Raw genomic sequence first — 72,089 nt, 5'->3', positions numbered from 1 at the left:
TGGCTCAGTCGGTTAAGTGTCTAACTCTTGATTTCAGCTCAGGTCACGATCTCACAGTTCAAGGTTTGAGCCTTGCGACAGGCTCTATGCTGACATGGTGGAGCCTGTTTGGGATTCTTTGTCTCTCCCTCGCTCTCTGCCCTTTCTCTCTCTCCCTCTCTTTCTCTCTCTCTTTCCTCTCTCTCTAAAAATAACTAAGTAAAAAACATGTTTTAAATATTGTACGTGGCACATAATGATGGAAGGTTTAACTTTCACAAGAGACCTATATTAGATTAAGGTTATTTTTTAGTTTTTTTAAATGTTTTTTTTTAATTTATTTTTGAGAGACAGAGAGAGACAGTGGGAATAGGGGAGGGTCAAAGAGAGAGAGAGATACAGAATTGAAGCAGGCTCTAGGCTCTGAGCTAGCTGTCAGCACAGACATGGGGCTTGAACCCACAAACCGTGAGATCATGACCTGAGCCGAAGCCAGACACTTAACCGACTGAGCCACCCAGGTGCCCCTAGCTTAAGGGTTTAAGAATGCTCAGCAAATGTAACCAGCATATGTACATATGGCCTTATAGGTGTTCAGGTTTATATATTATTGCCTTTTCCTATACTATATACCTTGCTTTTACAGATAACTAAGGTTACAGGTTTGCAAAAGTGCCTATCACTCATAGACATTGATTTTCTAGACATATCTAGTCTAATAGCTAATCAAAGGGTTATCAGAAAATATTTTTCATTTTTAGCTATTGTGTTAGATGATGCACAGTTGCATAATAGATAACTGGCAAGGAGATAAAGTGCCATCTCTGTCATGAAACCTGTTTTCTTTTTCCTTTTTTTCTTTTTTCTAACTTTGCTTAAAACTTCACTGGCCTACCTACTATATTTCTAAACTTGCAGTTAATGATTAGGAGGTTCAAACTGGTATTTGAAAGCCATCTCTACCTTTACCCAGCATATGGCCTTGGGCATATCATTTATTTGTTTCTGACTTCAGCTCTGCCCTGCCCTGAGGAAGAGAAAGGACAGATTGATGCAGAAGGAGCATAGAGACGGGCTACTCTCAGGGTTCAGCTTTGTTTTGTTCGAAACATACAGGAACTGCTTACATATTTTAAATAATTAACTAACCCACTGTATAACTAAATCACAACAAGCCATACAAAGACCAATTATAAAATGTATAATGAACTAAAGATTTTGATTTATCCAGTTCTGTGCACCGGAGCCCTCCCTCCCTCATAAGACAAAAACCAACAAACCAATGCCAAACGTTGTCAAGTACCCAAAATTAAGTAAGTGACCTGTCTTCTGGTAATACTTAAAAGTCATTGGCTAAGGAAGAGAATTCACTAAACAGCATTCTCATTTCCACTATTTTTATGCATATCCAGGGTCTGTTTCCTACCCCTGATCTGAAGAGATCAACTAAGTCTGAAGGTAGTAACTTCACATTTGTCTGCTCACTTCAGAAATGCACCATCCACTGTAAAACAAACGATATTTAGAGGCTTCAATTTATTTTCTGAAATGGAAATAGAATGGCTGGTGTTAATTGAAGGATCTGACTTGTCATTTTATGAATATTTTAGTTCCATTATAAATTACTCCCTTGTTCAGTTACGTCAGCCTTCTTCCCCAACCCTTCCATGCCCTAAGACATCTCCAGTCTAGTGAATAATTAAAGGATTATCAGAAAAAGTCAAAAGGAATTTGACATCAGACTATCTCATGATGGATAGTGTTAAAGTTAGCCACAAATAAAAAGTGTCTCTTAATTACTGCTAATGGAATCACCCCCCAGGTTCTGACAGCAAAGACTCCGTCTCTATCACCTCTCTACTTGCCATGTCGTGATATGGTCAGAACTACCTTATCCTACGTCTCCTGGGACAGAGGGGAGGAAGCTTTTTATGAAAGGCCATTTGCTTAGACTGTGTGGGTCTTCTGACTGCTACCTTTATAAGTCTTTAAGCCTTGGACCAAAGATCGGGACACTAATAAAAAGGTGTAGGTAGTGACCCTGCTAATCCCAATTTGCCACTCCAGCTCTGCCCTCTAGGCCAGCTGAGCTAAAACAAGCAAGCAAAAAACTCAATAAAGAATGTTCCAGATGTTGGGGCGCCTGGGTGGCTCAGTTGGTTAAGCGTCCGGCTCCGGCTCAGGTCATGATCTCACGGTTCATGGGTTTGAACCCCGTGTCGGGCTCTGTGCTGACAGCTAGCTCAGAGCCTGGAGCCTGCTTCACATTCTGTGTCTCCCTCTCATTCTGACCCTCCCCTGCTCATGCTGTCTCTCTCTGTCTCTCAAAAATAAATAAAAACATTTAAAAATTTAAAATAGAATGTTCCAGATGCCAACAAAGGTGGCAAAGGACAAAGGAGGACAAACAAGGGGGGGGAAATCAGCCAAATGGAGAAGGATGCTGAAAAAAACAATGATGGTTGAGAAAACTCAGTGGGAAGCCATCTTATGTTCACCACTGTGTTTCCCAATTAGTAAAAGCAAATGGTTGGAAAGAAAATTGTGTCAACTCTGATATACAATTTTTAAACCACAGGCCAGCTGAAGTATTTTGCTAAAAGATATTTCATAACAAAATGTCCACTGGTTTGGTGGCCATACAATTGTAGCCTAGGTGACAGTTTAGGCAATGTAAGCTCATAATTTATTAAATCATTTAATAACATGTCTTCAGTGGAATGTTACAAAGACTACAATGAATACAATATGTAGATGAGAACTTGTTTAATCTATCAATAACCAGTATAAAGAGCCAAACCGCAAAGTATCTATTGTCCTGTCTCGTGGAAAGCCCCTAAGAATACCCTGAATCATAGTCAGAACTATTTACTGAACACACAGCAGCTACTCTATTAAGGTTTTGAATTGAGACACCTTTTTACCTCCATTTCAGAAACACAGACTCAGTAAAGAATTCAGAAAATCTTAATTCATGGACAAATTGATGTGAAACCCAAATTTAGAGCATTTTAAGCCCAGCCGGTTTTTAAGGCTTAATCTTTCATGATAAGCAGTAAGAATGTGCACAGTGTTCAGGATTTATATGTTGTTACTTCTAATGACAATTTCAGTTTTCTCCTTAATTTTTTATATTGTATTTGAAGTTCTATTTTTCACTTTCCTTTTTACATAAATCACATGTTTTTAATTTAAAAATTTCAGCTTTATCGGGATATCATTGACATGTAACATGTGTAAGTTTAAGGTGTACAATGTGATGATTTGATACACATATATATTGCAAACTGATTACCACAAGTTTAACACCTCTATCCTCTCACATAATTATCATTTTTTGTGTGTAGTGATAACAATTAAAATTTACTCTCTTAACTTTTAAGTATATAATATAGTATTGCTAATTATAGTCCATACAATTTAATGCTACACCTAAGTTTCCCAGAGTTCATTCATCTTGTAACTGAGAATTGGTACTTTGACCAACATCCCCCCAACCCTCGGCAACCACCATTCCACCCTCTGTTTCTGTTTCAGCTTTTCTAGATTTTGCACATGAGAACATACAATATTTGTCTTTCTGTCTGGCTTATTTCATATAGCATAAGGCTTTCAAGTTCGGTTCCATCCATGGTGTCACAAATAATGGGATTTCTTTTTTTTAATGACTGAGTAATATTTCATTGTGTGTATGTATATATATAGATACATATATAAAATATTATATGTTGTATATTATATATATAATCTATTCATTCATCAATAGGCACTTTTTACCTTTTATTCTAAGATTCCGTGACATTTAGAAAAAATATCTACTCAATTTGGGAAGAAGTTTGGGTGAGAAGAGGAATCTAAGTCAGCACCAATGCCTGAGTGTAAATGTTTTAACGGCACCCACGTTTACATGCAGTAGACTTAGTCAGGACTTCTCCTTGTCTTTGCTTATGACATCCATAAAGTCATGTTGCATGGAGGCCTTACATAGACCTGTGCTCTGCGGTCACATTCCCATTCAGAGGCTATATCCAACACAGAGCAAATAGCATTAATGTTCTTTTCTCCCGTGCTTGGCCCAATTAGACAGTATTACTCCAAACAATAAATGCTCATAAAAATAAGAAACATATTAGATAGGAAGGTTATTACTGCCCTGTGGCCTAGAAATTGGATTGGTTCACATATGTTTCCAATAGAATCTTTAATTAAGATCCCTTTCCTATCAATGTACCTCAGCAATTACCTATATTGATGATGGGTCATTATTTTCCTGGTAACGTCATAGAGAATCTCACAGGGTGTCTTAACAAGTCACTTCTCTAGAACACTTTCTGCCTTTTGATTTTTTTTTCTATGACTAATTTACCTAAAGGACTTGGTACTTATCAACTCCTTTCTTAACTGAGAATGAAGTGGAGTGTACATTTGAATAATACTTACGTATAAATTTATGTGGGCTAGAGACCTCTGTTCCTTAAGCACTCAGTGGAATAATTCATTGATTCATCGATTCACTCATTTGGCAAATATGTACAGAAGGCCTAATAGGTGCTCTGATAGTGTTGTTGATAAGTAAGATTGTTTGTCTGCTGACGTGGGGCTTCAGAGTTGAGATGACAAACATGGACCTGTGTGCATGGGGCCCAGACTGATATCAGAAAATAATAACGATAATCAAAACTCACTTCTGATAGGCCCCCTAAGCAGTACTGACTATAAAGAGGGTATTTTTGGATTTGGCACATCCTGTCAAATTCTGTTAAAAAGTCACCTTCCTTCAAGTAAGTTTTACTTTAAGGGAATGCCTTCCACACACCTAATTTTAAATAATATTTCTCCTTCTGTCTTGACCTCACTGACCCCAGTTGACTAAACCTATGCTCGCTTTAGACCCCACCTCCTGGCTGAGCTGCCCCTTCCCGAGGTGTCTTCACCTCTTCCAACATGATGTGTGATGCAGACTCTCTCATCTCTGTCTGACTTTATCTTCCTTTCCATATTCTTTCTTCTCTACTTGGCGCACTCCAAGATGGCCCTAAAGAAATCCCTGCCCACGCACCATCCTGTGGAATGGCCCCAGCCCTATTTATCGCTGTGACCTTTGCTCCTTTCTCCATCTAATGATGCTGCTTCTCTTCCCTCCCACCTAAGGCACTTACCCCCTCACACTCTCTTGCACGGCTGCCTTTCCCAGGATGCCCTCAGATTTTTAATCGTGGTTGCGCATGATGGTCAGTAAGTATAACATTTGAAAATTTTCATGATGTATGCCCTTGATTGGGAAACTTCCATCTCATACCTCCCCTCCCAGCTCTCCCACAGTTTGCCTACCATTAAAACTTAAGCATGGAGGTGGGGAATGCCTGGGTGGCTCAACTGATGAAACATCTGACTTCAGCTCAATTCCTGATCTTGCGGTTCATGAATTCAGTGCTGATAGCTCAGAGCCTGGAGCCTGCTTCAGATTCTGTTTCCTTCTCTCTTTCTCTTCCTCCTCTCGCACTCTGTCTCTCTCCCTCTCTCTCAAAATAAATAAACCCACACCCAAAACGCTTAAGCATGGGGAGTGTAGTTCAAGAAAAGCATGAGGGCCTAGAGAGATAGAGAGGGAAAATGAAAATGAAAGTGAGACATGAAGCAATCATGTAGAGAAGCAGGAAGGGACAAGTATAGGGTTAAAGCATTGCTTTCTGGTTGTCCATCACTATAGGATGGGTACCAGGGAGGGATATATGGTGTGATAAACAAGGCTAAGGCAGACATAGGTATCAGGAGGCCTTCATCCTAATCCACATTTGGGACTCTGGGATGCGGCCTCCGGCTCACCAACCCGAGGCCAACCTTGTGAAAATGGTCTAGGTGGTATAGAATGGCTTAAGTAGAGGGAAGGTCAAAGATTAGTTCTGGGTCAAAGTTGATTTTTACAGGCACAGGTGGAACCTGGATGTGCGTACATGGGTTTGAGGAGAAGGTGGGTGTCGGTGTAGAGTCTGGCTGAGTTGCCACAGGTGAGGGGAAAAAAAGCCAGGGATGTACGGTGGTGGTGAAGGTGGGGGTGTGAAGCAGGCTTGGGTCTGAGCTATAAGAGGGTACTGCCATCCCTCAGGGCTATCTCCCGCACCACGGAGTGTCCAGAGAGTGCCAAATCAGCAAGAGGGCACCACTCTGCTCTGACTATACCAAGGAAGAGTGAGATTGGACAACCCAAAGCCCTTGAGGCGAACTTTTCAGTAGGAGACACCGGCAGGGATGGAACCAGGCACAGGTCATGGGTCACCTTTCCAGACAAAAACTTCAGAAGACTAAAGAAAGGCCTGAAAATCTACTTCCTCACCACCATGAGCAAGCAGTAAATTTGTTATCCACACCTGCTGTTATGTCAAGGTTGGGTCTGGGGATTGGAAAAAAGTTTGAAAAACGCATCATCACTGTTAGACCATGTTGTTTAGAAACAATGTGCACATTAGAAACTCATTATAAATAATCCCCCCCCCCCCCGCAAACTGATATGTGGTAGGCGGTGGCTCACAGGGAAGATCTAAGAAGTAAATACATTTCCTTTGCGCCCAGATGAAAATCAGTGAGTGCTTTTGTGACCCAACTTCCCATGTCTTTTTCATCCCCAGGAATTAGAAAAGCAAATCTCTGTGGCCTTGAAAATGAGGGAGACAGGAAGGCAGGATGTCTGAGAGCCAATGCTTTTAGGGAAACCAGACAGGGGAGTCTCCCTCTGTTTAAATTCAAGATCTCTTGCACAATTTATTTACATTATGTTTTATTTTTAAAATTTGCACACATGTTTGAAGGTTACTGCCTGGTGAAGAATTGACTAAACATGTTTTTAAATGTTGTCTCCTGCCCCATTCACACCAGCACCAGTGGGACTGCAGAATCTTTTCTTCTGACATTTGAAAGCATTAAAACAGCTTCAGGGCTGAAGAAAACATCTTCCCTGTAATCTTTGAAAAGTTTAGTTGCCAAGGAGACAGAGGCCTTGGCCATCAGGTACGAAGGCCCCTGCGGTATATTCACATGGTTATTTAGTGAAGGGGCAGGAAAGCAAGGGATGATGGGAGGGAGGAAAGAAGGGCTTCCCAGGATCTTATACCTAGAGTCTCTTTTATTACGTAATTAGAGGAAAACCCAAACTTACCCTTCTTTAAATGGTACCGGTTTTTGAAAAGATTGCAATTTAGGTTCTGTGTTGTTTTGACTTCTTACCACCAGGTTGAAATGCAAACACCATTCTCAGAACAGCTACTTTGTAGAGAAGAAAGGACCCAAGGATCCTTTTATAGAATCCAGGATGAATGATAGCCACCAAACACTGTACTCTACTTTCAAGAAAGGTTGTAAACATCATCTCTCTGTAGCATAGCTAGTAAAGATGCAAAAAGAGTACATCTGAGATAGAAAGGAAAAGACATTGCTGAGTGAATGGAACAAAAATACAAGAACAGTTCAAGTTCTCTAAGTGTGTCAGTCAAATCTTGCTTGTTCATGTGGAGCGACTTTTTCCTACTTACAATCTTTTCATCCTATGGTCAAAGAGTTCTGTAGAGTATGTGAAATCTCTCCTCCTTTCTCCCCCTCCCCGCGCCCCCCGCTGGGATGCACCACAAGCAGTTCTTAGCTGACTTTTCTTTTGGTGTGAAAAGAGGGCCAGGAAAATGCTGAGAAAGGTGCACTCTAAGGCAACGTTGTCAATTAGCCTAAGGTATGAGCATACTTTAATATGGGAGGAATAAGACTGGACTTTTATCTATTATGTTCTAATACATGGTAAGGAAATAGAGATAATTTTGCATATTCTAACAGGTTGTTTCCTATATCAACCATTAACAAGGCCCTGCTGCTTTGCCCTGTACACTGAATTTAGCACATCAGATTTTGAGGGTAGAAGCAAGTCCTCATCTTGGTTGGTCTTCCTGATTTGCTCTCTCCCTAGATACTGAGTACTTTGAATTCATGAAGACCAAACTACGAAGCTCACAGGAAAAGAGAATTCTACAGTCTGGCCACAAATCCCTCCAACCATAGGCCAGAAATGGTTACCTTCTCAACACATGACCATTTCTTTTCTTTTGACTCCAACTTTCTTAGGTGATTAACAAAGAATCATTCAAATAGCCTGGTTCTCAACAAGATTTGAGGTCATGTAGGGATCCTTATCAGAAGAAAATGAAACTGTTAAATCAAACTGTTAAGCAGAACTCTGTTGATGTAATGTATATTTTCTTGTCTGTGAGTCCCCCACTACTTTTTTTTTAAGTGGAGTTCCAAAAGACAAGGCTTTGGGAGTTCCAAAACAATACCGTTGGTCTCCCTGAAAAACCTAGGCTTAAACGAGAATCATGAGTATGGTGGACACAAGAAAACTCTTGCAATTTTTCTACAAGAATGGATGAAGTAACAGTAGGAAGTAAGATTATAAATGTAGTGGACACTTAATAAATAATTAATTAACTAACTAAGAGCTATTATGTGCAAGATTGTTTTGAAAACTTTAGAATGTATCAATATTTTTCAAGTGTTCCATATCATTAGCCTGAAAACATATCAATATGCTTTTTCTGTTAAGCAGGTATGTTACTGATGGCACTTCAGAAGGGTCTAAGATATGAATACAGGCATTCTTATCCCAATTCTCATAATTGAAAAGCCACACGAAGAAGGTAAAATAGGCAAGTAGCCCATAAACATGAAATGACTAAAATGATAACAGTCTTTCATACTTGGTACCAGGAATTGATGTGGAATAATATTCAATTCAATAGAATAATCCTGGCAGGATGCGATTCATGCCAAAGTTCTGGTTAAGTGGGTACCCAAAACAATTGTAGTATTTTTGGCTTCCAAAATACTACTCGTACTCTATTGAAAGCTCTGTGGTTGTTAGAATTTAGATTTTCATTGCCTAAAATACTGGCCCAGTATCAGTGCTCCCATAAGTCAAGATTTCTTTTTACACAACATTCCATTTTCCTCATATAGATCAGAATTTTTCAATTAAACTCCTATTTAATTTTTCTCTTCCCTTTAGAATACTAAAAGGGATATTGTTTTCTGATTCTTCTTAATTGTTCTCCTTTTTCTGATCCAAATCAATTGAAACATCATAACAGCCTCAAAATTAATTACAAGATTTCCCCTCTGCTTGGTTAGATATGTACACATCTCAGAATGCAACGGCTGTGTTCACGTTACTAATTAGTCACAATGTACTTTGATGGCTGTGTGTCTGTGCTGGCCCACCTTTAGTCAGGGGGTGTTTTGTTTTAAAAAGGGAGGAGGGGGTGCCTGGGTGGCTCAGTCAGTTAAGTGTCTGACTTTGGCTCAGGTCATGATGTCACAGCTCATGATTTCAGCCCCACATCCAGCTGTGTGCTGACAGCTCAGAGCCTGGAACCTGCTTCGGATTCTGTGTCTCCCTCTCTCTCTGCCTCTTCCCTGCTTGCACTCTGCCTCTCTCTCTCAAAATAAATAAACAAAAAAAATTTTTTAAAGGGGGGGACACAATGAAAAGCATTAATAATTTTGGCTTTTTGTGACTGAGCAGAATCTATTAGTCCTTTTGCCTTACTGGCTCAATTTATGCTTTTATTTTTTTCCTTTTCTTTTTTAAATCAAGTTTGCATAAAGAGGAACCAAAGATTTTACTCTAGAGTGCGATTTTTGTCCGGAGGGGAGAGCTGACCAAGTTCCATCCAAACCAGGAGATAAGATGTACCTTTTAATATCCCTAAAATCTGTAACAAGGGAAAACTAAAGCCACTAGAAACTTCAAAACCCCCTCCTCATTGTTTACCTTCTTCCTCACATGAAGAGCAAAATCCATAGAAAACGAACTTTAAAGAGAACACATTTTAGAGCATTTAGATCCATTTAGGATTTTTTGTCAATTTGTTTCAGTGAGACAGAACGTGGCAATGATATTAACAAAGGAGAAAAAAAATACCTTGAGAAGTATTTTAGAGACAAAGACGTCATTATACTTCATTGCCCCTGAAGTAAGTGTTGCAGGGCTGCCTCGGAGGGCTGGGCAGTTCAGGCACTGCACAATTTCAGTGAGAATCATCTACAAAGAGGCCTGCATGGGCAAGTCCCCCTGTGGGGCTGTGAGACATGGTCCCAGACACCTGTCCAAATGGGAAGATGTTGTATGTGTGGTTGTTTTTTTTTTTTTTTAAGTGTGTTTATTTTTGAAAGAAAGAGAGAGACAGAGCACGACTGGGGGAGGGCAGGAGACACAGAATCCGACGTAGGCTCCCTGTTCAAAGCTGTCAGCACAGAGCCTGACATGGGGCTCGAACTCACAAAGATCATGACCTGAGCCAAAGTTGAACGCTCAACCAACTGAGCCACCCAGGTGCCCTGGTTTTGTGTGTTCTTTAATGAGGAATTTATTATTTTAAGATGAGTCAGACAATTAGCTTTTTTCTCCTCAAGGGTAAAAACATTCTTTGTAGTTCCACACTACCTAGTTCTAGGTATTCTATAAATATTTGTTGAAAGAAGGAATGAAGGAGCAAAAAGCTACCATACCTTTCATTTTCCTCTCTTTAGCTTCTTTTCCTACATGTGCAACTACTTTCTAATAAAACCTTTGGACATAAAAAGAGAGAAAGTAACACAATTAGAAGATATATTTATTTGCACGATATAACGTGGTATGACCCCATTTTTTAAAATACCGTTTACTGTCAAGTTGGCTAACATACCGGGTGTACAGTGTGCTCTTGGGTAGGGGAGGGGTAGATTCCCGTGGTTCATCGCTTCCATACAACACCCAGTGCTCATCCCAACAAGTGCCCTCCTCCATGCCCATCAGCCACTTTCCCTTCTCCCCTGCCCACCCCCATCAGTCCTCAGTTTGTATTTAAGAGTCTCTTTTGGTTTGCCTCCCTCCCTCTCTGTTTATAACTACTTTTCCCCCTTCCCTTGCCTCAGGGTCTTCTGTTAAGTTTCTCAAGTTCCACATATGAGTGAAAACCTATGCTCTCTGTCCTTCTCTGACTGACTTATTTCACTTAACATAATACCCTCCAGTTCCATCCATGTTGCTGCAAATGGCAGAATTTCATTCCTTCTCATTGCCAAGTAGTGCTCCATTGTATATAGAAACCACATCTTCTTTATCCATTCATCAGTTGATGAGCATTTAGGCTCTTTCCGTAGTTTGGCTATTGCTGAAAGCGCTGCTATAAACATTGGGATCTACCTGCCCCTATGCATCAGCACTTGTGTGCCTTTTGGATGAATTCCTAGAAGTGCTATTGCTGGATAGGACCCCATTTTTATTTATTCATTTTTTAATAAAATTTATTATCAAGTTGGTTTCCATATAACACCCAGGGCTCAACCCAACAAGTGCCCTCCTCCATGCCCATCACCCATTTCCCCCTAGGACCCCATTTTTATATCTGAATGATCCTTTACAAGCTTATGTCCTTTTCTGGGTAGAGGGGAAGAAGGGTCCTTGGCAAACTGGAACACAAGATATCCATGAGTTGTCTATTATTATGAAGTTAGTTAACCCCCCTAGAACTCTTGAGCCAACCGGAAGGGCTATTTTCGACTTCAAATACGTCCTTACCTCACAATCGCCTTGTGCTCCCACCAGAAGCTCCATAGTGATCCTCCAGCCCTATCAGTTCATTCAAGTCCAATTTTCTAGTAATTGGCACATCATTTTCCAAATTAAAATCATAAAAAAGAATTTAAACATAAATATACTTTGAAAAAGCAACATTGATTTATAGTAATACTTCCAATAACTGTTATTAGATTATTCCCTAAGAATCCTGCACATAAGATAGGAAGGAGAGACCATAAGACAATAGGTACCTGATACAAGGCGATGTTTGAAGAGAAGAAAGAGAAGGATTTAAAAAAATGAAGAAGCATTAAAAATAGCCTTTCTTTGCAGGCTTTCTATTTTGCCTGCGTTCATCTCTGTATCACAGAAAGAACTAAAACCTGAAAGAAGGCCATACACACACCAAGCAAAAAAAGAAAATAAACTTAATTAGAAATGAACCATTGGTATTCTATTTCTGCCAAGTGTTTGGGTGGCTTCCCATAGTCCACAGCTGTATCATTGCTATGAAATTGCTAAGTGTAGAAGGAACCCACCATTATCTCCCCCACAATAACCCACTCCTTTACAATTCTCCCCAAAATGGGCACACGTATCCTTTGGGTGTGATGACCTTCTAGTTTCTCAATCAGACCTATAAACACATCCTTCAGCCTTCCAAATAAACATTTGTGCTCACTCCCGAAACTTACTGATCAGCCAAGGGAAAGAATTAATTAAAACTAGCCCAATAGATGCACATCATTCTTAATTGTCAATTAACAATATGGTTCATAAGCCTGGGATAGAAAATCTATTTGTAACAACTGATGGCTGAGTTGTAAAACTTTGCTGGTGTTGCCATCTTAACCTTATATTTTGGGAAATGACTGAGGAAGACAACGAAGCAAAGGATAATTGAAAACTTTCACTACTTAAAAGGACTTTTAAGTTTTACATCCATATATTTAAAATGACCGTGTTATGGTTCATGCTAAAAAGAGCGGGGGCTCCATAGCCAGGACCGCTGATTACTCCTTTGAGTCACCCAATCTTAGGAACCTGTAATTGGAATACATCCCCGGATAACAGAACCTTGGTTCCTTCTTTTCAAAGTGTGATCTGTGAACTAGCAGCTCTGCACCACCTAGAAGCTGGTTAAAAAATACACCTTCTTCAGGTCACGCCCCGTTGTTGAGCCACCTAGATGTTGTCAAGGAGGACGAAGAAAAACAGTTGGAGATTAAAGTTGTGTGCAGGAGGGAGTGGAAAGGAGCAGCTGTCACCAGAAAGGCCAGGCAAAGGCTCAAGTCCCTCGGGCTCTGCCGTATTACTGAAGCTTGGTTTACAGGTAGGGTCTTGGTTTCTATGATTTTCCTGTGTGCCTTTGAGGGGTTTTGTTTGTTTGTTTGTTCGTTCATTGTTTTTTTTTTTTTTTGGTTTGTTTTTATTTAGACAGCCAGAGAAGCCACAGCTAGACTTGACTTTAGGAGGGAGATGATGAAGGCCATAGGAGAGACCTGAAAACCTCCCTTAGTGTGACCAACTTTAGTCTGTGACAGAAACCCAAAGAAGACGAGTCCCCAGGAAGAAAACAGAATAATACAGAAGCGCTATGATGCAAGTAAAAATGGTTTTCATCAGAATATTCATGATGTGAAACAGACACCCAATAACCAGGCTGTAGTATTTCACTAGCCGGCAATGATGCCTTACTTTCTGAAAGAAAACAGGCCATAAACAGTAAGTTTCCATCTACTGAGTGTCTGCTAGGTGCCAAGCACTGTACTAGACATTTTAATTTTTTAAATTCTATTTATCTGCAGGGATGGCCACATTCCATCTTCTCGCCTGCTTGAATGCTACTGGATTGCCTGCCATATTCCTTTGACAAGAATGGGGGGCGCCTGGGTAGCTCAGTCAGTTGAGAGTCTGGCTTCAGCTCAGGTCATGATCTCACGGTTTGTGGGTTCGAGCCCCGCATTGGGTTCTGTGCTGACAGCTCAGAGCCTGGAGCCTGCTTCTGATTCTGTGTCTCCCTCTCTCTCTGACCCTCCCTTGCTCGCACTGTCTCTCTCTGTCTTTCAAAAATAAATAAAAAACATTCTAAAATTTTTTTTAAATTAAAAAAATAAAGAATGGGGCATCTAGGCGCTCCTGCGGGGTGCCTGCTCCCTCAGCTTTGTCCCAGTCACCAGGGCCCCATTTCCCACATGTTTATGTATAATTTCTTATCCATAACACTCTCCACCGCTTGTGCTAATCATGTGCATTAGAAGAAAATAGCAAGTGCGCTGAGAGAAGTGCATGCTACAAAATGATACTTGAACTACCAAGCGCTTTCCAAAGAGTGTGATATTTGCATTAGGTTATTAAATATATTCCCTCCTGTCAGAGAGCACTTTTGTTCATGTCTCTCCTCGAACTTGGTTCATCTCTCGCGAGTGAAAATGTCCTTATCTCCACGAAGCCATTCCTACATAACCTTCTCCTTGCATCTGTCATTATTCTTAGGGGAGGATAACATCACGCTACATGTACAGAGAAAAATCCCGAGCAAAATACATTACAAATGTATTTGTCGATGGAAGTGTTCCCTTTAAACATGTTGGGTGTGGGCCTTGAAGTTCTTTCATTGGGTTTATAGGTCCCAAACGAGGATTCCTCCTAGACTCTGGATGCTCAAAGCTGCAAATTAAAAGGTGTGCTCTGAGTGTAGCTGGATGCCTTCCACCACGCTACTTTAAAGAATATATTAAAGAGGGTGAAGGCAGGTGGGACATTTTTAACTGGCAGCTGAACACGTGCTTGGCTTAAAGCCAAATGAAAAAACACAATCCTAACTGGTACACTTCTTCCCGATCCCTTTAAATTCCTCTTTCTCAAATTCTTTATGACATTTAAATATCCTTAGAATTAATCAATATTATAAAACAATGAGATGGTTATAAATGAGGTCAGCCAGTAGCAATAATCATACTAAAATGGCTATTTTTTTCCTGAGTATTTAGAACGCTCCTTGACTTCACGTGGATTATCAATGCCCGCAAAAGCTCTGTAAGAGATAGGATCCTACTCCCATTTTATAAATGAAGAAAGTAAGGCTGAGAGAGAGAGAAAATGACTTGCCCGCCTTCCCAGGGATAGTCAGAGGGAAGACAATCAAATCCAAGTGTGTTGGTTTTGCTCCATAGCCCATTTTCTCTTCACCATAGTCCCTGATAATCACGCTGTCTGGATTCTCTTTCATTATTTCTGTATCATTAGCAAAGGCTACCTAAAACTTTTCCAGGTTTTCTTGCCAGGAAGAAATGCCAATGAGAATACCACTGGAAAGTGACTATTTCCAACTCCGCTGTTGAAAGGATGGCGCCCACGTGGCTAGTGCTCAATCAATGTTAAATAATAACGGTTCAAACCCAGTAATGATGAGGCAGGAAGCGCCTCCCTCTTTATACTTTTAATGACTTCATAGGGTTCTTTTTTGTTAATTGTTTAATCACAAATTTCAGTTATTGCTATTTACATGCTCTTTTTCAACTTTTGAATACAGACTTATTTCTATTTTGCCAAGCTTTCAGAAACACCAAATTAGAAACAAGCCTATTGTCTTCCACACAATTTCTGCACTGTGAAGAATGAAAAACACTACCAGAGTGCCTGCGTGCCCAATACGGGGAAAAGAAAGAAAGGAAGAGAATCGATTGTAAGTTGTCTAAGGAATGCCACCTCCAGATCTAGTGCGCCGCAGGTCGAGAGTCCCTCTTCCATAATGGAAAATGCCCCTCGCCACCTCAAGGACACTAATGGGTACACCAAACAGGCTTAGCTTTCCACAGGTAGAAAATACCAGCAGAAGTACAGGGGTCATTGACTGAAAGCAAAACTGGCAACCTTTTGTCTTGGGATGAGTGAGTGAATTGCTCTTTAAAAGAATAAACAGATTAATTCTCTCAGTCTCAATGAGTCAAATAGAGATTAAAAAACAAAAATTTCACCTTGCCCTGCAGAATTAAGAGAAATATCCGTACATGAAGATTAAGCTTGGCCTTGTCACTTTTTCACGATAAACCACTTGTACAAACAATATTACATTGTTAGGCCGCCTCATGCCCTCCAACATTCACACCCAAAGTTTGCCTCCAAAACAGTTGAGTTCTTAAACCATCCTCTCAAGTGAGACATGTATGTTCTTTTCACAAAGCCTTTCTGATGTTTTGTAAAATTCAAATGTTAAGCTGACAAATCATTTAGTCCCAGTGGTGACTAAATGTACAAATTTTGCTATTGTTACAATCAACCCTGAAAATCAGCAATGGCATATCGACATGTAGCGTAAGAAGCTTTAAAAGGAAGCTTGAGGACAATGCACAGAAAGCCTAGACAATATATTGGCCTGGGTGACTCCATTTGTTTCTGAGGACGCCTCTGTGTTCTTAAATTTAGCAGCATTCAAAGAGTAAAGGGATTATCAGGTGAGTAAGAAGACAGGAGATATGAATCAGAGTCTTGCCATTGGCCAGGCCCCTGACAGATTTTGTAGCTTATACAGTGCTTCCTAACATTTGATTTTTTTTTTTTTTTTTGGTCCATGTTTAAAAGATGGAAAATTCTGGGTGAAATCCAGATTCTTAGGTTTCTTTCTTTTTTTTTTTTTTACATTTATTCATTTTTGAGAGAGAGAGAGAGTCAGAGCATGAGCAGAGAGGGGCAGAAAGGGAGGGAGACATAGAATCTGAAGCAGGTTCTAGGCTCTGAGCTGTCAGCAAAGACCCCGACGTGGGGCTCAAACTCATGAACCATAAGATCATGACCTGAGCTGAAGTCAGATGCTTAACCAACTGAGCCACCCAGGTGCCCCTCATAGGTTTCTTTTAAATAACGGAAGATCTGGAAAAGTAAGCAAATGGCTTCCACAGGGCTGTAGGTGGCTGGGCTGAGAAACGGTCACTCCTGTCCCCACCTTCATAGAAAAGGCCTGTGTTCTTCAGTTTGCCACACATCCCTTGTTACTGACACCCAACCTGCTTGATTCATTTGTGTGATCTGTCTGGTTCCTGTAAGCATTTAGGCATTTACAAACTTTGTTGTAAAGCGTTAGTGAGGGCATACAAGAAGTGTGTATCTGAGCACTTTTCTACCTAAAGGATATTTACTTGCATATTTGGAAACAGTGATATACTAAGAAGCTCCTATATTGAGAATTAAATGGCATGGCTTTGATTTCACTTCTACCCTTAATTAGCTGAGTGCTCTGCAACAAATTATTTTAATGTCTTGGACTTGGATTTCTTCATTAGTAAAATAAAGGTACTGTATTAAGTTACTTTTAGGATGCCTTGCGTGTCTAGAAGGCTGTGTGTCTTGCGTGGCTAAACCCGAGGTGCCAGGGAATCAACCTGATGTATAAGTTACTTAGCCTGAGAGAAGGAGAATGGGGAAACATCCTAATGACACCCGCACATGTGGTAAGAGAAGCTGAAATTTTAATTTCCTCTGAATAGTAAAATTCTAAAGGAAAAGAGCAGGGAAGTCATAGTTCCTTTATACTGTCACAGAAAAATGAGAAAATTAATCTTATCCAAAAGAGAATTAAAAAACAATAATAATTCTGTGAGGAAAAGATCCACCTGCTATGGGTTGAATTGTGCCCCTTAAGCCCACACACAAAAAAAGTGTAAGTTCAGCCCCCAGTATCTTAGATTATGACTCTTTTTTTTGAAATTTGAGTATTTACAGAGGTAATCAAGTTGACGTGAGGTAATTAAGATGGGCCCACATCCAGTATGACTGTTGTCCTTATGAAAAAGGGAAATTTGGCCAAGACACACACGTACAGATGAACAGAAGTAGGGAAAACACTATCTGCAAACCGAAGAACATCCAAGGCTACCTAGAGGCTAAGAGAGAGGTAGGAACAAATTCTCCCTCATAGCCCTTAGAAGTACCCAACCCTGCCTTGGCCTTGGATTTCCAGCCCCCCAGTCTGTGGCTGTGTATTTTGTTAGAGCAGCCCTCAAAAACCTATATACCGTCTGACATCCATTTTCCCCAGCTAGCTGGAGGCACAGCATTGTTCCTACGGGGGAAAAAAAGACCTAGGGACGAAAGAAAGTAAAAAAGAAATACTAATAGAAATGGTAATAACATCCTTGTGACCTCTGCAGGGACAAAATGCAGATCACCTTGGCTCTTTTGGTTCTTAATCTCCACATTCTAAATAGGAGCCAGTATGCACTAGTTCTTAACTAACTTTTCTAAATCCTAAAACTCTTCCTAAACTGGATTCAAGACCAGTTACACAATCTGTAGGACCCAGTGCGAAATGACAATGCAGGGTCCCTTGTTAGAAAATTATTAAGGATTTCAAGATGGTGACGGCAGAGTGTTAAACCACGAATGCGGCCCTGTGGGAAGGCACAGGCTGCATTCCCATGAAACCGCAAGCTTTTTCCTCCCCACTTGTTGAAAAGACCACCTTCTCTCCATCAAATGGCTTTTGAACGTTTGCCCAAAAGTTGGTTGACTCTTTATGTGAGTCTGTCTCTAAGCTTCATATTTAGTTCCCGGGTCTGTTGTTTGTCTTTTTGCCAACAACAGATCATCTGTGTCCTGTTGGAGTCAGGTCCTGATGACTGCCTTGTCTCTTGAGTGTGTCTCAGGATTTTTGTTGAAAGTTGCTTATCTAATAAATACTGAGGTAAATACATTTTGTGCTTGGAGGTGGGCACACTTTGTGTGTTAAAGTTTTTTTAAACATTTTTATTTATTTTCAAGAGACAGAAAGCAACAGAGAATGAGCAGGGGAGGGGCAGAGAGAGAGAATCCAAAGAGGGCCCAGGCTCTGAGGTATCAGCACAGAGCCCAACACAGGACTTGAACCCACGAACCAGATCATGACCTGAGCCGAAGTCGGATACTTAACCGACTGAGCCACCCAGGCGCTTCTCCTGCTAGGCCTTTGGTGTCAGAGCTATGTGTGCCCTATTCAGGAGGTGGCTGGGTACAAGTTTGGTTATTGCTATGTTACACTCATCATACTTCAGGCTTCAGATTCTGCTGGTCACACCTTCTCTTCAGTCCAGGGCGGCCTTACCAGATGTTACTCTCTGGGTGTCCACTCCCTTCCTGGATCTGAGTCTGCTCTTTGTGCTGCCCTAGGAAGAATCGACTCTGGCGGCGGTCTCAAGTTTAGTACAGTTATTGTCACTTGACTTTTGTTAACCTGGTGCTGAAGGGTAGAAAAGGTAGGGCCTTTTCTGATGTTCTGATTAATCCTCGGTTCCAAGCAGGTCCACTGTCCCTGCACCTGGGGGGCTGAGGGGGGTTCACACATTCCCCTACCCCTCACCCCCCACCCCGGCTACATTCTGGGCTTGGCATGCAAGCCCCACTCCCAGAGGTAGAGGGTTTTTCCTTTCTCCTCCCTCAGTTGCAATGACGTTTCCCCCGTGCATTAAGTCCACACTTGTTACTTCCTGCAGATTAAGACTTTTTTTTTTTCTCTAGGGAGGTGGTTTGGAGGGAAATTTCTGCTGAGACTGCCGCTCCCTTCTCCCAGACAGCACAGTGAAGGAAGCTTTGAGCAATAAAGCAATGAGAACAATGAGAAGCTTGTCAATAGAGGATCAGTGACACGATCAAGTTTACCTTTAGAAACTTGTTTAGAACAGAGCAGGATGTGAAAAGACACAGAAAGCTCTCAAAATTGTACCATATAGCAGGGTAAAAGGAACATGAGTTACTATCCTAAGAGCTGGCATCAGCATTCCTCTTGGGGAAGAAACTGTCTCTGTTTAGGAAAATCCCTTCACAGGCCATTTAGGTGTGAAAAGATTCCCCCAGAAAAGGAGAGAAGAACGAAAGCTCAGCGGAGTTCTTCGAGGGAATAAAACGAAGAAAAACTCGAGCTTGTTTGGCTGTAATTGATGAGAAGAGGGAAAGAAGCAGGAAAGCAGATCAACAGAGGGACTCCAGAGCCCCTCGTGGGGAGGAATGATCGCTGAAACACCCCCAGAAGGGGATTATCAAAATTACATTTATATGGACAGGTGTTTAAAGGCTAAGAGTCATGCTTCTGTGAGCTAGATGGCCTCTCTTGCCCGGATGGTTAGGAGAGTCAGCCACACACACACACACACACACACACACACACACACAGGGACTGTTTTAAGGAACTGTGATGGGGGGGGACTGGTGGGGGGTCTTGGAAGCAAGAACAGAGACAGAGTGCCAAGTCTTCATGGGTTAAGTGTGCTACAGCAGGAGTCCGAGTGGGGGGATAGAGAAGCTGCTGAAATGAACAGATTCAGAGAAAGTGAGAATTCCACGTCTGACACAAACATGACAATTGAAGTTCCCAAAAGGGGGCCCTCAGACTTTCTACAAATCAGAAGATCTGGGTGTTTGAGAAAAGGTTAGCCCAGCTATAATCCTTCTGTCCAGTTAGAAATGCATTCCCACAGCCAGGAAGAGGGTAATGCTTGGGAAAGAGTATGTAACTGGGCTGCCTATTGTGCACATGATGTAATTTAAAATAATTCTTAAATATATATTGATTTTTAATATGATGGTATCTACATTAATGAAGACACAGCAAACAGTGTCAAAATAAGCAGCTTCGGCCTTCCACTTACACCGTCAAAAGAAAGCAACAGCGCTGGATTAACGTATTCAAACCACTCAGAATTATTTAAGAATGTCATTACATATCTGCAAGAGGGAAACCGCAGTTGAGGTTCCTATCAAAGGATGTGACTCGGAGAGATGATAAGATACAATTTACGAGCTGTTCTATTTAAAGTGGAATCATCCTCCTCCAGAAGGAACACCGGGCGTTTTCATGATGACCTGGATGAAAGCAGAGACGGTGAATGGAAAGCCTCTCCCCCAGGTAGACGGAGATGATGCAAGGACTCGAACCGAGGCTCCAAACAGGAGTCCTACAAAGACACTGAAGTCCCGCTGCACATAACATATCGCTTGCAAAAGGCAAATTGGGCCTGAAATGCCAATTATTTTACACCTGAGACACAAAAGCAAGACATGTTACAAACAAGTGTATTTTGGGAGATTCTTTCAAAACAGTTAATCACTAACTTTGGCTCATAGTCTGTTGTATGAACTTCAGTACCAAACAACAGGCAGTTGGAGTTACTGTCAACAACAGAAGCACTACTGAAGAAAGTCAAAATTTTTAAAGAAAACCTCCTGTACATTTATATTGTAGGAATATGTCTTATAAACAAGGGAGAAAATGTCACAAAAACTCAAGGTATTATTCTTGGAAATAGTCACAGTCACATTGTCTTTTTTTTTTTTCTTGTCTCCAAAATATCTCATGCCCTTTACTGCAACTAACACAGAAAAATGATGCTCCTCTGAATCCCCTCAAATTTGGTCCATAACAGGGATACAACTCCTTGTCAATCCAACTATGTATGAAAGAGAGGGGTTTTTTCAAGTGAATCTGAATAGACTTAATACTCTCTAGTGGCTGTCTTGATTTAGTTCCCCCCAAACCAGACCCTGACTTAAGGATTTGAGTACAGGTAGAAGTTTTGGAAAACGATCCCAGGAAACTCCAGCAAGGGAATGGACAGGTGGGACCAAAAAGAGAGACAAAAGTCAGTAAAGTGTGCGTTTCAAGGACATGATCACTGTAGACAGCTGAGAGCATTCCCGGGGACCCATGAGGGCTAGTCTGGAGCATACCTCAGACTTCTCCCAACTGGGGGTCACAAGGGTTGGCTACTATCTGCTCCTTCCTCGTGTCCCTTTTGAGAGCTGCTTGTAGGGGCATTAAGTCTTCAGCTGGTCCTGTGGCTGGGTCACCTGTCCTCCAGGGACCAGAAGAAGAGCCAGGAGCTTAAAGTGCTTGCATCAGCAGCTTTGGGAGCATGTAGGGGGAAACACAGCGAAGAAATATGCAGGGCATCCATGGCACCCATAACGGCACTCAGCATTGCCCCCTAATTAACAAATCAGAGAACGGTAGATGAAAGAGATGTCAAACACATAAGGATCACATCCTTTCTATAGGTGGTCCTGAAACCTTGTACCTATTACAGATCTCTGCACTTTTGTATTAAGCACCTTACGTTCTTATGGGAAGGGAGAAGAGGAAAAACTATAAATGTGCCATTGGTGTTCCAAGCCTGTATGAAATTCACACAGTTGTGTCTTACTTAGGAAATGAGGAAAGGGGGTGGAGAGATAGTGGGTTATGATACAAAAGGCAGTCCTTGGCCCTAAGGACTGCGGCTGTGGCTCTTCTCATGGGAAGAAAATGAAGAACACTGGGAGACAATAAACATAAAAATCTCGGTTTGCCACTTATATGAGAAACCAGGCCACCTGGGTTTTTCTGGCAAGAACACAGTGTGATCCCAAGGTTGTGAGGACCCCTGGAAATTCAGCCCCACTTTGGCAATTCTGAGTGAGGGTCGCAGACTTGAGAGCTGGGACACAGCCCTCTCAGTACAAGCATCAGTGATGTGGGTAGTTCCAACCTCTGTGGCCTTTATCCACGTACATCTCCCAAACAGCCTCACGGGTGACAAATCTCTGAGGAAGGTAGAGTTTAACAGGTACGAGAAATGTTCATGGACACCAAGGGTACTGTCAACAGCTCTTGGAAATAAGTAGAGAAGCCTCAGAGAGGTAGTGGGTTCTACCAGAGCTGGGCATAGAAATGGGCAGGTGTCAGTACTGGACTAAGGCTTGGGTATTAGATGAGGAATGTACTAGAACTTCCAGAAAGACCAAGGTTGGAGGGCAGTGCGTGGATGAGAGAATCAGGGCACAGTGGGGGGACCTGGTGGGGCTCTGGAATGGATATAGAGCAAGAATTATTTTCTTCAACAAATGTAGATAGAACTTTTAATATTTGTCACAGCCCATATTTCATGTAGTGGAGATACATTGCACAGGATAGAAATTTCCTAGTCTTTTTATTTTTAAATATTAATTTTATTATTTTTGAGGAAGAGAGAGACAGAATGAGCTGGGAAGGGGCCGAGAGAGAGGGAGACAGAGAATTCAAGGCTGGCTCTGTGCGACAGCAGAGAGCCTGATGAAGGCTTGACCTCATGAACAGAACCATGAGATTGTGATCTGAGCTGAAATCAGAAGCTTAACTGACTGAACCACCCAGGTGCCCCAGAATTTTCCTATTCTTACATGGAATTTAAAGTTCAACACTGGGATGGTGTTATGTGTGCATGATACTAGACCGTTTTTTTCTACCTGTTTAAAGATGTCTTTTCATTATCAAGTAATTTATTCTCTCCGGATCAGGGACTGTGGATATTGCATACAGAAGTGTCCCAGGATGAAAGCAGCTATGTCAAAATGTAATACTCACAATGTCTTGCATTGTCTCGGTTATTTTTGGTAATTCTATTCCTCTTGCCAATGATTGGCTAAGGCAATGGCATGTGATACAATCCTGGCCAGTAAGACTTTAAGGGATGTCTGCTGAGGAGCTTCTGAAAAAAAAAAAAAAAACAACCAAAAAAACAACAACCATGTTTTCCTCCTTGACAGAAAGGCACTTCAGGAGAAACTGCCTGTTATCTGTCTTTCCACATGTTTGTGTGAGGACATGGCATCTAAGACCACAGAGATCATCTTATTTCCTTGAGGAAACAAACTGGGGGGAAACGTCAACCAAGGGAGAGTGGGAAAATGGACAGAAAGAAAGATCCTGGGTCATTAGTATCATCTCTGGGCCCCCAATTTAATCAATCCTGGAACTGTCTGCTTCCAATGCGACTCTTGTCAAGCATATGAATTCTTCTCATCATCGAATCCACTTTTAACAGCATATTCTGTTACTTGCAGTCAAAATCAGACCATCCGATGAACTCAGTAAGTTTACCAAAGAATCAGTTATGAATATCATTTAAATATTGGCACCGAATGTTCAAAATTGCCTGGGTTACATCACTGAAAACAAAAGTGTTGTCTCTTGACCCAAAGTAAATATGTTTATTTCAAAGTATTCCATAGACTGAAGTTACTTGCTTTGTTTTCATTCTTCTTGAAATAAAACCCTTATGCTTTTCTCTATACAGCTAAAAATCATGTATTGGATATACTAAGTCTACCAATTGACACATTTTTAGTAAGAATATGAGTAATTCAAGCCAAAATACTTTTTAAATGTTTTATTCAATTTTTGAGAGAGAGAGAGAGAGAGAGAGAGAGAGAGTGGGAATGAATGTGAGTGGGGTAAGGGCAAAGAGGCAGGTGGGCAGAGGATCCAAAGTGAGCCTTGTGCCGACAACAGGGAGCTTGATGGGGGGTTTGAACCCATGAACCATGAGATCACAACTGGAGCTGAAGTCCAATGCTTAACCGACTGAGCCACCCAGGCACCCCTCAAGGCCAAATATTATAGTAAATACTTACCAGAATCCCATAGGAATTCTAAGGAATTCCTTAGAAATTCCTGAGTAATTTGCCCTTTACAGTAATTTGCTTAGCATCCAGGACACTTTTGTTTTATTTAAGTTTATTTATGTTGAGAGAGGGAGAGAGAGAGAGAGAGAGAGAGAACACATGCACAAGCCAGGAAGAGGTAGAGAGAGGGGGAGAGAAAATCCCAAGCAAGTCCGTGCAGGCCATGCAGGCGGGGCTCGATCTCACTAACCCATGAGATCATGAATCTGAGCCAAAACCAAGAATTGGATGCTTAACCAACTGAGCCAGCCCAGTGCCCCCAGCATCCAGGACACTTTAGCCTTCATCACACACTTTTAAGGTGCAGAAAATACCCTTTACACAGATCTGCCATGCTTCTCCTTCAGCGCCACACCCTCTGAAGGGCTAGCCACTTACTCCATGAAAAAAAATTACCTGCCAAAGTCACTTAATGCAGACGGTAAGAAAACTTCCAATGATACTATGACCTAACCTCTCTTACAATGTCTTTATATTCCCATCAATCAAAACAGGTAAATCCTCAACACCACCTTTGAAAAGTTACATAAAAAAAAAGAAGAAGAAGAAGAAAGAAAGAGGGAGAGAAATAACCAGATCCTCTCACAGTCAGATTTTACTATTATATTGTGAAGACCTTTCAGGACTTTTCCCATATAAACTATGTCCGGAGAAATCTCAAAATATATCATACGATCTGAATTGTGGATGACAAATGGCCTGGGTTTCCCATCATTCCAATGTTGTCAATTTGGCCTTCCTCCTCATTGACTCAGGACAGACAGTGGGACTCCAGACTCAGGCCTGCATTAAGTATCACATCCAGTAAATGAATTTATTTCTTTTACCAATATCATTGCATCAGAGAGACTTGGGGGGAACATTGGCTTGGGAGAAGGTTCCTGGTAGCTGCAGAGAGTCCTATTTTCTTCCTGCAGTCCCAATAAAGCGGGGTGTGTGTGTGTGTGTGTGTCTGTGTGTGTGTGTGTATGTAAGGAAATCAGAACAATGAAGAGAGAAAGGGTACAACTCCATCTCAATGTTACAGTCCCCTCCACGTTTCACACAAATTCACCGCATGAGTGGGACATTGCGGGGCCAAGGAGGCCTCCGCCTGCACCTGCGCGCCTTTCCTGAACCACCAAGTTCGCAGGTGATACGAAGGGAGGTGTCTCTGATCCTAGGTGCCAACCCCCCTGGTGCAATCAATTTATTCCCTTCCCGAAAGCTTCCTTCCTCAGACGTGGCAATCACACCTCCTCACCTTTCTCCTCCAAGAGCTTTGTTAACTTTCCTGATTTGTTCGCCCCCCCCCCCCCCCCCCCCCCCCCCCCCCCCCCCCCCCCCCCCCCCCCCCCCCCCCCCCCCCCCCCCCCCCCCCCCCCCCCCCCCCCCCCCGCTTAAAGAATCCGAAACCTGCAGGCGCGGAGTACCTCGCGGAAGAACAGATGCAGTTGGGCGCACCTGGGGACAGCTGCGGTCTGGACTCCGGGCCCCCATCAATTATCACCCCCCTTACACTCACCCCCTCCCCTCCGTCACGTTGCCACCTGTGCTTCGTGTGTTCCTGAGATTCCTTGGGAAAAAAACGCAATGAGTGGCATTCGGGAGTCTCGCTGATTCCCACATAGCATATAGTCTTCTCTTGTATCCCTGTTTCACAACGTGCTAATTGTAAATGCAGATACAAAGAAATGCCTCCAGAAAGCACAGACTTCAAGCTCAACCCAGACAAAGGTGTAGCAGCTGCCAGAAACTCCAATACTATCGGCTTGCAGTCTGAGGCGCGGCTTTGAAATGACTGCAGGCTCAAAATTCCCCTTGTCTTCAAGGACAGAATTGGGCCCAAGCAGGAGGCAACCACTGTGAGGCTGAGGGCCACCCAGCAGTGTGAGGTTTTTCACTATATTACAATTATTAAAACACCTGTGCTAAATAACCCGATCCGGTCTGAAGTGTTCCTGAATCTCCCAAATTATTCATTTCTTGACTAGGCTGGCTTATTGATTGCATGTAGGGCGGTACTAGAAAATTGAGGTAAAGCCAGGTTCAAAAATCTCTTGAAGTCCTTCCTCACCTGCATTCCAAGGCACGGTACATCTGTATTGGAACTTCTTGTTCTTTCATTCTCTCGCAATCCTAGCAAAAACCAACCCAGATTTAAATGGCACTAAAAAGGCAGCCAGGGGCAGCCGGGAAAGCCAGAAATGCCGAGGGACCCTTTATTTGGATTGGGAGCCAAGTGGACAGAGTCTTTCCTGCTAACAGGAGAGGATTTGGTGAAAGAGCATTCCGGGGCGAATCGTGCAGAAATGACAGAAATGCAGTTTTAAGTGAACAAATTCCCTCCTGCTTCTCAAGAGGTACTACTGAGTGTCCGCATCATATGCTTAGTCTATTTTGAAGCAGCTGGTCACTTACATGGAAAATCACACAGATGGACGAAAAGTTCTCACAGGATTAGAAAATGTCTTTAAAAGACTCGTGGCCACATGGGCTCTGTGGCCATAGGCGGGGCGAGGACTTCAGCCTCTTTGCCCTCAAGCCCCCAAACGCCCACTGTTCAACTAGACTTCTGGCTCTAGCCACGCTTTAGCTTCCTTTAAATGCAGTTTCTTCTTTGGCCAGGGTTTCCTTCCTAAATAGTAGGTCTCAATTCAGGTATTGGCAAGTGTTACAGAAACCAATGGAAAGAAGCCATACACAAGTTCTAAGAAAATTCAATTCTTGTCTAATCTGAGCAATACAGCATAGAAAGACCCTGGGTGCCCGTCATTCCAGGATTCTGCAGGGACTCGGGTGTGGTTCTGAGAGCAGCTTGTAGCTGTGCCCACACTTGAAACTTCTCAAGCATCTCTAGGCTTCTGATCAAACTAGACCAAGCCAGATTGAGTCCATAAATGTAGCTCTCAACTCATAGCTATACCGAGGTAACCTGGGAAGATAGAAGATACAGGATATTTTAGTGGTTTGAAAATCTCCCTTGCAAGCTCTAGTGTTTTGTCAGTGTTTACTATGTTCCAGGAACTATGCTCAGGTATTTTATATAAAATATCTTATTTATTCCTCACAACAAGCTAGTAGGAAGACACTATTGGTCTCCCTATTTTATAAATGGAGAAGCTGAAATATAGGGTGTGTAAGTAACTTGCCCAATGCCACATAGCCAGTAAATACTGGAACCAGAAATGGAGGCACACATCCTAATTCCAAATCTTCTTCCTACTACATAATATATCCAAAAAGATATAGTCAATAAACACCCCCCCACACACACAACCTGTTTAACCTCGTAAATAATATTAGAAATGTAAAAGTAACAGTGAGATACTCTTTTCTTTTCCCAACTGGGAAATATCTACAATGATACTATCTGGTAGGGAGTGGGGAGGTAGGGATGGGGCTGTCATTGCTGGGGGTATAAACAGGTACAAATTTTCCAGAAGGCAACTTGGCAATAATGTCCAATGCCTGGGGATTTCATCTATTATTCCAATTGGCAGATTTATTCCCAAGTATTTATCCTCAGGAAATAATTTACACAAGTGTGAAAAGATGAATACACAATGATTTCTCATAGTATCGTTTGCAATAGGATGGGAAATAGCCACAGCGTCCAATCACAGGGAGTTGGCCACGCAAACTGTGGTATATCCATATACTGGAACACTGGCAGTTATCCAAAATTATTTCAATGTGTATTAAATGATATGGAAATGTGCTTAAAGTCTACTATTGAATAAAAAGATAAAAGACTGTATGCTAATATAATCTCATTTTGGCAAAAATAAACACACCCACTTGGACCATTGATGAAAAAGCATTTCTTATTCCAATTATTTTAACTCACGATTATCTTTGGCTGGTGGAATTGTGTGCAAGTGTCTTGAATTTATTTTTCATTCTCTCTGGATCAATAATATATTCTTTGTGTAATCAAAATATTTTTTAATGCTGTTGATAATTGTGATAACAGGATTAAATTGATCTTATATATCACAAACCTCAACTCTATTGTATACACCGATATAGCTGTGAAATCACTTATGAAATGTCAGAATTTTCTTATTACAATCAATACTGAGCTAAAATTAGCAAATGTTTTGTGAAGTCACATTATCCCTTTAATAATATTGACTCTTTTAGTCCCTTGGGTTGAATGTGCTCTCAGGAGTAGAGGTAGGTGGGAGGGGGTTGGATGGGTACCGACCTCGGGAATTGCATGCCATCACAGCTGATGGCATCCGGGGACAGTCATCTCCTCTCTATAAATTGATAGGGGTGGGGATGATACATAGGGACAACACCCAGCCTTCATAAGGGCGGGATCAAAGTCTAACTATGTCTGCATGAGAATGACCGACCATCGTGTGGCCTCCACAGAAAATGAAAGTTGAGAACAAAAGTCACAGACTACTCAGACTATTCCCAAACTAAAATGTCCCAAGTCCAACACTGTCCAAAACACTTCACACTTACATGCCAAACAACTTCAACCCTTCGCATTTCAAGGACTCTTAATGTAACCCCCTCCTCCCTTTTGCCTCTTTCTTCATCCACTCTTATGAGGGTCACCTGAGATTAGACCACAATGTTCCCAGGGCCAAAGATGTGGGTCGAAGCTTTTGGAGCGTCATCCTGGCTCTGTTCCATGTACTTGTGTCGAACTCCTTCCGTTCTTCTCAAAACATATGTACAGATTGACCAAAGGGGCCCAAAAGAAATTACATAGCTGAATCTTCTGCCAATGTGGCAAAAACCAAAGCACGCTCTCTATGAAAGATAGGTCACTGACACTTTCCTGGATTGCAGAAACAAGCGTTATGTAGCGTTAAATCATCCTGCAACCGGCACCCTTTTGCTGTTTGTTTATTGCTTCATCCAACAAATGTGTTAACTGATAGTCAAAGGCACACTCTTTGACATGAACAAATATGCTGAAAATATGAGAGCCCAAATGAGTAATTGTTTCCACCACTTACAATAGGATTAAGCATTTATCAGGTAAGGAAAATACTACAATTCAATTGGGAGCATGGGCGACAGTTCAAATATAAAATATTCGGAATATGTGTCCATATTTGGTAAACATCTCAATCTATTTCTATGGTATTATATCAATTTTGTCTATATAGAAAGTTCAAGATTGTTTTTAAACACTATGCAGATATTTATATTTGTTTGTAATAAATAACTGTACCTATTTATGTGTACTGTATGTGTATTTGTGTATACACATCACATATCATATATATCATTATGTGCTATAATTCACACCAAAGTTAAGCATGAAGTGATTTTGCATACCAAACAATACTTTATCACTTCAATAAAAATATTTAGTGAGCACTTTGTATGTGCAAGATTTTGTTCAGTGTTAGTGAGGGACACAAAAATGAATAATAAATTCAATATATATGCTATCAAGGAGCTTATAACTTGTCAGGTAGTCAGAAAGACAAGTAAACACAGCTATTGGGTAAATTTCGCCAAATGACAATGATAGAGACATAAACAAAGTGCATGGGTATTTCAAAAATTATATATAGCTATATATATAATTTCAAAAATTATATATAGATGAGTACAGATCAGCCATTGTCGAACTTTTTCTATAAAGAGTCAGAGAGTAAGCAAATTAGGTTTCGTCAGCTCTTCAGGCAATGTCACCATTGGTGGACTCTGCCATTATGGCCAAAAGAATCCATAGACAATATGTCAGTCAGTGGGTATGGCTGCCTTCCAGTAAAACTTTATTCGTGGATGTTGAAATTTGAATGTCACATAACTTTAACATACTACAAAATATCCTTTTTCTTGTCGTTGTTCTTTTCAACCATTTAAAAATGTAGCAACCCTCTTTAGCTCACAGTACAGTACAAAACTCTGAGGGCCAGAGTTTGCTGACTCCTGATATAGATATAGACCCTGGCTGATGAACTGGAGATCACAACCAACTGGGATGTGAAAAGAAAGAACTTGAGGAAAGGCTCATGGAGAAAAAGATGTGATCTGGACATGAAGACAGGAATGGTTTGGAAGAGACGATAGTAGGATGGGAAAGGTAAGGAACGGGAGAGGAAAAGTAATCTGAGGTCACTAGAATGCCATGCGAAAAAGTTTGTGTAGGCCCCGAGGAGTCAGGGAAGTATTTTTAATAAGGGCTGAATGATGATAGCTCCTACCCGGGTAGTGGAAGGTGGGACATTTGGTGAAGAAAGGGACGGAACGATAGCAGTCATCTGGCTGAGTTATTAGAAAGGCTTGACGTTCCACAGTGGCCGTGGGACCAAGGAGGAGGGGAAGGGGTTCAGGGGAGCAGTGATGGAGCTGGGAAGTCCTAGTGGGGGGAGGCATACACGGCTGGGACAAGGGAAGGGAAAGAGCTGACTCCGTGGTTCCCGTCTTGGGGAGGTGGAAAAGGGGATGCAGTGAACAGAGACAAAGAAGACAGAGGACTAAGTTCAGGAGATTTCAGGAAGGATGATGGCGATCTCAGGACATGTGAGGCGGAGCTGCAAGCACACAAAGGAGTTGATAATCCACGGTTCTGAAAATGGTTGTTCACCCACGGCCTATCTCCTCTACGCTGTAGGCCATTGTTATCAGATTGTGAATAGTTGCAATGATCTCAGATCAGCGTCGAGCATTACCTCCCAGCAAGATATTTTTGGAAATTCTCAAAATCTGGTTCAACCGTTTGTCATTTATCTTACACGTCTTCGCAGAGAACAAGTTAAGAGTCACCACTGATACCAACTACTTCCAAACACAAAAGTTTAATATCTCATGTTAGCCAAAACACCTGACGAGCTGAATGCTGAACTTTGTTCCTACCTTTCTGCTTTATCTGCCTGTTAGCTGTAGGTTTGGACCTCCGAAGGAATTAAAAAAAGATTTTTTAATGTTTATTTATTATTACGAGACAGTATGAGCATGGGAGGGGCAGAGAGAGGGGGAGACACATAAACCAAAGCAGGCTCCAGGCTCTGAGCTGTCAGCACAGAGCCCGACGTGGGGCTCCAACTCACAAACCACGAGATCAGGACCTGAGCCAAAGTCGGACGCTTAACCGACTGAGTCACCCAGGCGCCCCTGGGCCTCCGAAGGAACTTCAGACTTCAGGTGAAGTTTGGGCATTGTTAGCACCCAGAGGGAGCTGTTTAAGAAACCATTCTACGATAATGATAGAGTTCTGTGCTTGTGCTGCCCGATATGATAGCCGTGAGCCCACGTGGCTAGTGAATACTCGAAAGGTGGCTAGTGTGACTGAGGAACTGAATTTTAAGTTTATTTCATTTAAATTTACGTCGCCATCCGAGTGAGGCTGATGGTTACCTATAGGACAGTGCAGCCACAGACGATAATTATAGCTAAGAGAGTAGGTGATATAGGAACAACATGTCCAGAATCCCAAAAAGAAGTGACATTTTTTTAGGGTGAAAGAAGGCAGAGGAGCCCTACAGGGAAGCAAGAAAGAAAGTCGGTAGAAATTAGCTGAGGGGAAGCTAAATAGGAAAAAAGTTTTAGGAGGGAAGAGTGGTCAACAGTTTTGGCAGAGGAGAACATGTAACGACACGAGAAGATGCAAAGACAAAGACATATCCATGGACTGTGGATATTAGGTGACCATGGGGACCTCTGACACCTACAGGAGTGTGAGGAGGCAGGATCAAACCGCAGGGGGCTTGAGAATGAACTTGGGACTAAAATTAAAATAATGGCAATAATACCAGCAACAGCCTCAGCGTCACGCCCCAGGAATTCTTCACAAAGAAAATAAATAAAAAGACATCCTTTTCAAAATCATGTGTGGCTTAACTCCTAGTTATCGGAAAGACCAAACTGGGAAGGATATTAAAATGATTATATTTCCTGACTTCTAGGATGCCTGCAATTACAAGGTGCACCATCAATATAGTAACAGTTTTCTTTGGAGGGGGAAGAAGCAGCCGGCACTTAACGTGTACACACCAGGTCTAATAGCCAGGCTTTCTAGACCCAAGAGAATGTAGTATATAATATTCAAAGGTAAAAGGTATTCCTTAAAAAACGTTATGGCTTCCTTCCATTGGAGAAGGAAACCTGAGCTCTCCAGAGAGATTCCAGTCAGCCCTGTCACAGATTCTCAGAGAATTCTGGCTAAGCATTCTTGCGCAAATGGTAACTAGAGCAAAAAACGTATGACGGTTGCCACGGGAGGTAATAACATTAAGACAAAGAGCAGGGCATGAGAAGAGGGCAGGCTGACTTAGGTTCCAGAGAGAAATGGAGACACGGCAATACTTACTCTGCCATCACTGGCCTCAGTTACAGAGATGGGGCCAAACTCTGGGCACCAGTGAGAGACCACATATGCCTAGGTTAGCTCCGGGCTGGGGTAAGGCCACTTGTGAGTTCTGGTGCCAAACACAGGGTCTTCATCTGAGGCACGGCCAGCGTCGTGAGACAGGTGGAGGAGACGCTCGCCACTCTCGTCTCCCCCCTCCCCCTCCCCACCCCTGCCATTTCGGGGCTTCCAGCTCAAAAAGGAGACTTTTCCTTCACCTTCCTTGGTAAGCATTAACATGGCTCTCCCATCTAGCTCACCTCTTCAAGGGCACTGAGAAATATTTACTTTTATGAAAGAATACAGAATCAGGGAACTAGAAAAGACCTCCGAAACCCACTCCCAATCAGGGCTCTGTCTTCAGACAGGTATTTGCTTACCCTGCCCCCCAAAAGATGATTATGTACTTCCTTCTTGCAGATCCCCGAGGGACAGAGATGCAGCACTCTGCCTTGTTTGCTGGCTGCAGCATTTTATCCAGATGTTCTTACCCAGAACAGACAGAGACCTGTATTTTCATGGCAAAATGCACCAACCTCAAGGCTGGAGTCTTTGTTCAAATGCGTACTATATTTGAATAAACACGTTGGGGTCACTAAGTTCCTCCCAACAAATGTTTTAACATCTTCTCATTTCTTCCTTCCATTTGTTCAATTCATTTCAAAAATAATAATCATTGTTCTTTGCCCTTTTGTCCAGTTTGTTACTCTGTCTTGTGTTTTTTTTTAATTAGGGAAATTTAATGCAACATGTTATGCCTCTGATTCTAAATGTCGACAGTAGAGCTCTCCAAACTCATGATTTCCGTGGCAAATAGAATCCAGTCTCACTGCCGAGTCACAGAGGCACGAGCATTAACATTTTATGCTATATGACAAAATACTGCACTTTTGGAAAGGGCCAGAATTAATGTTACTATGACGACTCCAAATTTCTGACTTTTATGCATGTAAAATTTCAAGGATACAGTTGCATTATAACACAAGTTTGTTTATAAAATCTTGCCTGAGCACTAAGATATTTATTACAAGTCCTCACTGAGACCGATAGAAAGGGTCACCCCCCCCCCACAGCCATACACATCAGTGAAATAGATGGCAGTATGTATGTGGCTGCAAAATATTATGAAATCGATTAAAATCTTATTTCTTTCATAGCTGCTATACTTATAAACACATACATACAGTATGCAGCGCTGGATATAAATACAAATAAAACATAAAGAGAAAACATATAAAACCTCATAAATATACAGTATCCTGCCTTATCAATATTCATTTATGCATATCTCTGCACTCACGCATTAATAAAAGCACATATATTGGATTTGAATGTGTGAGGGATGGGTAGGGAAGCTGTAATCAAGATATTCAAGCTCTCCCCTTCATGGAGAAGTATTACATTATCTCTCTCAGCCTATTATGTTTTCTGAAATTTCCAAATGTATGTTTTGGCCTCTTCAACTTTAGTCTTTTGCATTTAAGTAATGAGAAAGTTAAGTGCAATAAATGGATCACTCAAGGGCATTACAAAGAATGTTTTGATCTATTTAGAGCCTTTAACTTCAGAGCAAAGGCCTGGTTTCGTGTGACCTTAGTGAATTCAAACTGTTTTGTTTCACTAACAAGTGAAGCATATATTTCAATAGAATTAATGTAGGACTAGCTTCTCCACTCTGAGGTTGGGGAGGGGGTGCTGATTGCAAAACTCCCTGAGCCACATTTTTAAGAAAGCTTCTCACTATAATGCCAATCGATGAAAATTTGAGAGAGATCTATCTACAGTCTTGCAGCTCTATTTTATTTTTGTCAGTAATCAGCGGTGCAAATACTGTTCTCTTCCAAAACCCAAACTGCCGGGGCTCTTTTGCAAGAGATCTGGACTTTTTCTCCACAAACTTCAGCATGTTCCCCCCAGGATTCAGGGGGGATAGGGCCCTGGGCTCTATTCTTATTCGGTAACTCTTAGTATTGAGGCCAAACCTAGTTCTGAGATTCTTCCCTGTTCTCCGGGCCCTCACTTCCCTTAGATGTTTCCCTTTTCAATGGCTTCTGTCCTTCCTTCAGCAGCTGTGAATAATACGCCAGCATCCTTACTAAAGGCCAACTGCTTTAAGGAGCTGCGATGGATAATTAGTAAATTAATTCATTAAAGCTACCCTCCCATTATTGAACCAATCATCTGGATAAGCGAGATGTCCTTAGTTTATAAAAGACACTTGTGCCTGTGAGTGAATAATTGAAAAGAACCTGTTCTTTTTCCTTTCTTGACTGAGTTTAGAAGACATTTTACATCGAGTTGCTTTATGTCCTTAGTAAAACAGCTGACAAAATACAACAGAGGCCAGAGGCAGCCTGAGGCACAAGGAGCCATGAGGGTCAACATGAGACTTACAATCAAGCTTCAGAAACAGAGTCTTCGGTTTAGTAAAACTCACATTTATTGAGTTCTTGTGGAGAGCGAGGTGCTATTTGAGGTGCTCCATGGTTACATGCTTTAATCCTCACAGCAACCTCACAGGAGTGAAACTGCAAGTGAACAGGGAGCTAAGTGACTCGCTCAAGTTCATACGACCAGAAATTTGAACGCAGGCAGCTGGGCTCCAGACCACATTCCATTGCTTTTCTTGACTTAAGTCTTCTCAGACATGGTAAGGAGATTCAGTGGGGTTTTGTTTTTTTTATTTTTTTTTCCTGTTTTTAATTTATTTTTGAGAGACAGAGAGAGACAGCACTACCAGGGGAGGGTCAGAGAGAGAGGGAGACACAGAATCTGAAACAGGCTACAGGCTCTGAGCTAGCTGTCAGCACAGAGCCCAATGTGGGGCTCAAACCCACGAACCATGAGATCATGACCTGAGCCAAAGCTGGATGCTTAACCAACTGAGCCACCCAGGTGCCCTGGAGATTCAGTGTGTTAAAAGGCATAGAGTTGGGGGCCTGGGTGGCTCAGTCTGTTAAGCGTCTGACTTCGGCTCAGGTCATGATCTCAAGGTCTGTGAGTTTGAGCCCTGAGTCAGCCCAGAGCCTGAATCCTACTTCAGATTCTGTGTCTCCCTTTCTCTCTGCCCTTCCTCTGCTCACACTCTGAATCTCTCTCTCCTCTTTCTATCTCTCTCAAAAAAATAAACACCAATCAATCAATCAATGGCATAGAGTTTTAGACTTTCTTGAGGCATCCCTATTACCACCCCCCATCTGAGGATGGGAGAGATCTTCCATCTAAGTAAAAGCTTAAAAGCACTTCCTGTCACTTGAAACAACTTTGCTTCTTACATGTTTGATATTTAAATGTTCATTTCATTTTGAGAGCGAGAGCGTGAGCGGGATAGGGGCAGAGAGATGGGGATACAGGATCCAAAGTAGGCTCTGCACTGACAGCAACAAGTCTGAGGTGGGACTCAAACTCTCAAACTGTGAGATCATGACCTGAGCCAAAGTCACACCTCAATCAACAGGGCCACCCAGATGCCCTGATATGTCTGATATTTAAACTACATCATTTCCCTTTAGTTAGTGGGAGAAGAGAGAACCAAACTTAAGCTTCAATGGTGAGATTTTTCTTTTTATAACCATATAGGCTTTTTCCCTTAAGATTAAAGTATAATCTCTGTGGAAAAAACACCACAACAATCATTCTTAATAGTTATGTCATGTTAATTATCAATCCTGGCAATAATAACATGGTAATTAGCAATTTAATATATTTTTTCTGTCTTTTCTATACATATTTCCATATTTTAGATAACATTGTATATAGTAATTACTAATACTATTTAATACCAGTGCATAATCACTAACATGCTAAGAACTATTCTAAGTTTCATGTGCATCCTGCTTAATTCATTTATATCACAAGCTTCATGCTGGTAATTTTATTTATTACCAGGTCAATGGCTTTATGATATTTTATTATGTGTAATATCTACTGTGTTCACAATTGAACATTTTGTTTTTCTTTCTTTTTTTTACTATTATAGATAATAATGAAATGAACATCTTTATGTGTTTTAGATTATTCTCACATGGATAAGGTACATTGCTAGACATGGAATTAGTAGGTCAGTGGGCTGAACCTTTATAAGGCTCTTTCTGGTAGTTATTGCCAAATTGCTTCTTAGAATCTACTATATAATACTTGCTGAAAGCCAGAAACACTTAGTGAGGCAACTGTTGTTTGGGAAGTTTAAGTTAAGGAATATGCCAACTCTTTTGTCAAGTTAAATCATCAGACATCTCCATGTTAGAGAAAGAAAGAAAGAGAAAAAAAGAAGGAAGGAGGGAAGGAAGGAAGGAAGGAAGGAAGGAAGGGAGAAAGGAAGGAAGGAAGGAAGTTCCATGTTTAAAACTCATGAATGGGGAGCCTGAGTGGCTCAGTCCGTTAAGTGTCATACTTCGGCTCAGGCCATGATCTCTCAATTTCTGAGTTCCAGCCCCACGTCGAGCTCTGTGCTAACAGCTCAGAGCCTAAAGCCTGCTTCAGATTCTGTGTCTCCCTTTCTCTCTGCCCCTCCTCCATTCACACTCTGTCTCTGTCTCTCAAAAATGAATAAACATAAAAAAAAACTCATGAATGTTACTTCTCAGAATGCCCTTCCCAAAGCCACATGTCAAGAGTATGGTCTTGACTTTCATCGAGAACAATTGGGACCAAGTCCGGTGAGCAAAATCATGGTTTAAAAGCATTATCTACAGCATTAGTCATCATCCCATAAAAAGGAGCTAGCAAATTTTATCCTGTTTGGTTAACTGGCACACATACATCTTTTTTCATTTTAAAAAGTATAGATAATTCCATTATTACCTGGACAGTCAGAAAACCTAAACCTTAAGAAAATATCCCGGAGTAGCTTACAAAATGAAATATGAACTTTCCATTGGCAAAATATTCTGCCCACCATTCTGTCCCAGTCTAGCATCCCCATCACCCTCCTGTTATTGCTGTCAGCAAACTCTGTGTCCTAGACAATTTCATGTCCCCCCTTTTTATGACTTCAGTTGTCTTCAGCATCCTCATTACAGGCACAGTGCCATTATCTAAACACCTTACTTGAGTCTTACATGTGACTATTTTCTTTACTTGCCTTTTTACGTCCAACGTGGTGAACTAGGTCATAGGCCCAGAGGGTGTCTCTCATGCTTACATCCTGCAGGAATTCATAGAGAAGAGGGTTTCGTATCTTAGGTTTATTTAGTTACATGTATGGGGTCTATTGTGTATTTCCCAGGGAAATACAGTGAGGCAAGAAGACTCAATTATTACCCCCTTAGAACCCTTAAGAACTTGAAATCCCTTTATATCATAATAACTTCTAATAAAGGCATAGTCACTTACGCTAGGAAGTCATTCTCCTGTACAATAGAAACATAAACTGCTAAGCACATCCCGCTTTCATTGTTAGGACTACAGCTTAGTAGATGTCTGCTCTAGAATTTACTGAGTGGTTAGCAAAAAACAAATGTTGACTCAGTACTTATCGTGTGTACCTAACCTCTCTCTGAGAGAGGAGGACATTTCTGAAAACCCCCTTTCAGTTTGGTTAAGCGTTAGAAATTTCTTTCTGTAACCCTGCGCCAGGAACTTTCTCGGAGACACTGCTTCTGCTACTATAAGTGCGCTTTGTAGAAACATCTCTGGAGAGTGCTTATGTTCTTCGTAAAGCCATTATTCTTCGGTATGGAAGCTCAACAAACTGGCTTGTACCCCTTTGTATCCTCTAATCGTTTCCTCTCAAGTTTCCAGAATTACTTGAGAAATACTCACTTTATGAACCTCCCTTTGTAAAGTAACAGTTTGACCTGTGTGCCTCAGTCAAGAGCAGAGTCATAAAATGTGGCTAAACAAGGCACTTGAGGAAAAAAAATCAGGGTCAACGCACAAGTCAGCCTAGCAAAGGAATGAATTCACTCTGAAGTTACCAGGTAATGAGTAGGTTGGAGGCAATTGAATTTTCCCCTGGAGAAGTCTTAAACTCTTGGGAGGGCAAGGGAAGGAAAACAGACTTGTTGATCCAAGAGGTTCTTTAAGTCTCTCATGTTTCGAGTGTGGAAATGTCCAAAACTAGCCATTGAGATAAGAGAGGCATCTTCAAAACAGGCAGCCACAGCTTCCCTTAATGCTATCAAAAACCTGCAACAGAGAAAATGCAGAAACCGTCATTTGGATCCCAGAGACCGGGAAGTAGCTAATGGAGCCATATATGCATCATATTGATTGGCCCATTGATTTTTCCCCCTTTTCAGCACCCATTTCTTGGTCTTATGCCAGAGATGCTTTAAAGAGCTTAAACAAAACTTACACCAAATCTTGCCAGTGGTCCCCAGGGAACCTACAAACTAACTTTATCTGTTGTTGCAAGTGCAGCCGCACAAGTGAATCCCCTCCAGAAGCAATTGCAGATTCTGGATCCAAACAGCTGCTAAACCTGTCTAAGGAAGACCGCCCCCCCCCAACACACACACACTGGGAAGGGAGGCAAAAAAAGTCCTCTGCGGTAAGCATGGGTGGTTGGGCCAAGAAAGATTCGCTCAGGTCTCCCTGAGCAAACAATACTTAGTACCTTAATACCTAATACGTGGAAGAATTCTTATCTCAGCATTGAGGGCATGGATGGACCATACTCATTCTCCCAGAACCAGTAACAGAAATTCTGACAACATCAACTCTTCAAACTATTAGCATCCAAACTCTACTTTTTAAGAATTGTTCAGCAGAATCCTGGGTCCACCTGTGGTGAATCTGATTTGGGAGGGAACTGATTATAATAAGCAGATTCCTAGGTGAAGGGGGTCTTGGGAGCAAACTTGGAGAAACACTGCAAATAATGTTAACTACGAAGGAGCAAAGTGGCCAGTGGTAAATATTCAAATGGTTAATGACGATCTCTTTATTGCTGTCCACTACACACAGAGATCTAGACAGCTTCTTGCCAACCCTTGACTTACAGAGATGCGCAAAGATTGGTATTAATTAGGAACCTCTGCATGCAAGTAGCAGAAAGTGAGTTAAGTCAACCCAAGCAAATCAGTGTGACTTACTATGAGACTATAATGATATCCTACAGAGTTTGGCAACCTGAGATAAGGAACTCGAAATTCGTAATACTCTGCCTCTCTTGTATCTGCTAGCTCTCTCTCTTCCGGCCCTCATATCCTTTCCCTGCTTTTCAGTTTATAAGGCAGGCCCCAAAGTTCTCCAGATAACACATATGAGGTCTACACAGAGACCAAATTCCACTTCTAACTTGGGTTAATTGCTACCTGTGGTACAATGAATATGGATCCAAGGTCATCTAGAGGTCAGTGGCCACATGAAAGGTGAAGAGTAATCTTGAGTAGGGAGTGATAAAGAATTTAAAGTTTTAATTATACTCTTTCTAGGCTTTTCTTCTCCCTCAAATCCTCTCACTCTAAACAGAGACACTTCACAACAAATTGTGCAAAATGTAGCCTCATATAGCAATGGAATAATGACCCATAGATAGATGTTTCTTAGAAGGAAAATAAAATGGATGGACAGGATTTGGTCTCAGCACAAGGTCAGCTCAAGATACAATTGCCAAATAAATGGAAGGTATCTGATTCCCCTTCTCTTCTCTTTCCAAGCCTTTACACTCCATCTACATCTCCTTGCTCACTCCATTTTCTTCAATCTGCAGAGTGTGTATTACTAATCATTTGTCCCAGTACACACACACACACACACACACACACACACACACACACACACATATACAGTATATATGTAGGTAAGTTGATCTGTCCCTTATTGTTTGGGGCCAAAGATGACCACAAAGACACTAAAAACACCCATTTGAATGACAAAACATTAGTATTATTTACCCTGAGGAGATCTCCCTTTCCTGAGGCACTGGGCAAGTGAGTTATTCCTTGTGCTAGGATTCTGGTGACTCTCACATTTGAGCAATAGAGCGAATCAAAATGGACAGAGTATGATCAGGAGTCCTGATCTCAAAAGCAGATGTATTCTCAGATATATTTTTTGGCACTTCGTGACCTATTTGCCTGTATCAGGAGATTTTTCTGTTTTTAAATATTTAAACAGGGTGAAAGAGTTCATTTCAGCCTCCGCGACGAGCAAACCCCATGGTACTCTGCCATAGGCTGAACAGAATTTTCTTTCTGAAAAAATTCCTCCTCCAAAGGTTGCAGGTGGAACTGTGTGTGTTTGGGGTGGGAGTAGGTGAGGGGAGTTTGATCACAATTTAGCAAACCTTGACATCTTTACAAACTCCATCATCTACTGCTTTAGGGGATTTTCACCTACCCACGTGCTTTCTACAGGCAGCTGGTTGGTGTGTGTGTGTGTGTGTGTGTGTGTGTGTGTTGTTTTTAAATCAAGCTACAGACTTCTTTGCTTGAAATTTTATAGGTTATTTCTGGATTTAATTTGTGCATTTGAAGAATCACCATGAGTCTCTGGTCTCTTGAGGTGAAAGGTGCTTACAAAGGCTCCCATCAGAAATCTGATCCAGCTTCAAATGAGTCTCCCTTTGAGTCCATTGAGCACAATTTTGAACTTTCAGTTCAAGTGTGGCTCTCCAGCCTCTATAATAGGATGAGCTAGTGCCACTGAGATCTGTTGGGACAAGACACAGCACTTTGTTCCCATGTCTTTTCTACCCTCTGGGAATTCACTCTCAGAGGGGAGATCACTCTACACTGAGCCACCTTGTGGCATGTGGGAAAACAGCAGCCAAAAGCAAATGTTCTGGGTGACACAAACATTTTGGGGACACTTTTTGGGGAGAGTGTAGTAGTGATTTATGGGACTTCTTAAGGCTACAAAGCAATTGGACAACAGAGCTTTTTTCGGCTACTCCGTTTGTCTTCTGTAACTTAACTCTTCTGGGAGATGGTAGGATTGCAGTGATTGGGAGAGAGAAAGCTTGGGAGAGCCACAAAAACAAGTCACACCCTTACCCCACCAGTGACTGGTCATATCACCTGCAAAAGTGCTTCAGGCTGGTGTGAGCCTCTGAAAAATGATAATGATAATGGTATCTACCTCACACATTTGTTGTGAGAATTAAATGAGATAATATGTGAGAAGGGGTTGACACAGTGTTTAACACAAAGCTCAAAACCCTTTAACTAGATAACAACAAAAAAAAAATTGCCACTGGACTTGTTTGGCAAACTCCTTCAAAGGAGTAATTCTAATTTCAAAATTAGAGCCATGCTTTTCTTGTATGGTCACAAATTTGATGAGAGAGTTGCCTTTTGAGAAAAAGTAAAGAATCTTTTAGAAAGTACCATTGAATCAATGTGTTCTTTTTATGATTATTGGATTCAACTAATCAGGTAGAAGCTACTTATAGCTTCTCTGCATTTACAAAGAAGATATCCATTTGATGTCAAGGGAGACTTTGAAAACCGCCCTTTTCTCTTTGTCTCATTGCCATATTTTACCAACCTAGGTATTTGAAAACATTAGAAGATATTAGTCAGAAAAAAAATCAGATGTGCTGACAAGGACCAGGAGCTTACTGTGATGTTCATTGAGATTAAAGTTGAAAGCTGTTGGTGATCTGCATAGGACCATCCCAGATGACACAGACTGATTGTACTCAAAGCCTAGCTAACCCAAAACCAATGAAATCAAGGGTCTTTTCCTGCTTCCTTTCTGTCTTTGTCCCTTTCTCTTTATATTTTAACAGCAAGTGACTCCTTTTTAAGTACTGATCTTTTGGATACATTGGAACGCTTCTCCCAAACCACAGACCCTTTGCCTCTGCCAAAATACAATGGCCAATCTGTTAAAGTGGGGGGAAAGTTATAGAAAAATACCATCCAAACTCCAAAGACTTGTAACTTTTCAGTGATCTTTTCTTCTGGGTAGTGTCTCAAAAAGAAAAACATTTTACAGAATAATGTAGAGGCTGAAACTTCGCATCATTCATGGAAGGCACCAGATGCTCAAGGAGAATCTTCTCATTCTATTTCTCAGGCTAATTCATCGAAAGAAGCTCTTAGAAAGATGGATTCAATGCACTGAAATAGCCAGAGTCCCAGGTAATGGGATACGGCTTTGATTTTCCTTATCCATTTGGAATCTACTTGAGATGGCATGTAAACTAGAGTCAGGGAATCAAAGAATATCCAAGTGTAGAGATACTGATATTTTATGTGTTAATGGCAGACTGTGTGTTCATTGACCCTCTCCCATCATATTATTCAGTATGAGGTAATAGAAATAGGGGGAAGCTAATTTCTCCTAAGAAATTCAATGTATTTCGTTGATTGTGTTTTATTTTGAGAGGTGCTACAGAAATAGGAATTATGTTTAATATCCTGGGAGCTTATCATTGTGCAGTACTTCACAGTTTGAAAATCCCTTTTAAGTGGGTTGTTTGGTTTGATCTTCACCACAATAACATGCGCTCCACTGATCATTATTAGAATTCAAATTTGACAAATGAGGTTCGGAGAGATTAAGTGACTTGTTCAAGTCCACTCTCTAGTAAATATTCATGCTGAGATAAGAAAATGGTGCTGTTGGGAGCTTAAATGGACCACCGAAGAAACTTACGGAACTTCCTCCCCTTTCAGAAACAAAGTGTATTTCCTTCTGAATAAAGTGTGTTCATACATGGCACCAATTGAAGGTAAGGAAAGAGACCAGAGACCTCCCCTAAGTATCCTGCCAGCCCTGTAATTGGGACAGTTTCTTTCTCTCTAAATGGAAGAGCAGTGATGATAATAATTAAAGTTCAGGCTTCTATACTTCCTTTCATCTGAGTCCTTCCGCCAGACAGGAAGGGTTCACCTCCTCTACGTGGTATGGGTCTCTTTTCAGGCTGGTCCACCTCCATAAACTATCTAGACCTTGGTTTTTGGTAAAGGCAAACGTCTTAAGGAGCACTCAAATGTGTGGTCAAGTCTGTTTTTTCTAGAGCAGGATGTTATAGATTGATAAAACTTTCTGAGCAAATAAGGTTGCTGTTCACATAAAAATGAAGGGAAGGGGCCGTCACAGTCTCTCGTCAGCAACATCTGTGAGTTTGGTGGAGAGAGTCTGAAGGCAGAGCCTGACTGGGAACGTGAGCCCTCCTTCCTCCGTCCCTGCCTCCTCACAGCCTTCCACCTGCAATAGACTGTATTCATATCTCCCAGAGGAAATATGCTATTACTGATAATATGATCACTGAAACACTGGGAGTGGTTAGATACAGAGCTCCGGCAGTGGGTTAATAAAAGGCCTAATGAAGAACAAAAAATTCTGCCAGTCGCTGTAAAAAAATATTGCCCCCGGGAAATTATAAATCAGACACCATGGTGTGAAGTTTAAAAATATATGTGTGTGTGTGTGTGTGTGTGTGTGTGTGTGTGTGTGTGTATTATATTGCATGGGCTTGCTGATAAATGCAGGAGTGGGCAGACCAATGACGAAATAAATATGTCACTGGATGCCCTTGAAGTTTCAGTCCACCTCAGCGTGACGCAGTTAAACGCCTCAGCAGGTGCAAAGCCAAAAACCACATTTACTCAGCCTTGTCAGATGACACTGCACTGGGCGGCCGAAACAGGATGCCTGGTCCACAAACTAGTTATAATTCCCAGAGCCTCACTAGCCTTTTCTCTTTTTTATTTCTCTCTCTCTCTCTTTTTTTATTTGTTTGCCTGGTTCCACAGCATTAATCTCAATAGACTCCTAAATGCTGCCTCTGAATAGAGACCTGTGTTTAGAGTTTTCTTAATATATTTTTAATATATTCACATTGAGCTTGTCTGGAAAGACCAAGTGGAAATTAGTTTTATGGACAGTTCCTTCTGACCAATATGGGAGCTCATCAAGGCACAAGCCCTAACAGTCTCCCCCTACCTTTTAGCTAAACTGTCAGTGATCTAGAAAAGAAGTTGACCTCTCCAGCCAGGAACACTCACACACCTTGAGTCAAGAACACATTGAACAAATAGTCACTGACAGGCTGCAGTTCATCCTTTTGGCTTTGACCCTTCATGGAGTCACTTTTGCCTGTGACCATTCTTTTTACCCTCACTGTCCTTCAATAGTTCTTCTTCTCCAAGAGGTTACTTCTGCCATCTTTCCACCTGGTTGATTGTGTGCCCACTATTGAAACCCCATTGGAGATAGATAGACTCCAGGGCACATGGGGAAAGGTGACCAAACAGTGCAGTGGGATCGATGCCAAGGAGAACCCCTTGGTGCTGCCCCCTCCCCACCACCACCCAAGAAACCTGCTTTACATTCTACCTGCTGGAGCTGGTGTCACTCAGTGTGCCATTGAAAGAAACAAGGAGAGGCTGAGATGTTTCAGGGACTCCTTTTCATTGTTTAGGAATTCCAAAAAGGCTATTCCTGAAACGTAAGGAAGCTCTATTAGAGAAACTTCCCTCTCTCTTCAGGAAATTCAACAACAAACCTCCAATAGATAATATAGGTGGAGAGCTCTACTTATAATGAGCATCTGGACTTTTATCCTGAATTCTTCTTACATTTTTCTGGAGAACTCTAAAACATCAGCCCCAGTATGATTACCCTGGTATCAGAGGGTCTCTTGGTCCCAGACATGGACTCACGATTCTTTCTTTACTGAGATGAGCTGAGAATATGTAAACCAAACTTTACTAAGGATTCAGGGATGGGCAAAAATGAGAAAAGAGATAGTAAAGGGAACATACAATTTAGTAATCTGATACATACATTATAGCTTTATAAAGCTGTCTGATGGAGCGTTGATTTCCATATGCCAGAACAAATTTCTGATGGAGTTTTCATGGGTGCACAGTGCAGCAAAATGCAAAAGAACAAAATGTAGTGATATTTTCATATTATCTATAATATACAGTAAATTATACTTTATTTATTCTAAGATTATGTCCTCTGTCTTCTTATTATCCATAAATAGTACTCTCTTTGAGTAGATTACACTACCATTTTTGATGTGCTTATTTGGTAAAAATGAAAAGTTAGTCATTCTGTGCTACTCTCCCACTTCTTAAAATTTTCTGGTCCCAGAAACCTGAAGACCTGGAACCCAGCACAACAAAGGGGTAACTTCTTACCTTGTTCCCAGTCTGCCTCAACATGGCAGAGGCTACCTTCCCCCATCACCATGAAACACCTTGAACATATCCAGAGACCCTAAGGTAATGCCCAAGACAAGAAGATTCTTCCCCACAAGATATTGGAGTTCCCTTTTTCTCCAACCTCAACGTACCAATTTCATATATTTTTATTCTGAGGATTTTTCTCTTTATATTGAGCTTTGAGAGACAAATTGGTTTCTGGAGGGTGCTGCTGAGAGGAAATCTACCATGTGGAGACCGAAATGAGACAAGTGGCTCTCTAGTGTTTGCACTGTCACCCTCATAAGCCAAGCCAAAGATCCCTTTTCTCATCCTTGTATGCTTAACAATGGTATTATATTTATTTGGTTATGCCGTTATCAGAGGGAGCTTTGCAATGTGGCCAAATGGGTGGCCTCCAGACTTACTGTAGAACAAAGTCCTTGACAGAATCTAGTTATTTTCATTGTAGTTTACAAATTCCAACTTATGATTGGTGTTACTCCATACCAACTAAATAACCCAACCAAGTTAGGTTAACTGATTCTTAGCTCAGTAGGTTATATGTGCATAGCACTTGGTCACATCAAAAATAAGGACTATGAAATGGCATATTGCTCACCCTTAATGTCTAAATATTAAAGAAATGACATGTGTCCAAAGGAGGTCCTTCAGAGGCAACCATGGAGCTACAAATCATTCTTTAAGAATAGGCATTTTGGGGGGCAAATGCCATTTGGCACCAAAGCCATTTGGGGTGGCTCAGTTGGTTATGTGTTTGAGTCTTGTTTTCAGCTCAGGTCATGATCTCACAGTTTGTGAGTTCGAGCCCTGCATCAGGCTCTGTGCTGACAGTGTGGAGCCTACTTGAGATTCTATCTCTCTCCCTCTCTCTCTGTCCCTCCTCTGGTCATGCTTTTGCTCGATATAAGTAAATAAACTTATTTTAAAAAGGAATAAGCATTTTGGGAACTCTAAGCTACAGATGAATTACCCAGACCTTCCAGAACGCTGGTTTGGATGGATACTTTCTGGGTTTATTTTCTTTTGTCATTCCTGAGTTTTTAATGAACTTTTTATATGTTCCTGCTGTGCTGAGAGATCTTAAAGATGAGCCTTAAGTCTACATCTGAATAAGGAGTACTCAGAGATAAAATAGGAAGAACCTCAAGTCCACATCTGAATTTGGAATCAGAGAAGAAAAGGAGCAGAAGCCTCCGTGCCTGTGTGGAGTTTCCTGAGAGGGAAAAAAGCATCTAGGGAATAGAGAGAAAAGTCTATAGGCAAAACCACCTCCCTCTCACCTAGAGGTTTTTATCTTGGGCAATTTTAGAGAACTGAGCTCCTATTTAACCAAAGATCCATTAAATGCTGTTAGGTAGTCAATAAGGAGAAGGATAGAAAATAAACTTTTGAAATTGGTCCATGAAGTTTGTTGGTGGTCTTAAAGAAAGCAATCGCAGTGGAGTGGCTGGGGTGAAAGCCATTCTGGAAGGTGTCAAAGAGTGAATTCAATGAAAATGTGAAAGTAACATTTGTAGACCAATATCAGGAAGTTGAGCTATGAAAAAGTGTGAGCAAATGGAGTAAAGAAAATGTAAAGAGGGGAAAGAATACAGCATATTTGTAAATGGGAAAGATCATTTAGGAAGAGAAAGATTCATGATGAGAGAGAGAGAGGAAATGGCCAAATAAGCAAAGCCTTTAATAAATTCAGAGAGGTCGCGATTGGGAGGATGTATGGAGGTACCAACATCTGGAAGGAGAAATGATATGTACTTCTTTTTAATAGTAAGAAAGAAGAGAAGAGGTGCTGTTGAGGGTTGGTTTGGATCAACAGTTCTGATGATGGAAAAAATGACAAGACTTCTCTTATGGTTTCTATTTTCATAATGACTCTAGGTTATTAGCTGAAATCATAATAAGAAGTAAGAGTAGAAGAGATTTTTAAATGGTGCCCATTTCTTTAAAAAAACTGTAGAATGGTTGAGCAGTCTTGAAAAGCCATGTGAGGTCTGACTTCTACCCCCTTGGCTATATTGTACTTCTCCATGTGCAAATATGCAAAAGGCAAGAAAAGTTGAACCAAAGTTGGAATTTCGCAGAGTTCATACAACAATGGGAGAGAGGACAACAGCTTCAAGAATATTTGCAAGGGAGGGGCGCCTGGGTGGCTCAGTCGGTTAAGCCTCTGACTTTGATTCAGGTCATGATCCCACATTCATGGGTTCAAGCCCCGCATCAGGCTCTGTGCTGACAGCTCAGAGCCTGGAGCCTGCTTCTGATTCTGTGTCTCTTTCTCTCTCTGCCCCTCCCCCTCTCATGCTCTGTCTCTCTCTGCATCAAAAATAAATAAAACATTAAAAAGAATATTTGCAAGGGATAAATTATAATAGTGCATCATGAAATCTCAGCTAGAAATGAAGAAAAGTAATGGCAGAAATGAGCTGAGGGATTATGAGTAAGCAAGAAGATCAACGGATTGAATGTCATGAAGTAGGAAGTACTAGAATAATGGGAAGCTGTGGTCAGAGAAAGACATGTATGCGTTTGAGATTTGGGAGTGGGTGGAGAGGAAAAGATCACTTCAAAGAGAAGGAGAGGAACCAAGAAGCCAAATTCCCAGGAATGATAAAAAGAGCGTAGAAGGAAAGGAAGATTCTGAGGTCAAAATTCAGTGAAAGAAGAGAAGTAGCTAGAGAAAATCTGAACAAGGATCAGGAGAAGATGATGGTCTGTCTAGAAAGGCAGAGCCTCAAAGATGCAGAGGTTGTGAAGGAGAGAGGGGAATATTAGTCGAACAGCAGTATGGTGCAGAAAAAGGTAGTTATATTTCCTTCCAGTCCTAAAAAAAAGCTCTCGAAAGAGAGAGCTGCTGAGTAGGGAGGTCTTCAGAAGATAGTCAGATTTCAGTCCAAGTCATGAAGTGAACATTTATCAGAGGGTTGGACTCTCAAGGGCTATTTACCTCCCAAGAGGACAGTGTCAGGATTTGAAAATGAGAGGAGAGTAGAGGGGTAAGTCAGTTGTCCAGTGATGAGAGTTCAAAGACCAGGGAAGGAGAAGGGGACAAGCAGAACTGTGAGGCTTGATGGAACCATTCCCAGCTACTGCTTTTTTCATAAACATCGCCACAATTAGGAGCATTATTGAGAGTCCGCAACGCACGGGGCCTAGATTTTACATGTGTGATCTCATTTAAATTTCAGACAATTTATGAGCAAGTGGCTTCATTTCCCATTTCACAAGGATGAAATTAAGATATAGGCCATGCACTTGCCTGAAAATAGACAGCTTTTAATGTTTATTTATTTTTGAGAGAGAGAGACAGAATGTGAGTGGAGGAGGGACAGAGAAAGAGGGAGACACAGATTCCAAAGCAGGCTCCAGGCTCTGAGCTGTCAGCACAGAGCCTGACGCGGGGCTCAAACTCACCAACAGTGAGATCACAACCTGAGCCAAATTCAGTTACTTAACCAACTGAGCCACCCAGGTGCCCCGAAAATACACAGCTTTTAAACAACAGAGCTTGACCACTCTTCTACTTTGTCTTCATTTAGTAACAAGTATAGAACTGAAGGAGCCGATCATCAACTGAGGTTTTGTAAATCAAGCCACAGGTGTAATTCACTAAAGGAGTTCAACCTTTCTGGACATACTATTATTAATTCTTTGTCAATGCAAAGATAACTCCCTCCTGATGGACACATTCTCAGTAATGTTTGGCCAATCCTAATTTTTCTTGAAGCAAATTAATCTTTATTAAGAGGTATAGTTACCTAGTCCTTTAGATCAGAAATGATCACAGTGTTTTACAGACAATAAGTTGTGTCTCTGATTTAAGAGAGAAAAAGATGACCCAAAAAGGTCAGTGGCAAAAGCAAGAATTACACCAGGGCATTAAGACACCGCTCACTATAAAACACTGCAATTCCTTACTCATTAGCCAAGCTTTATTTTTCATGGGATGTATTTCAAATGAGGAGATGCTATAAGTAGAAAACAATACATACGGGTTCATTAGTCTTGCTCTTTTAAAGATAAATGCTGTGAGCAAGAAATTATAAGCAGGTTCCCATATGCTAGATATCTATTTCCACAGCTCATATCATCACGGTTTCTGGGCACTTTGACAGATAGATGAGGCTAATTCAGGCAACGCAGTACATTCGGAAGAGTAGGTGAAAATCCTCTTTCTCCTCAGCTCCCTGCCTCAAAAGACAATAATTCATTGGAAAGTAAAAGGAAGGAAAGACTTTCTGGAAAGGAAACCTAAGAGTAAAGCCATGCAAGAGGGTCAAGTTTTAATCTTCTCGTCCCAAGTAATAATGATGACAGCATGACCCTTTGACCAAGGTGTTTGGAAATCTATCCTAAGTAAATAACGCTACGCAGGGAAAATGATGTATGCTAATCCTCATAGCATTAGATAGGGAAAAATTTCCAAAGCAAATAAGATAGAAATTTCCAAAGCAAATTAAAATAATTTGTAGTGTATATTTACCTGAATATTATGTAACTGTTAAAATCATATTTATAAAAAACATAAAATTATTTGAGAAAAATCTTATAGTGTTAAATGACAAAAGTGGTAATATGTTAAATGTAATATGTAAAAATGTTAAATAATTTAAGAGTGTGATTATCGCTGTGAAAAAGCAAACTATGAAGCATAGGAAAAAGATTGGGTTTAAGTGTTGAGACAAGCAGTAATTTTTTATTCTTTTAACTTTCCTATGTTTTTCAACTTTCTATTCAGAAAAAAAATGTCTCATTTTGGAATACAAATAATAATGCCATGATCTGGAGGTCTGAGAGCTGGAAATTCTACCAATGATCGTCACATATTCAAAATCACTCAGTATGGGTTTCCAATAAGAATATCATTACTGGCTAAAACTGATATTTTTAAATCATATTTTAATCAAAGTTCCTGATTTTACATCTTTTTTTAAATTTTAATGTTTTATTTAGTTTAAATTTTAATGTTTTATTTAGTTTTGAGTTATATATACATCATGTAACATTAAAATTTAAACTAAATGTATATTATATATATGATATATATATATATGCATATATATATATGTGTGTGTGTGTGTGTGTGTCATATGTATAGCATGAGCAGGGGAGGGTTAGAGAGAGAGGAAGACACAGAATTTGAAGACAGGCTCCAGGCTCTGAGCTGTCAGCACAGAGCTCGACGTGGGGCTCAAACTTGCGAACTGCGAGATCATGACCTGAGCAGAAGTCAGATGCTTAACTGACTGAGCCATGCAGGCCCCCCTTACATATCTTATAATACATTAAAATGTGGACAGTTGAAGGATTTTGACAAGCACACCCAGCCATATGACCCATCCACATCAAGATATAGAACATATTCATTATTCTAAAGTTTCCTTATGCCCCTTCCCAGTCAGATCCTCCCATACTTCAGGAACAGGCAGCCACTGATTTGTTTTCTATCATTATAGATTATTTTCTTCCTGTTCCAGATTTTCACATGAGTGAATCACAGAGTTTGCACTCATCTGTGTCTGTCTCCTTTTGCTCAGCCTAATGGTTTAAGATTAATCCATGTTGCTGCATGTATCATAGTTTATTCTCTTTATTATTTCTCTGTGTTTATATATATGTATATATTGTGTATTTTCACCCATTCACCTCTTGATGTCATTTGAGTTGTTTCCATTTGGGGATATTATGGATAAAGATGTTATTATAGACATTTCTGTTCAAGCCTGTCCATGAACACTTTTTCATTTCTCTTGGCTAAAGATCTACCAGGGGAATTCCTGGGTTATGTTATAAGTGTATGTTGAACTTTATAAAAAGTAAATCATTTTCCACATGCTTTTCCTAAGTGGTTTTAACCAGAAAGGCTCCAGGAGAAAAACTTTTCAACCTCAGGATAGACAAAAAAAATTCTTATGCAAAAAGCAGAAACCATAAAAAAAAAAGTATATAGAATTTCATCAAAGTTAAAAATTACTGTTTTCCTAAAGGCAGCACTAAGGAAATGAAAAGGCAAGCAACAGACTGGGAGAAAATATTTACAGTATATATATATGTGAAAAAGGACTTGCATCTGAATACATAAATAACTTTTACAACTCAAAGATAAGAACTCAAACACCCAATAAAAACATGGGCAAAAGATTTGAACAGACAGTTCTACAAAGAAGATAAACAGATGGCAAAAAAAAAAGCACATGAATAAATGTTCAATATCATTAGTCATCAGGGAAATGCAAATTAAAGCCATGATGAGATGCCATTACACGTCTACCAGAATATCTAAAATTGCAAAGACTGACAATACCAAATGCTGGTCATGCTGTGGAGCAGCTAGAACTCTCAGACATTACATTTTTTAACGGGATGATTCATCTCATGTTGGTTTCTCAAACAAGGAAAGGATCATTGCCTTGGGTCAGGCCTGAGATTTAATTAATGTTCCTACTTGTTCTCTCTCTTTTTTTTTTAATTTTTAAAAAATATTTTTATTTATTTTTGAGAGAGAGAGAGAGAGACAGCGTGAGCAAGGGAGAGTCAGAAAGAGAGGGAGACACAGAATCAGAAGCAGGCTCCAGGCCTGAGCTATCAGCACAAAGCCTGATGCTGGGCTTGAACCCACGAACCGTGAGATCATGACCTGAGCCGAAGTCGGATGCTTAATCAACTGAGCCAGCCAGGCACCCCTCCTACTTGTTCTCTATCTCATTATGCCCTGAGACTTTGCTAATCTCCATAGCTGGATTATTGTATTTAGTGCAGCTAAAAATATCAAACTCTCTTCTCATCAAGAAAGAAACAATTATTATTGCCTGGTAAGTTATTTTAGAATATCATCCCTAAAATGCTTCTGCTTTATACATTTAACATCTCATTCCAACTTTGTTCTATGTCAATTGTCATAAGTTTAGACACCATAGTGTATCTCCTTTTTCCCATATAAATCTTGTTCTGTAATTAACCAAAAGTAATAAAATTCAGACCAGAAATAATTAGTAAATTCCTGGAGTATCTTTCAGTTTACACATCAGTTTCAAAAGGTAAATTTTTCTCTGGCTGAAGTCAAGCTCAGTTGGTTGAGCATCCAACTTGATTTCCGCTCAGGTCATGTGCCCAGCGTTGTGGGATTGAGCCTCCAGCCCGCTCCCGCTCCGTGCTGAGCATGGGGCCTGCTCAAGATCTTTCTCTCCCTCCCTTTGCCCCTCTCCTGCTCACACACACACACACTCCCTCTCTAAAATAAAAAAAAAAAAGAATGTTGATTGTGCTAGGTTGTAAAGTTTGAATGGTGACATGAGGAGGTTTCAAGTATCATTTCATTTAGTCTAGACTTTTAATATTCTAAAATGTTCTCAGTCTATAAGTCTTTCAGTGGTCCCTCTGAAGTGAAAACAGAATTCCCCCTGAATTTTCCTAATTACAATTCCCTGCAAGCCTTATTTGCTCTATATTTTAGTTATTCTGATTTTCCTAGCCCCAGATCAGATAGTTTAGGGACAGCTGAGAGGAAAACAATCTGAGAGATGTTTTTGCAAGAATAACCACAATATCTTGATAATTTTCAGAAAGATTGGGATAGATATCTTCAATCCAATTTTTTCCTAGATCCTCAGATTATTCTTTTACTGGACCTACCGCCATACCAAATGCTCTCATCACAACATGGCAGAAATATATTTTGGTGATGTACTTCTGAGACCTTCAAGTTTAGACAGCACAGGTAGTTGACAGTGTTCTAAACTTTCTGTGGATTCTGTCCTACTTCAACTTCCTGTCCCCTTTTCAGCACCAATGAAGGGGTACTCCACTTCATTGTTCACTTCTTCCTAACTTTTTTAAAAATGTGAACATGTACAGATAAAATCAGATGGCAGAATTGTTCATGGTACAGCCTGTACTTGCTGGGAGAAACATATTTCATAAATTAAAGAAAAATAATAGCACGGTGCAGGAAAAGCAAAAAATGCAGAATCAAAATGCCAGCTAAACTCTTTAAGCCATTATGAGTGACCCCTAAACCACAAACAACGCTAAAGTTCTTGGGAAAACTTTGTTTAACTGGCGCTCACAACGCATGTTAACTCAGATGCAGAACTCTGCCAAAAATGTTAACCAGTTACTGTTTATAAATGTGAAAAGAAAATTAGCACATGAGCAAAAGGAAAAACACAGCACTGGTGTCAACCTTTCTGTGAACTTCTCTGCAGTTATTACCGTTGCTTTCGCTGTTTTTTGCCAAGGTGTAATGGACAGGGGGGACATACACCTGGAAGGAATGGCACAGCCATGTGTCTGTTGCTACGTCAGGTACAACTGTGTTCATTGTGATTCCTGACATACACGGCCCCTGAAGGAAGCTGCAAAAGTAGCAAGTTTTGCAAAGCTCCATTGCCCAGCGGACTCACTAGAATGTTTGCAGGAAAATCTTCCCAATGCTTAATTTCTTCTCCAGGTTCACTAGATAAGAACCTTTGGGCCTGGGGCTGGGCATCAGCATTCCCTAGTAACCCCTGAGTCTGACGTACCCAGTAAGGTCTGAGACACTCTGTACTAAAACAAAGGTTAGCCGCTGTATCCAACCTACTCTTCTAAGATGATAGGGGAGATAGGAGCAGAAATGAAGGGCATAGAGCCAAGAAAAATCACACATGAAATCTACAACATTCAGGTTTGGCAGTTTGGGGGGAGAGTTTGGTCTGCAATTATATTGGTTAAATACTGTGTCCTGAAAGAAAGATTAATTTCTTTGAGGGACGGACAATGAAGAAACGAATTATGTCTTAAAAAAGCATTTTTATTTTTATTTTTAATCTTTTTAATGTTTATTTTTGAGAGAGAGAGAGATAGTAAGAGAGAGAGAGCGAGCATGAGCTGAGAAGGGGCAGAGAGAGGTGAAACACAGAGTCCAAAGCAGGCTCCAGGCTCTGAGCTGTCAGCACAGAGCCCAATGCGGGGCTTGAACCCACCAACTGTGAGATCATGACCTGAGCCTAAGTTGGCTGCTTAATTGACTGACCCATCCAGGCACCCCAAGAAAGCATTTTTTAATAGACAGGTATTCTCCATTTGGGAAAAAACTAAAAAGAGGATCTCTGCTAGATAGTTATGGCTTTTGCCTACACCACTGCCTATACTTCTTTGGCAAACAATATTTTAAATTTTGATTGTGAAAAGGTCTCTCGCCCAGTCAGTCTGAGTCTTGTTAAGCCCACCATGTGGTTCTGGGATGAGCATGTGACCCAGTGCTGAATAAGTCCAAAATCACATCCCCTCAGCCAGAATGATTGATTCAGGTTCTTGAAGATGGTCCTAGGCATAGAGAGATTGAGTGTCAGCTCTGGGTCTTTCTAGAAAATAAGAAGGAAACCTGAGCTACGAGGACCACCATGAGGGCAAAGGTCTGTATTAACATGAAGGCAATGCAGAGGAAAGCAGAGAATAGCAAAGATGACAGAACTAGTAGACTGACATCATTGGATGGAGATGTACATCAACTGAGCATGATCCTGGACTTGTCAGTTGTAGCATTGAATAAATTTAATTTTATTAAATTCATTCATTCATTTTGTGAAGGTCATCCGAATGGAGTTGGGTTTTTTGGGGGGAGGGGAAGGCTTGGTTTGTTTGATTTTTTTTACCAACAGCAAAGTGACTCTGATGAATGCAAGATCTTTGTTAGTGAAATTGTCGGGACCATTAAGAAATCTTGGTATGTTTTATTATTCTATAGACAGTTTTTTTTGTTTGTTTGTTTTATACGACAAACTAAGCCTTTAGTTTCTCACAATCTGAACCTCAAGGAAATATTGAGTCAATAATTCAATCCACCAGCAAGTATTAAATGAGCTCCCCTCTGGGCCTATCACTCTGCCAGCATGATAGGAAAATGAAAGTAAGTAGGTAGAAGGCCTGGTCCCTGCCTTCAAAAAGCTCACAATCTTCTTAGAGAAAGCACATTCATTAGAAATAATTCAGGGAGAGGGGCACCTACCTGGGCGGCTCAGCTGGTTAAGCAGCTGACTCTTGATATTGGCTCAGGTCATGAACTCACAGCTAGGGGAATTGAGACCCTCATTAGGCTCAGTGCTGAGGGTGGAGCCTACTTGGGATTCTCTCTCTGCTCCTCCTACACTCCTGTGCACATGTGTGCTTGCTCGCTCGCTCTCTCTCTCTCTCTCTCTCTCTCAAAAGAAATAAAATTTAAAGAAAGAGAATTCAAGGAGAAAAAAAGAACCTAGGTCCATGGAAAGAAGTATTAATTAGCATACCTTAAGTGCTCCATTAGAGCCGATCATCGTCTAGAGTGTGGTAGAAAGACCAAGAGAAGTGAACAGCATCACCACTGCTATCAAGGAGGTTACAGTCAGAACATAAAACACAGATCCCAGAGATGATTTAAGTGCATTATAAAGCTACATGCCATAATCAACTAACAGTTTAATAACCTCCATACTAAGGCCTTAATGAACAACATGGTAATCACTTTACTAATTTACTCTAGGAGGTCAGAACCTTCTTCTCCAGTGGCTTCCAAGAGCCACCAACTTCAATCTCAGAAGCTAATATCACCTAAACGTTGGCTCTCTAGGGTTTGGGGTTTTGTCTAAACTCGACCACACATCCCATGATTTCTCCGTTGAAACATGTCATCCTCTAAAAACTAAAACAATCTCGTGTTTCCTGATTCTCTATCATTCTCCAACCTTCGTCATTCCCCCACTCCTTTTTGTCCTCCAAATCTCCATAATTCTCTAACTGTCCACCCCCCTTCCAGCTCTGCAAACTGTTTTCAGCCCAGTTTCCAGAGTGGTCCAAGTGTAGCGTAATAGAGTTCTTGTACTAAGATAGAAAAAAAGATGGAGGGATAGACACAGGAAAGTAGATATTGGAGCCGTGTTAATACAAAGCTCTATTTTCTTTTCTTTTCCCTGTTTTTCTTCTTTCTTTGAACCTCCAAATCCAGATTCCTTTGGAAACAAACTGCTCTGGAGTAAAGAGTTGCTTTTGAACTCCAAAAGATGACATTGCTAACCTGAGTGACTCTCCAGCATGCATGTGACTGTATATATGCGTGTGTGTGTGTATTGAGAGTTGAGATTTCAGAGCTGCAGGAGAGTGGGGAGACCAGGAGAGGTTAAGCATGAAATTCGCCAAATAAGTACCCATGTTTATTTTATGTACTCATCACATCTTCAGAGAGGGTGGGTAATAAGTTAGTACTGCAAATATTCACATACCCAAAACACAAAGAATAACTTGGTCAAAGAATCAGAAAAAAGTTTAAAAATTAAAAGTTCTCTAGTATCTAGTCTGCTACCTTCCTACCTAAATTTTGCCTTTTTAATCCTTACTAATCTCCTTGTTAATGCATGGAGAGCAAGAGGCATTAAAATGGAAATTACATGCTTTGACTACATAGAACTCTTATTTTTAAATAAAAAGTTGACATTTAATTGAATGATAAAACAATAATGATAAAATATTAGCCAGCATGATCCCACCCACACACCCCAAGTGGGCTCATACCATGTCTTTGGCTTACCCATCGTTCAGTCAGCTGGGCTATTTTTATGTAATTGTTTCAGAGAAAGGATATGACAGCAGAAAATAAGGGGAAAAACTGTTGCTTCCCAGCTCTTTGGTTCAAAAGCCTCAACAGTGAGGTAGAAGAGTAGAAGGGAGTCATGACCTAGCAAAAGATTTAGGATAAAATATCATGACAAAGCACACAGTTCTGCCTTGGTCCCCTTGGCCAATTTAGAAAACAATATTCCCTGAATGTTATAGAGGTAGGAGCAAAGAAAATGCAATGCTAGCAAGACTTCAGGGTCCTCCCAAAAAAGGGTCATTGTCCATACTGCTAGGCTAAGCACAAGGCAGGTGACAAAAGCCCTGAGAAGTTTGTAGAATCTAGGTTGAGCCAAAGGAGACAAAAGCTAAGAGAAAAAGTGACTACCAAGTATATTTCAGCAGGTAGAATATCAGAATTTCCCACTCTTCAGTGTGACAAGGAGAAGGAAGATGGCTGACTTTGGTCAGTGTGGCCAGAGGTAGGAGGAGAATCACTGGACTAGAAGTGATTATGCATCCTGGAAAAAGGCATATCTTCATGGTGACCCAAGCGGACTAACAGCTGAGGTCCAGATGAGACAATGAATGTCATAGTCACTGCGGACAGAGATCACTGAGGATCATAGAAGGCAATGGATGTCTTCAATGATGCCTATATGGGCAAATGACATTGAGCACCGGATTTTGCCTGCCCGCATCCCTGCCTGCATAGTCACCCCTAATGTAAGACCTGTACCATTAAACAATTTATACAGGCAGATGGAATATCTGTTAAGCTTTATAAAAAACTGATGTATTTAAGTAATCAAAACCCACTATTCAGCTGAATAATAATGTTCAAGTAACTGTTTCTAATGCAGAAACTTCCCTTTCATATTGATGATCGCAAAATTCTGTGAGTGATCTCTTTCTAAAATGAAGCTGATCAAAATTTAACAGTGGACAAATATGATCAACAGTCACTACATAGCCTTAGAGTGATAAAAGCTGAAACACTTGCACTTCACCCTCCTGAAAACAGAGACATGACTGAAATATTTGTAAGCCAACAGGCACCAAAGGCATCACTTCAAACAATGCTCAATATTAGCACCATTTTCCTGGTTCCCAGAGTGATGAGTGGGTGGCTTAAGACCAGAGCAAAGTAAACCTCTGAGCTTTTATGCTGGGAGTAAATTAAAAAGTATTTATAATGTCACTCATTCGATGCCTCCATACTCATGTGCCATTTACATCATATCGTGGTATGCTGCTTTTAAATGCCTTGTACATTTTCAAGGTCTATGCTTTGTGCCATCAACAAAAGCTGTTTGAGGACAGGGATTGTATCAAATCCAGGGGATATGTCTTAGTTTTATTAGATATTTCTCCCATACTTCACATTGCTGCTTATTTAGTCTTCTTAAATCTCTTTTTGCACTTTGCAAAATGTGAAACATTTGATCATCTGATAAACAGTTACTGACCATCTGCTATGTGGAAGATACTGCCCCAGGTCCTAGGAATACCTCTACAAGCAAGAAAGACAAGATTTGGGCTCTCATTGAGTCAACATCCCACCATATAGAAAAAGGGCAATAAAAAAAGAAATGTGCAAATTAAATAAATTCTGATTGTGATGAGCTCTTTTATTTAAGGTTATCAGGAAGATTGCTCTGAAGAAATGACTTATAGAAACTGAGACTTGAGTGATTGGAATGAATCAGGCTTGCAAAGATATGGGAGAGAAGAAAACAGCAGGCAGTAAGTCTAAGAGACAGGACTAATCATGCCTCATGAGAAGAAGACCAGTATGTCTTCAGCTGAGTATCCAGAAAGGACGCCATAGAAGGTCCTAGAGAAGTAGGCCAAGGCCAGTTTCTTGGGCCTGTGGGTCATGTCAATACTCTCTCTGCTTCTCATCTTCTCTTTCTAATCATTCCTTCCTAATCTTCATATGCTTTTCCTGTTCTGCCTTGCTCTCAAACAGTGGTAGTCCCCAGAGTTTAGTCTTGAATCTTTTTTTTCCCTTCTAGGTTTTTCCTAGCTTATCACCAACCATTTGATGAAAACGACAAAGTCATCATGTCCAGTTATAGAATCTGTTGATTCTGACTCTTGAGTCTCAGTGATGAGCACAGAACCACATCAGTGTGGACCTATGAGAGTTGTCGATGTTACATATATTTGTAAACCACAGCCAGGTGAGTGGAGTAGTTAAGTCAACATCTACGGTAATTATATCCAAGATCAACATATGGGAGTCGTGTACAACACATCATAACAAGTCTGGACATATCACTCATAGGGAAGTCAATCATGAAACAAAGAAATTTACTAATATGAAGCTGTTATATACTTCTATGGCACTTTTCCCATGGCAGCATGCACATTTTCCTTCTTCTCTCCTAACTTGCTTGAAAGTCATGATTCCAGGGACAGGAAGAGCATCCATCCCTACACGACATCTAGTGAATGATTGTAGGCACTCATGCAGTGGTTAGGATAATATGCCTTTATACCCCTACCCCAAAGAAATATGAAAGTTGAGTCCAGGTAGATGGAATAATGTCATATTGGAATATTTCTGTAATGTTGAATAGTCCTATAATAATGATAAATTATGTGGAAAGGATCCTACTGGTCCTTTCTACAAATTACACAGAAGCCAAAAAAAGTAAGTTTTACACTAATTGCTGTCTTAGACCTCCCATGCTTTAACACCTGAACTGTCCTGAGTCTTAGGTTCATATATCTAACTTCCTTCTTGGCCTATCTCCATTTTGATACAGCCAGGAAATGCGAACTCAACAGATCCAAAACTGACTCATGGCTCTCATTTAAAAGCCTATCCCTGTACTCCTCCTGTATTTTTAATTTATTTTAATGCTGTGATTGTACTTTCAGTCACCCATGCCTGAATCTAGGAGTCCATTTACAGTCCTCTGTCTCTCTCATCCCCCGTATCCAATCAACTAGCAGCTACTCCCGTTTTTATATCTCTTTATTTCCCCAAATCCATTCTTTTCTCTACATTTTTTATAGCCTTGTTAGGCTATAGCCTTGTTAGGTCCCATCACCTTTAGCTAGACCTTTATGATAGCATTCTTTTTAAAAATTTTTTAAAAGTTTATTATTTTTTTGAAAGAGAGGGGGAGAGAGAGGGAGAGAGGGAGAGAGGGAGAGAGAGAGAGAGAGAGAGAGAGAGAGAGAGAACAAGTGGGGGGAGGAACAGAGAGAGATGGAGAAAGAGAATCCTAAGCAGGCTCTGTGCTCTCAGCATGGACACTGCTGCAGGGCTCAAACTCATGAGCCATGAGATCATGACATGAGCTGAAACCACAAGTCAGATGCTTAACTGACTGAATCACCCAGGAATCCCATGATAGCCTTCTAACTAAGTTCTCTACTTCCAGTTTTATTGTCTCTGAATCCCATCTAGACACAAATGTCACTGAAAACCATTATCTGCACACACCGTTCCCTTGCCAGAAGCCTTCCGATGATTTCCCATTTCATTGGATGACATGCCTCCTACTATGCACACAGGGCTCTCAGTGGTTTCTCTTGTTTATAGCATAATCCCACCATAACGCTCCTTTATCCTTTATTTTTTTCCAACAACAGATTCCTTGCATTTCCTCACATCTGTGCTATTTGCTGTCTCCTTGGAATTATCCTTAATGTTTCTACTTTTTTCACCCTACCATAATCCAATCCATCAGGATCTCTTATCAACTGTATCTTTGGAATTTATCTGGAATCTTACCACTCTACTGCATTTTTCAAAGTTTATTTATTTATTTTGAGATAAAGTGAGAGGGAGTTGGGGAGGGGCAGAGAGAGAGGGAGAGAGAGAATCCCAAGCAGGCACTGTGCTGACAGCAAACCATGAGATCATGACCCGAGCTGAAATCAAGAGTGGGAACGCTTAACTGACTGAGCCCCCTAGGAGCCCCGCTCTACAGCATCTTTACTGCAATTAGTCTCTTTCACAAATAGATAGATAAATTTATTTGTACAGATAGATTGTCGTGACAGCTTCTTAATTGTGTCCCGGCTCTACCCTTGTCCCCTGAAGTCTATTCTCCCCCAACAAGGTGTGGCAATACTTTTTAAAATATCAGTCATATTATATCTTTCATCTAATCTTTTCCCATTTTTCTTAAGCATAATCCAGATTCTTCACAATGGTTCATAATGTCTTCCATGATCTGCTACCCTGAACTCATTACTTCTCAGACCTCATCTCCTTTCCCTCTCTCATTTGCTTACTCCACATTGGTCATTCTACCTTTCTTGATCACGCCAAGCATGCACTTCCTCATGGCTTTTTCACATGCTGTCACATTGTCCTTAAAAACTCTTCCTCTTCAGATCCCCATGGCTTAGTCTCTAAATTCCTTCATGAAAGTCCTTCTGTGATGACCCTACATAAACCAGAACACCAACCTCTTCCATCACTTTCGATGGCCCATCTTCTGCTTTATTTCCTTCTTATTACCTTTATTTCTCTTTTCAACACCACTCTATATTTAAGTAGTATTTGGAAAAATTATTTATCTCCCCCATGAGAATATAAACCCTACAAAGATAGAGATTATTTTGTCTTGTTCGTCTTCAATCCTCTAAATCTATAACAGTACCTAGTGCATAATAGCTGCTTAGTAAATATTCCTTGAACGAGTGAATGACTCTCTGTGCCCCTACATAAGCTATTTTTTCTTTCTGGAATATTCTACTTTCTCTCTTCTGCTTTCCTTATGTTCATTTTCCTCAGCATAGATACCATTCCCTCCATAAAGTATTTCCAGAAACTCCAGTTTGGGTTGGCTCTTCTTCTATAGCACTAAATGTGTTATCATCTAGCAAATATTTTTCTATTAAAATGCCATAAATCAATGCCCTTCCTCTCGCAGTAGATTTCAGTATCCATCACGAGAGGCAATATGTCTTCATTCAACATATTCAATAAGCATGTATTAAACATATAGTGAGGGGGCTAGAAGCACACAACATTGAACAGATAGGCAAGCCCTCATAGTCATGATGAGTGCAGTCAAATGTCTTACTCTGTGATGCACTCCCAACACTCCCCTGCGTTGGCACATCTCGAATGACTAACGAGTGTCTCCATTTGGACCTTTTATCTTATATTTTACCTTTGGAAATGGGTTTCTCCTCATATCATCTCTATCGTTCATCACAATGAAGGATAAAAAATTTGAAGATATTAACTTAGGTTTTCTTTTGTAGTTCATAATCCTGCCCTCATTACAAAAGTCAAAGGTGTTCATGCATTTTCTCCTGGAACAGGAGGAACAAAAGGGCCCAAAGTCAATAAAGAAGTAAATTGAGCTTCTAATCTGTTTGCTTTTTGTCAACTTTATTGACATACACTAAAATGTACCCCTTCTAAGTGTACATTTTGATGAGTTTTGTCAAATTTATTAACCCATGCAACTACTTACACAATGAAGATGTAGAACATTTCTTTCACCCCAAAAGGCTCTCTCACCTCTTTCTAGTGCACCAACACCCCTGGCCCCAGGCAGCTATTATTCTAACTTTTTTTTTTTAATTTGATTTGTCTTTTCTAGTTTCACATAAAGGGAATCATTCAGTATGTAATCCCTTGGACCTGAACTACTTTTAATATTTTTGAGATTCATCTATAATGTTGCTTGTATAGTGTATTTCATTCCTTCTAATTGTTGAGTACTATCCCATTATATAGATATACCATAATTTGTTTATCCATTCATCAGTGGATAGACATTTGGATTATTTCCAGTTTGGGACAATTATGAACAAAGTTGTCATTAGCATTTGAATATGAGCTTTGTTATATGAGTAGTTTTATTTGTTTTGGACAAATACTTAGAAGGGAAGTGTTGGGTCATATGGTAAGTGTATGCTAAGTTTAATGAGAAGCTGCCAAACTGTTTTTCAATCTGACTGAACCCTTTCCAGTCACACCAGAAAAGTATTAGAATTCTAGTTGCTTCCCATCCTGGCCAGCACTTCTTATTGTCATTCTTTTTTTTTTTTTTTTTTACTTAAATCAATCCATTTCTTACAGTTTTCAGAACAGACTAGTATCTTCATAGCTACTGCCAACTTAGGGCACTAGTTAATACTCAAGCCTTATCGAACAACTGGAATCAATCTGCAGATGTGTTCTCCTAGGCAATTTGATGAAGCCTGATATTAGCTGAGCCCGGCACAAAGAAAGTAGCAAAGATTTTCTGAGCCCCAGAAGCCGAAAGGGGGGCAGGGGAACTAAGATGACTTTAAGGTTTAGAAGATAAGGATGCAGAAGATAATGCAACCAGAGATCATGGTTGGGCCACAAAACTTTTGGTAAGGAAATACAGGGTTGGTTTCCTGCAAGCCACTGGTCACATTTTTATCAACCAATAAATATATAACCTTAATTTTACGTGTGTTTCTGTCTGAAGATACTTTATTGAATATATACTATTGATACATAAACATGGAACTCACGCCAATGGCACTAGAACCTGTGAATAAAGCTTACCTAACACACACCATTTTCTTTGTAAGGCACATCACAGCCTTCCTGTTCTTTGGACAACTAGACAGCTCTTTAGTGCTCCAGCAGTGCTTGGGGGCCACTTTAAATAGTAAAATCACCAAAACTGCAAAAAAAAAAAAAGTGGAATCAAATAAACTGTGAATAGGATGCTTGTTTACAGGATCAGAACTGAAACAAGAAGACAGAATGTCGCCTTGTTCAACCTTAGCTGGGAAGGTGCACGTCGGTGACAAGAAGCTGCATGTCCGCAAATGACTGTAAACATGCCACAAATACTGATTTTGAGGTGAGAGATAAATTTTAGCAAGGAGGCAAATTTGCAAATCAGAATCCACAAATAATGAGGATCAACTACGTGTGTGTGTGCACGCACACTAGATATGTGCACCGTGAAGATACGCATATTGCTGATATTGTTGATATACCTGCTGAAAGAAAACTAGTTCTTTGTGGACATGACATATGTTTAATAATCAGTAATTTTTGATCCAACATTAGTAGATCTATCTAACATTAGTAGATCAAAAATTTAACCAAGGCTCTGTTTCTCTGCAGAGATATTTATAAATTATAATCATTTAACCTTAGGCATTCTTTAGACTAGCTGGAGTGATTTGCATAGGTGTTGCTTAACTTCTTGAAATAAAAATTGTTTCCAAAATATGAATATCCCGGAGTTCAGAATCAGTCACTTTATTGCTACGTAACAATTTACCAGGCTTAGAAACCTTATTGCTTGGGGTTGGGTCTTTGTGATCAATCCATAAGGAAGGAATCTCAGAATTAGGACTTTGTAAGATCACACTTAATTAGCACCCCAATTTCCCTTTCATTGTCTAAGCTCCCCCCTTTCTGGAAGAAGCCAATATAGTATAATACCCTTTATATTTCCAATAAACCTATGTCACCAACACCAAATGTAGATACAGTTTTACTATTTTTTCTTATTGGCTCAGGGAAGATGTACAATAACTGACCATTCACTTATTTTTAAAAATCATTTAAGAATTGAGGCACCTTGGTGGCTCAGTTGATTAAGTGTTTGACTCTTGAGTCAGCTTAGGTCATGATCTGACGGTTCGTGGGTTCAAGTCTGCTTGGGATTCTCTGTCTTCCTCTCTCTCTGCCCCTCTCTCACTTGGTCTGTCTTTTTAAAAAAATATTTGCGAATTGATGATGGAGTGATGATTATATCCTGGATAATGGTCATGCTCTGTGCAAGAATCTATCATCTATCTACTTAAATGCCACGCAGCCAGCTCTCTGCTGGGTCTAACTATCTTGATTCATCTCCCCAAACTTTGAGTCATCTTCATGTTTATTTCCATTATCTTTCTGAAGATCTTTTTTGGTTCAAAAACCCAGAACTGAATCCAGTAACTATCTGACCTAGTGCAGGTAAAACCAACAAAGAGCAGCAACAACAATAAAATCTTGGGATTTGAGACAGAGAAAGTTTACATTTTCCTGACTATATACCTAGTGAATTTTATTGTCCAAAGTATTTGAAAAGTTACAAGAAAGAGAATAATGTAATAGAAATCACCTCTGGTACTAGCAACCAGAGGTCATTCCTTTTACAGTTTGTTTTATTTCTCTCCTATGCATCCTGTCCTAAATAGTTCAAGTTGACAATTTATGAATTTCTTGCCTTTTCCACTGTTTCACAATTTAAATTATTTATAAAAATAATAATATTCTAGAGGCACCTGGGTGGCTCAGTTGGTTAAGCCTCTGGCTTCGGCTCAGGTCATGATCTCATGGTTCGTGGGTTCGAGCCCTGCGTTGGGCTCTGTGCTGACAGCTAGCTCAGAGCCTGAAGCCTGCTTCAGATTCTGTGTCTCCCTCTCTCTCTGACCCTCCTCTGCTCGCACTGTCTTTCTCTGTCTCTCAAAAAATAAAGAACATAAAAAAAATTTTTTAATAATAATATTCTGTTTTATAATGACATCATCATTTCATCAATCATTCTCGCTCTGTTAGACAAACAGATCCCTTGCAGTTAGGTATCATTGCAAATGATTAGCTTGCTATCCAAGTGAAGCCTCAGTTATTTTTGCCATGGTTGAAAATGGCCTGTTATTTCTGATTGGAATACATAGTGTTAAGTTTACTCTTAGAGAATACAATACTCTGTGGGTTTTTTTTACTTCCGTTTGTGTTTACCAAGGTCACTTCAAATTTATTCCTACTATAGGTGTGAATTTAGCAATGGAACTTTAAGTTGTTTTATTATAAATAAGTGACACTCGAACAGAAAATATATAGAAGGACATCTCTGCTCCAAACAAAACAAACAAAAAATATTCTTTTAAAAATAAAAAATGTTTGAATAATGCCAAAAATGAGCATGGAGGTTATATATGTTAGACTTTAAATTAGGCAGTAAAGATAACAGCATAGCCTATTTAGGGCAGTTCATTTCACCACAGATTATATATTTTATATCATGCATGATAACTAAAAGAAATTTGAGCTCTTGTGACTCAGAGCTTGTGAAACAAGATCTACTTTTTTGAATGAAAGCATTTACTTACTAATTTTAATCATGGCAACTATTCTTGCCCCTTAATATTGGACACCCCCTCACCACAAGGAATATGTCACTGTACTAATTTGCTTTGTATCTGTTGAAAACAGCAACTAAAAAGTCAAGAGAATTTTTTTAAATGGAAATTGTTAACCGCCTGCTAACTGGGAAAAGGTGATTTCTTTATGTTATTATTATTAAGAAATCAATAGAACTTCAAGTATGGTCACCTAAGAGTATAGAATTCACTTGTACTATATTTATTTGCTTACATGGTAAGAGCAGAAATTAAGAAAAAAGCTAAATAGCAACTTGGCTGCAGGCAGTCTCTCTCTCTCTCTCAACTGTGGGTATGGAGTAAGAGGGAAAATGTTCTGGGAAGCAGTTTATGACAAGAGGCTATGATACAAGCATAAGAAATAGGTCTCAAGAGAGGCAAGACCAAACACGGATATTGAAAAATATGTAAATGTGGGTGATGTTACATGGAAATAAACTCACCCATCATTCCTCATAATCTGCAGGCATAAGACTGCACTTCCTTGTCTCCTTGAAGGGACATGTGGTCACAGGACTTGCATGGGCCAGTGACACGTGGTACGTCACTTCCGGGTGGCAGCTTGAAGAACCGTTGCACCATTTGCCATGACTCCTTTTTCTTTCTGGTGTGATGATGGACTCAGGTTGTGAGATGCTGCCTCCATCCACCTGGGATCCTGAGTGACCAAAAGGAACAAAACCCCACTACTAATTTGTTGGGGAAATGTAGCATGCGCACGGAATAAATTTGTGTTGTGTTAAGCCACTGAGATTTTGGAGGTTTTACTAGGGCATAGCCTTAATTGATCTTAACTGATAACCACCCCTGTGAAAGAAAACTCTAGTAACGAAACATGAATTGTTTATTGTTCTCAGAATAATTTCATCTGCAAAGGACCAAGTAGAATCATGGTGTGCTCTGGGGTCTTGTGACTTATTTGAAATTTGCCTCTGACAGTCACAGAAGACAATGAACATTCCTTATTCTGAGGCAAAATCCCCATCCTAATTCATTTTATTTTTTTCCTCTTTTCATCTTTATTCACTCCAAAACATTTATTTGTTACCTAATATGAGCAAAGTGAGCTAGAGAATATCTTCAAAGATGACATGAGCCTTGTGTTGAAGACTTTATCACCTAAGGTGGGGATAAAATACTTCCAAACACCAGCATGTAAAGTAGGGAGTGAATTTCCTCCCATAACTCAATCTTTGAAACAATTATTTAATTTTCTGTAGAGCTTTCAGGATTTCGATGCACATAAGAATAGTTTTCCTTTTACATAAATGGAAATGGGAATCTATGTGGTTGTCTGGAGCCTGAATTTTTCTCCCACTTCCAGACCCTTTTCCCTTATGAACGCACCTAGATCAACCTCATTATTTTTAACAGCTATTTTGTAGCACATTTAGAAATATCTCGGTTATGTAACCACACTTTCTATGGTACATGTCTTTTAAAAGCATTTATTTATTTATAAAATAATCTTATTTATAAAATACACTTAACTACAAAAGTGACATATGTTTATGCAAATTGAATCTAAGGATTTAAAAGGAAAAGAAGAACACATCTCAGGTCCTAATTCAAAGGTGCTTAAGGTAAAAAAAAAAAAAGTGGCTTCTTTTATTTTTTATTTATATTTTAATTTGTTTCTTATTTAACTGAAATGTCAATGGGTCTTGCTCTGAACATATAAACTCTGCTCTACCTTATACTTTGTTTCATCTTTCATAATATTCAGTGCCACCACTCTTCCAACCTCCATTTTTCCAGACTCACATCCAGAAAAAAACTTTATGTTCTCAGGATCTCACAAACAGGTCCAAAGATTGACTCTGATTGGACCAGCTTGGAACTCATAATATCCCTGACCAATCACCATGGCTAGGAGAATTGGATGGGCCAATTCGCCAGGCTTGCGTGTTATGCTCCAAATCTAGAACTATAGTAATAAATACCCTACCCAAAGAACATGACTTGAATGAGAAAGAAGGATATGATTTTATAAAAAGAAGAAAGAATGAGTGCTCTTGGCCAAAAAACAATTGATGTTGACTATAGCCCTTGTGTAGTACCTCTCTAGACCCCTATTAGCTCTGCCCACATGGTATCACTCTTAACAATCACTCATGAATTCTTTTGTAAGTTTTCTATGCATGTACAAGACATAGACAAGTGGATCACATCACATTTTTTGTTACTCTATATTTCATTAATAATCTATTCTAGACTTTCCATATTAGCCCAAAGAAATCTACTTTGTGTTTTTTAATAGCTACATGATATTCTGTTTCAATATGCACTATAATTCACTTAAATAACCTCTGATTTATGGATATTTATTTTTTTCAGGGTAGAGTTGTCATTACAAATAACGTCCCATTGAACACACTTGTACATAAATCTGGATGTATTTGTTCAAGTTTATCTCTACATTAAAATCCTAGACATAAAATTACTAGGTCAAAGAGGAGGTACATTTAAAATGTGAACAGCTATGTTCAAAAATACAAATAAACTCAGCCTCTCCACACTTCTACCCACAGTATATGAGAATGCTTGGGTCTCATTTTACTTTTGCAGTTTTGCTCAATGATGACAAAAAACAGTGTTTTTCTTTTATTTTGCATGTCATATGGTTATAGGCCACATGAATGCCATTATTTGTGAATTGCCTTTTTCCATGCTCATTTTTCTTCTGGGTACTACATTTTTCTTATTGAGTTCTAAGTATATTAAGAAAATTAGCACCTAATCTGTTATATTAACAAATGTTTTTGGACTTTTGACTCTTTGTCATTTTCTGGCATTTTTGTCCTATCAAACTTTTAAAACTTGTACGCATTTTAATATGTCAGTCTCTTCTCCATACATTTTCTGGGGTTTGTATGGTAGTTAAAATTCACTTTAAATGTATACAAAATATTTTTCTTTGTATTCCTCTAATGCCATTTTTTCATGTAAGTCATTGGTCAATGCAAAATTATTGTTAGTCTTAGTATGTGGTAGTCATTCATCATCTGTTTCTGCCTTCTTCCAGATACATGGTAGATAACAGGTACATATTGTACAGCGGATTGAGGCCATGTAACTAGTTCTGGGTAATCATCTGTGAGTGGACATGACACAGGTCACGATAGTCACACTATTTAATTGCTAGTGCCAGACCTTCCTTCTCCCTCCAGTATATTGTTGCCAGGTTGGGGTGGTGGCCATACCACCAGGCTGGGTCTCTTGAGTTAACGCAATCCAAGGAGGTTCCCTGACAACCATAAGTGAAAAATAAACTTTTTGGCACTGAGCCACTAAAACTTGGTCGCATTTTAACTGCAGCATAACTAACCCTATCCCAAATGACACAAAAGATCAAGTATTATTTGTAAATATTTTTTTTAAATAAACACTCATTTGTCCTGAATGTTCTACCCTTTCTCTTGGGTGCAGTGTTATAGCATATGATGTCAGTGCCTCTCCCACTTTCCTCCCTGTTAACATTTGCTTGCCCTTGGCCAACTCCTAGCTCCTAGCACCAGCAGCTTTCGGCTGAGGGTGTCCTCTCATTGATGGAATTTATTCTGCCACCTGCCCAACAGTTTGGAAGTCTCTGGAATTCATGTCTCCAGGAGAAACTCTCAAGCAATATCTCAGAAATGTTGGAGTATAAATAAATACTGTCTCTGCCTTACTCCTCAAGGGGGATAACTCTAAAGTGGAATAGCTTATATGGGCTTCCAGAGCTCCTCTAGTGGGAGTTAGACTTCATTACACTTTGCTCAGTATTTATGTGATTACCACTTTGGCCACCCCACTCTCATAACAACCCAGAAAGTCCACACTCAATGAGATAGAGGAGGGTACATGACCTCAGTTATCAAAGCTTAATGTGAACTAAGACATAAACGCTTTCAAGTCTCAGTAGATTGAATTGATTTCCAAAACTGTAATAAGTCAGTCAATTATCTCATATTTATTCACATTTAGTGTTTATAGTTAACCTTTTTTGCTGTTAAATCTATTCAAATTCTATTTGAAATTTTCTTCTAACAAAGATCTTTCAATTTCAACTGAATGGTTGAATTTTAATTAAAGCTATATTTATATAAATTAAGAACAACTAGTATATGGGTGACCAGAAAGACACAGATGTGATTCCAAGATAATATGGTAGTTCTTGAGGCACTATTAATTGAATTAAATCTTTAAATATATTTTTATTGGTTATAAAGTTGAAGTGAGAACAAATTTTTTAAGATGTATTTATTTTGAGAGAGAGAGAGAGAGAGACAGCACACACGTGAGGGAGGGACAAGGGGAGAGTGAATCCCAAGCAGGCTTTGTGCTCTGCACTGAGCCTGACACAGGGCTTGATCTCATGACCATGAGATCATGACCTGAGCAAAATCAAGAGTCAGATGCTTAGCTGACTGAGCCACCCAGGCACCCCTAAGATGAAAATTTTTTTTGAATAAAAGAGAATGTAGTGGTATCCCAAGGACTGAATATTTATTTACCTCAATTAATTCAATGCTCATCTGCAGTCTCCCATGAAAAGGGCATTTCAGGAATGCAGAAGTCTGAGTTGTAAAATTGATACCTTTCCACCATGAATTAATCAGCATCCTCGGAGTTGAACAGGTATCAGAGGAGAAAGTTCAGGTTTTGCTGACCCAAGAAAGCAGGAAACCAGCAAACCAAAGCCCATATAATATATTACCAGATGGAAAATCAACAATCAAAACACTGTTTCAAACGATAGTTTTTAATGCTTTCTCATACGCCAATAGTGCTCTGTATTAGAAAAAAAAGTTTTGAGAAACTCAGAGAGAAAAATCCACGTGTGCAGTTTACATGAGATTACGGCTGTGGGAGGAATTTTTCCACTACTCACAAAGCCAGGAAAAAAAAAATCTTTGTTTGGTTTTTGTTTTTTGCAGAATTTGCAAAAACAATAACTTTAAATCAGCCCTTCCGATCTACCACAGGCTCTGGGTAATTATCCCCAATAGGTCCCTTTAGTGAGTCAGTTTCTATTTTTTTCTTCAAAAGTAGTTTCTTTTTGACATTTTTATGCAGTCTTTCTGTTTGCTAAAATAACAGAAGTCTCCTATTACAAAAACATCAACAACTGTCAGGGATCTTGTTTCTCCAGAGCTCAGCTCTCAAGCCTCCTGACACAGTGGCTAACATGACAATCTGAGTTGTGAATTTCATGCAGATCCTTCTTTTTCTTTCACAAATTAATGAAACTGAAATTGAGACTGGCCTACCGCTCTGTTTAATGGTTAAACAGCTATTCCACATACCTAAAGTGTCTGTGAGTTTCCGGAAGATTCTTTATTCTGATCTTAAAGCATCCAGCATGCGCCAAAAAGAAAAATCAAATAATGAGAATTTCTGCTTCGGGCCAAGCAGGAGAAAAAGGAACCAATATACTCTCTCCCCAGAAACAACCAAAAATTAGACAAAAATATATGAAACAATGGCTTTCAAGACACTGGATCATCAGGCAATGATTGACATTGATACTGAAGCGTGAGAAACAAGTGAAGTGAACCCTGTGTTGTTTTACCTTCGACCTCACAGGAGCTTCCGGGCCACATCCAGAAAGGGAGACTACAGGTGGACTCCAGCTGACACCTTGAGCTGAGAAGATGGGAGTGAGATGAAGAGAGGGAGGTGAGATGAGAAGATGGCGGAGGCCAGGGAAGCTCAGTTCACAGGAGAGAGGACCAGACAGTTAAGAGGTGCAAAGAGAGAGCACCACCGATATCTACAGAGTATTCACCTGAATACGAATCAGTGTGTATGTATGAGGCCAGAGAAAGAATCACCCCCAGACAATTAGAGGTACCAGAGCCCAGTGAACACCCAAAGGTAAGAATAATGGCTGTGCCCATGAGGCTGATTAGAAACCTCAAGCTTTAAAGGATACTGAATATAGCACTCAGAAGGCTCTTTCCTCAGTAGTGAGGTATACTTAATCCATGACCAAACCTTATACTGGTTC

General features: G+C 40.3%; 1 long non-coding RNA gene across 1 annotated transcript; it reads right to left on the bottom strand.

Annotated features, from left to right (window-relative positions):
- Window positions 1-37,412: 37,412 nt before the first annotated feature.
- On the bottom strand, window positions 37,413-63,617 carry LOC115292947. Its single transcript, XR_003909254.1, has 6 exons — window positions 63,492-63,617; window positions 62,113-62,257; window positions 45,018-45,076; window positions 44,568-44,672; window positions 38,249-38,459; window positions 37,413-37,476 (listed from the first exon to the last, which is right to left on the bottom strand). It is a non-coding gene; the product is annotated as an uncharacterized LOC115292947 (long non-coding RNA).
- Window positions 63,618-72,089: the final 8,472 nt, after the last annotated feature.

Source organism: Suricata suricatta, chromosome 5, assembly GCF_006229205.1.
Source record: "Suricata suricatta isolate VVHF042 chromosome 5, meerkat_22Aug2017_6uvM2_HiC, whole genome shotgun sequence".
Classification (NCBI taxonomy): domain Eukaryota; kingdom Metazoa; phylum Chordata; class Mammalia; order Carnivora; family Herpestidae; genus Suricata; species Suricata suricatta.
Note: the sequence above shows the minus strand (reverse complement) of the source record. Positions and strands in the feature narration are given on the sequence as shown.